This window comes from Cyprinodon tularosa, unplaced genomic scaffold (assembly GCF_016077235.1).
Source record: "Cyprinodon tularosa strain WSP-4 unplaced genomic scaffold, ASM1607723v1 ctg8, whole genome shotgun sequence".
Taxonomy (NCBI): domain Eukaryota; kingdom Metazoa; phylum Chordata; class Actinopteri; order Cyprinodontiformes; family Cyprinodontidae; genus Cyprinodon; species Cyprinodon tularosa.
The window spans coordinates 306,619-378,707 of NW_024039562.1; the positions used below are offsets into that span (position 1 = coordinate 306,619).

The 72,089-nt window shown below is 37.5% G+C and overlaps 2 protein-coding genes and 1 long non-coding RNA gene across 3 annotated transcripts in view; all 3 read left to right on the forward strand.

The window, feature by feature from the left end:
* LOC119774049 overlaps positions 1–5,075 on the forward strand; it is an 8,315-nt gene extending 3,240 nt beyond the window's left edge. Inside the window, exon 3 of the long non-coding RNA XR_005279485.1 lies at positions 4,727–5,075. This is a non-coding gene — a long non-coding RNA (uncharacterized LOC119774049). The remainder of the gene's footprint in view (positions 1–4,726) is intronic.
* Positions 5,076–7,812: 2,737 nt separating this feature from the next.
* On the forward strand, positions 7,813–11,850 carry rab5if (RAB5 interacting factor). Its single transcript, XM_038271540.1, has 4 exons — positions 7,813–8,124; positions 8,571–8,674; positions 8,779–8,908; positions 11,090–11,850. The coding sequence occupies exons 1-4, from the start codon at positions 8,017–8,019 to the stop codon at positions 11,129–11,131; spliced, it is 384 nt and encodes a 127-aa protein (XP_038127468.1). The 5' UTR covers positions 7,813–8,016; the 3' UTR covers positions 11,132–11,850.
* A 2,204-nt stretch (positions 11,851–14,054) lies between these two features.
* zgc:158828 (probable ATP-dependent RNA helicase DHX35) lies at positions 14,055–27,969 on the forward strand. The gene is made up of 21 exons (XM_038271527.1): positions 14,055–14,189; positions 14,515–14,642; positions 14,743–14,835; positions 15,964–16,041; positions 16,179–16,283; positions 16,358–16,419; positions 18,757–18,826; positions 20,375–20,434; positions 20,805–20,917; positions 21,007–21,103; positions 21,196–21,354; positions 22,549–22,759; positions 22,874–22,998; positions 24,694–24,748; positions 24,894–25,084; positions 25,179–25,256; positions 25,371–25,500; positions 25,625–25,706; positions 25,786–25,857; positions 26,384–26,495; positions 26,597–27,969. Exons 1-21 carry the CDS (start codon positions 14,150–14,152, stop codon positions 26,633–26,635), a joined length of 2,100 nt encoding a protein of 699 aa, XP_038127455.1. The 5' UTR covers positions 14,055–14,149; the 3' UTR covers positions 26,636–27,969.
* Positions 27,970–72,089: the final 44,120 nt, after the last annotated feature.

Genomic DNA, 72,089 nt, shown 5'->3' on the forward strand with positions numbered 1-72,089 from the left:
GATAAAATTCTTTCAGTTTTGAGATCTGAGGGCGTATATCTTTTCCATTGTCATTACTTACCTACTTTTATCAATAATAATTCTGCATTAAATTGATTTTTATGAGTACTAATTTGAACATAACATACATTTTTATTAAAATTTTTATTTATCAATGATTTCACTGAAGACTCCTAGATGACTTGCAGAGACACATTATTTTCTCTTTACCCCATAAAATACAAAATCTATTTCTGCTTGAATTCTGTACTTCATCAATTTTAATGTTAGTATATTGATGTGCATAATTATCCACAGTGTTTTTGTTGTCAAGTAATTGTTAATATATGAAAAATTTAAATGTTTTGAATATTCCACTTGAGATTATTACTCTTGCCACCATCTGTATTAGAGGGAAATAAATGGTAGGGGTGGCCACAGGGGTGGCCAATGATTGGCTAAGGGTGGCCATGGCCACCCCTGGCCACCCATCTATCTCCACCCCTGTAAAGAGATAGTCACTGAAAGACATCCAGAACCATGGAACCCTGACTGCAAAAATACATCTTTTTTTCCCCATCAGTGTCATATAATATAGTAAATTCAAACGTCAGTGTAATTTATTGGTATAATATGGGATGGACCAACACATAGCTGAGTAAATCTTGCTTTTACAAATCCCTTGGGGTATCCAGTTTCACACATCTACTCAACTTTCTTTAGTCAGTTCTGGTAAGAGTTTCCGCCACAGGTTTTCAGTTGAATTTAGGTCTAGACTTTGACGAGGACATAATAGTATTCTTTTATCTGGACTTTTGCTTGGATCGATCCATCCATCCATCAATATCATGATGCTGCCACCACAATTCTTCACTATGTGGCAGGGTTTTCAGGCTGAACAGTTTTACTGTTTTGCAATGCATAGCACTTTGCATCTAGGATTTACATACTGGATATAACCAGTCATGTCAAAAGTACATACATCTGTTACTTGAGGTCGAAGTATAGATACTGTAGTTTAAAAACACTCTGGTAAAAGTTGAAGTATCAACTTGACCTCTTTACTCAAGTAAAAGTGAAACAGCATGTGCTCCAAAAACTACTTAAAGTATAAAAGTATAAAGTAACCTTTAAAAAAAACAGCCAGATGCCACTATATGAATTCAAAGCTTAATTTTTAGACTATTTCGGAAAATTCTTTGAGATAGGGCCAAGGATGAGGGAGGTCTTGTTGGTCTCCATCTCCCGATACGCTCTCGCCTGTGTCCGACCTTTCAGACATTTCGACATCTTTTTCTGAATCCGACATTGTGGAGGCAATGATCTGCATTGGATGGCACAAATTACGTGAAAAAAACATTTATAAACATCAAACCGCAGCCAAGAGTAACGAGAAACTTTTGTTTTAAAAATGCAAGGAATAGAAAGTACAGATACTTGTGTGAAAATGTAATGAGCAGAAGTCAGTATTTGTACTTCATTACTTGACACTTCTGGATATAACATTTCATACTTCCCCTGTCCCCTACTTGACTTCTTAAAAGAAGCAAATGGTTTCTTTTTTATACGTCAACATATTTATCATTCGGAGCTGTGGATGTCCACAGCTTCTCTAGAGTTACCATTGGTCTCTACCATACATCTCTGGATATAATCTCCTTGGTTGGCCTGTCGTTGTAGGTGCACAGCCATTTTCCAAAGTGTTTCTCATAATTATAATCAAATAACTAATGTTGAAATATTCCAGACTTTTAATAAACAAGTCAAAAAAAGGAATAAACTAAAGGTGTATCTGTAGATCACCTTAGAAGAACTTAGTTTTACATTGATTAATGAATACTGAACAATATTTCAAAATATTACCCTTCTTCTTTGGAAGTGATGCAGATGTGAAATCTCTGTTATGTTAACAGAGATTGCCATAATATATATTTAGCATTGTTTTCAGATTTATTCAGAGAGCTTCCTGCAGATTAACCAATCGAAACAGTTCATCATGTTCAACATGCATTGATTTATTATGCATTGATTTATTAAATGTCATTAATATATGCAGTAAATGTTAATTGAATCATGGCGCAGCTTCAATGTGCTTTGTTTTTCTTTCAGTTTGTTTGATTCTTGGTAATAGTTATAAACCGCAATATAAATGTATACCATTTATCTATCTGCTAATATTTTTGCATATCAAGAGCAGTGAAGGCCTTTTAATAATTTAATGCCCTTTTAGTTGAATACAAATCAGGTGGTTAAAGACATATCCTTTGATGTGTAAACTGAGGCTAACTTGTGTACCTTTTCTGTTGCATTCAGAACTGCTAATGCTGATGTCAAACCAGTGGTACATTTTTTTTCTCTTTTGTGTTGTAGCCCCTAGATTAAAGAAAAGGCCAGAATCAGAAGTTCCGATTGATGAAACTTAATTAGATTTATAAAGCAGACCTTATTATTCACTTATTTCCTATCTTATAAAAAAAGAATTCAGCCATAGGCCCCTTAACTCCACCATTATGCCCGTCCCTCAATTGTCAATGATCAGAATGGAAGGATCCAGTATTCAGGCAAGACTGACAGTGGGATTAATTCAAAAAGCATTTATTAAAATAAACAGACTGCAGATCTGCAGTAGCAGCAGATAAGACGTCTGAAGCTGGAAGCAGAGGTTAGTGACCATGTAAATCTAGCGGAGGAAAATTGAATGTGAGTCACTAACCTGGTTTGCAAGTTCAATCCATGCCTAGAGAATGAGGTAGGATCCAGCCAGTGGCTACTAACAAGATGCGGCAGGAGCTGCTCAGAATGTCCCAGATGCTGCAACCCAGGCAAGCAGGAACAGGAACAGGCTGGCTCAGTGGTTGAGAGGCAGACCAGGCCAGGATCACGTAATCCAAAACACTCAGGTAGGCTAAAAACACTCTCACATCAGGTTCAAGAGAAATAATCTGCCCCAGATGACTGGATGCAAGCAGCCTAAATAGAGACAGGAGCTGGTGGATCAGATGAGAGGTAATGAGAAAACAGGCAGAATTGAACGGGTGAATTAAATGAGTAATTAAGCCAGTCATCAGCACCAATATCATGACATCACTTATTGTTTTTGAAGTGTGAATCACTTTAATTAGTTATTGACTTTTTGTTATGACTGTATTTGCAGTGATGATACAAACAGAAATAAATTATATTTGCTTGCTGTAAAAATATATATTTGTTTTGAAAATCACACTAATACATTCAAATCAATTAGATTTATTTCACACAAAATGCTTATAGCCCTAAAGTTAGATTAATTCTAGCTATCGATATTAATATCACTATTATTTCTTCAAAGAACAGAGGCTTCGGTTTAAACTTTGGTGAGTTTGGACCATTCAGCTAATACAGTCAAAATTTTACCCATTATTAATCACAGCAATTTATTTCCATTATCAACCACTGCTTTTGGTGTAGATGAATATTGTGTTATTTATGTATTTAGTTATTTATTTTACTTTAAACTCTTTCTTCACTGTTCAAAACACGGATCGCTATTTATTCACTGTATTGCTGGTATTACACAGTGCTGTGAGGTCACTAGCCGCCATATTGGTACTGCCTAGTTAGACCGGTCGGAATGTAAACAATACGTCCACTACAGCATTGAACAACGATGATTTTCCCGTTTTCAGGGTGACTTGAGGCTTTTAAAATAAATATAAAGTCATCACTTTGACACACACTTGCTGTTTCCTGGCATCTGTAGATTATTTTAAGTAGACACATCACATTGCATATCCAGTATGAAGTTCTTGAAATCTAATAATCATGTAATACAACATATTATACAAATCTATCACAACAAAATTAGTGTGTTAATGGCATAAGCATAATAATATGATTATATTATATTATATTATATTATATTATATTATATTATATTATATTATATTATATTATATTATATTATATTATATTATATTATATTATATTATATTATATTATATTATATTATATTATATTAAGAAATTACACACGCACACACGCACACACAAACACCCACCCACACACGCATACTCGTTCTGCCGTTATAGTGAGGACCATGTTTTGACTCCCATTGGCTTCCATTGATTTTCAGTCATTTTCAACCCTATCTATGTCCTAACCCTAAAACTAACCCTAAACATAACTATTACCAATGCATACCTTGCCCTAACCCTAACCAATTGACACCTTAGCTCTAAACCTAACCATAAGCAAAACAGCATGTGAGGACCCCCAAATGTCCTCACTTTGCAAGAAGTGGTCCTCAATTTAAAGTTGAAATTGGAGAAATGGTCTAGACAGGTACATACACACACATACCCCCCCCCCCCCAATCATGCTAAATAGATGATGTACATGTAATATACATTTATTGTTTACATTGTTATGGTAAATGAATTACAGGCATTTTATAGCACAACTCTGTGAAAGTGGGGAGTACCAAGATGGCGGCCGCTGACTTCGGTTTTTTCGGTCTATCAGCATTCCAGTGAATAAATAGAGATCAGTGGTCCAAACACTCATTAACTACCCCATGACATTCAGCAAAGCACTTTACACTACATTCAGTCATTCACCATCACTCACACACTGATGGTGGTAAGCTACATTGTAGACACAGCTGTACTGGGGCTCACTGACAGAAGCTAATTGGCTTCTCTAAATTCTTCTGTGAGTGTAAGTGTGAAGGGGTGTATTTTCTGTTTGTCTCTGTGTTCCCCTGTGATAGATTGGCGACCTGTCCAGGGTGTACCCCGCCTCTCGCCTCTAGACAGCTGGAAATAGGCAGCAGCACCCCTCGCGACCCCAGCTGACATAAAGCATGATGGAAAATGGATGGATGGTTGGCTGATTTAAGGGGCTACCACTAAAGCCACTGGGGTGTCAGTGGTTTACGAGGTATGGGTAACCTGTAACAGGTATGTTAATGGTTCAAGCCCCCCCTCTGTCCCTTTCTCAGCCCTGGTATCCAAGGAGGTCGAAGTGGACGAGTCACTAATTGTATGGCAGCTCTGTTTCTATCAGTCTGCCCCAGGGCAGCTGTGGCTACCATGTAGCTGAATAGGAGTATTTCTTAATGAGCATTTTACATTACTTATTTTTTATGAAAAAAAAAAACAAGTGAACTCATAGTGAGCAACCTGACACACTCAGCAAAGATCATTTTATTAAGAATTAGACAAATGTAGGAATTCAACTTGGAACAACAAAAAAGTAAAAAAATGAAATATATCACTTTATTTTTTTTTTACTTTACATTTTTATATTATTTTTTACTTTTTTACTCGTGACTACTTCACTGTCAGAAAATGGAACTGATTGTATAAAAGTATGAGTATTTCACCTTGGTCGGATGTTATGGTGAAGGTCTGCTTCATAGTTCTTGATCAAAGGCAGATTTCTGATGATTTGGAGCCCCAAACTCCAAATATACAAATGATAACCAAATCTGCAGTGAAAGAGCTCACTGTTATTTAAATCTCAAGGAGAACCTAATGCTATAAACGACTGTCATGCTTCTTTACTATAAAACAGCAAATAATAAGTTCTCAGCAGCCAAAAGGCATTTCCCTCTATTAACAAACCACAGTAAGAGACACTTTGCAGTTCCAGACTTTAACTGGGTCGTTGCACGATATATCAGAGTCACAACCGTGTCATCTACGTAGCATGAAAATCCCCCGAAAACACCACCCAAGCCAATTTTACCCCACTTAGACTGATTTAAAGTGCACAGCAACAAGCAGAAAAAGACAAATTATTACATTATTATGAATTCTGACATGTATTTATATTTTGACTTGCAGCCCCTCTAAACACGTGTCATCTGACCTTTAACATGACCTGAAACGCTGGAAATTGGGATGACAGAGTTGATCTTGGAAGTCCTACTAATCCTTATCCCATGAACGCACAATAGGCACATATGTGTAGTGAGAAAAAAATTCGGTGTCTTTTAAAATATTATATATAACATTAGGTTTTAAAGTTTGATTATTTTCTCTTGGACTTTTATAGTCCTGCACACTTTTAAAGACAAGACCTTGCAATGAAACAAGTTTGTTTGAAACAAACTCTGATGTCCAATATGTTCTACGTTGTCACTCATTAGGTTACACACACATTTAGTGAAATAGTGTATAAACTCGCTTTATGTGTTCATCTATCCCTTATTTGACCTTGCACTTTCAATGGTAACAATGTACTTGCATATAATTAGCCCAAAAAATACTTAAACCTTGCACTCAATCTTTGCCACTTAGCTTTATTTAAATATAATAAACCTAAGTGACATTAAATATTTAAATTTTAAATACCTTGGCATTATGACTTATCTTCCCAATACATTTTATAATAGGTGTCCAAATAAGGGCCCCCTATAATTTGAAGTTGGCACAACAAAACTTTGGTCGGACCAGATATTTGCAAGTTTTAGTAAGCATATTGCTTTGACCAAACCTAGAATTTAGATTCAAATTAAAAGAAAAACTGCTTGATCCAACTTTGGAATAATTTCAACAACCCATAAACCATTTGCTCATGATCTGAGGATTTGTGAGAACAACAATATTAAGTTCTGTTTTGGTGAAATACTGCCTTTTGCTTTATTTCATCCTTTACCTTAATGATTAGATCCATGTGTTATTCAAAATTTTTACTATTTAAAAAGATAGTTTTTACAGATAAACAATTTAATCTATTTCTAAGCTTACCTGTATTTCTACCTATTTATCAGACCTTGTTTCAAGCAAATTTAAGGAAAGTTGTAGTTTATCTAACTATTTGTCTATTATATCCAAATTTATGATAAAGATAAAAGGTATGGTGGAAAAAGAAGTTTTCTTTGAGCAAGATGGATAACTGCAGCCTTAGAGGGGGGGTAAGGATGTCTTCCCTTGGTATCACCATATTTTTCTGCGCTGTTACACCTTCTGTTCTATTCAAGCCTGTAAGATCTTCAGGGCAGTTAATAGACATACCAGGATCCAATATAAAGTTGATATTGTAAAGAATGCTTGCCTAACCTGCATGAACCCCACAGAGCATAAATTACCTACAGATGTATATCAGATGTAAAGACCGACTGATGCAGCTAAAGTAATCTGCACCTTTGATTACCTGCATATTGTATTGCATTGATGCAGTGATTCAAGTTAACTCAAGGAGATTTCTGTGTTTTTATTTAAAGCAGCTGCCAAAGATTAAGATCCTCTGTTTAGACCTCATTTTCAAATTTTTGTCCGTGTTTTTATAACCTAATGCCTTGACAATTGCAAGTCTTTTTTAGCTTGTGTCAGCTTGGCCACTCTTTGACAGCCACAGCTGGTATAGAATGCCTCAGCATTATTTTTAACTGGTAAAAACAAATGTGCGCACATAACATCCAGTGTAGGTATCCCTCCACAGGTATAGTGGATAAAATTCTTTCAGGTTTGAATTTTGGGCGAACATCTTTTCCATTGTCATTACTTACCTACTTTTATCAGTAATCATTCTACATAAAATGTATATTTACAAGTAGTTATATCTTCATAAATTGATTATTTAATACGTTTTTATTAAAATAGTTATTTATCTATGATTTCACTGAAGACTCCTAGATGACTTGCAGAGACACACCATTTTCTCTTTAACCCATAAAACACAAAATCTAGTTCTGAAAAGAAAAAACCTGCAGTGGCGCTTGACGCTGTATGAATTAACAACTCTGGTCCAACAGGGGTCGCTGTGGTTTTGCTTCAGCCTCTTTGCACAAGCGGTGAAGCGGTGTCGAAACGTCGCATTCTCTGATTGGCTGGAGCACACTGGGGTTAAACGACCCTGCGCATGCTCCAGCTCCCCTTTCACAGTTAGCGAGAGAAATCTGTCACCTCAGCAAAGCCAAGAACCCTGTAGTAGCCTTCAATATTCGCGAACTTCGACTGCATTGATCAACATCGGGGAGTTAACTCTCAGGCTACGTGCTTTTAGAATCCGTTTCTAGCTTTTTAACGCCTGTTGATAGAAAGTAGGAGCAGAATGGCGAGCAGTTCTAAACGGAAAGAGGAAAGTCACCTGCTGAATGGGGCTGTGAAACAATCCACATGGAGCAAAGCCTTCTCCGGTAACGCTGTTTGGGAAGAAAAGGCGAGTTATTTAACAACTTTTTAGTTAACTTTTTGTACAGACTTGGTTTCTGTTTTCTACAGTAAGTCCTTAGTCCCATACTCCCCTGTCTAATGACAGCTAGCCGAAGCTAACCCCCATGCTAAGGATTAGTTCAGCTGGCTGTCATTCGAAATTTACGTTGTTTTTATTGTCTTGGTGGTAAACTTTTCTAAACAGCACTGGCTACTTACACATTTAATACACCTGAATGAATAATAAAGTAAATTTATCCTTTAAGTAAACAAAGCTCTCTTAACTTAAATAGTTTTATGTTATTAAGAGAATTTCAAATAGTTTCCAATTGGTTTATTTATATGATCAGGAACTTCATTAGGTCTTTTTTTTTGTTTACAATGGGCAACATGGTGACTGAATGAATATGTATTGCATATTGTTAATTGTCTGTCATTTTTTTTTATTCACAGGATGAGTTTTTGGATGTGATTTATTGGCTCCGACAAATTATTGCTGTTATCCTTGGTGTGATATGGGGTGTTGCACCTTTGAAAGGATTTCTAGGAATAGTAATGTGGGTTTTGTGTGCTGCCTTTCAAAATCCAATATTTTCCATCTAAATATTACTGTATGGATTAAAAAAAATAAAAAAATTTCTTTTCATGCTTGCCTCTTTAGTTTCTGCGCCATCAATGCGGGGCTCCTGTACCTATACTTCAGTAGCTTTCAGCAGATTGATGAAGAAGAGTATGGAGGCACATGGGAACTCACCAAAGAAGGCTTCATGACATCTTTTGCCCTTTTCCTGGTAAGTGTACAAATTTATATAAAATAAACTTTTTTTCTTTGTGAACTTATCAGAATAGGTGAGGTTTACATGAGAAAAAGGGATAAGAATATTTTTAAAAGGATTTTATATTCTTTTTTATTTTATTTGAAATAATATTTTATAGTCTTTTGACATTTACTTCTTGAAAATTAGCGGTGGACAGGTGCAAACATAGTAGATGTCATAAAATTTTTATTGCTTCTTTTCAACTGAAATCCCAAGGATTTCCTTTCATAGCTACAGCCCAAACAAAAATGTTTTTTTTAGTTCAAATGGTACTGGGAACTGATACAATGACTGTCTGATTATAAGTAAATATATTTATATCGAATAGAAATTGCAGACAGTGGAATTGACACTGGCAGGATTTGGGAGCAGGGAGACAGTCACTGCATCCCAACCTTGGTCTCTTGCTTCCTGCAGAGCTGCCACCATAAAAGGAAGGAAACGTGAACATTTTGTTCCTTGCATGCAACTTAGTTAAGTTTACATGAAAAGCCAGTCTGGGGAATACGTATAAAGTTTATAATGAACAAGGTAAAGTTAGTGTGATCTGTTTGATTATTACACTTTTAAAAAAATGCTGTTACTAAGCTATAGCAAAACAGTTTCTAATTAATTTGTTCCTAAACTTACAATGTCAAACCTTTCTGATTAAAAATATTTTTATATTTTGGTACTTGGATTGCAGCAAATCCCTAAGAACCTGAATGGGGTGAGGCAGCTCCTATAGCTCTTAGTTGCCATCACCAGGTTGACTTTACTAGCCTAGCAGCCAGATCAGGCTGAGTTTTGATGAGTTTTATGCTTAATAACATCTTCAAACTAAAATTTGTAACAAATTAAAAGTATACGCCACTTTCAACGTAAAATTTGTGATCTATCAAACAAAAATGGTGTGAAAATGCGATTGCAAATGCTACCTGGGCTCTAAAAAGCTCCAAGGGCTGATGATGCAAACTCAAAAGCACATATAAACAAATCCAACAGATGAAATGTTTCGTTGCTAACCTCTGCTGCAAATGTGTATCTGTCAGCCTCCTAGAAAATCTATATTGATCTTAGACTAATTGTTTTGACTTGTATTGAAGAAAAGCAGATTTTAAATAATTAGATTGTTCCTCTTTCTTAAATTAGGGAATATCTAAATTACATAAAGTGCCCTAAAAGTACACTTAAAAATATTCATCAGTTTTCAGGCGTATTTGTGTGCTCACCTTTCTCACCGAGGTTCTTTGAAAATGGCAGAGTGTTATAAGAGAAAAAGTGTCTACGAAGTGTATGAGGAGAAAAGAAAGGCCTCAGAAGAGACAGATGTAGACTGGAAGGCTTTGCGTGGAGAGCTCTTCTCGCAAAGCATTATGGGATTTGCTTTCACCTGACAGTGGCGACTAATAACAAAGATGGCACAGGCACCGTGCGGTGGAGGAGGAGTTATGTGACCTACAGGGAGCAAAAAGTAGTTCATATCTGTCCGAACAGTCAAGTTTACTGAGTTCGCTATAAAGTCCTCACTATATATAGTGATAGAGGGATTTAGGGGTTAGAGCGGAGGTTTGGACACAGTAAGCTTGTATGAGCTATGAGAAGATTTTTAAACAGAGCGTGCACGAGGAGAAATGGAATCATGCGTGCTCTTGCACACGTGAAGAGGGCGGGTCTTAGCGAAATTGGCGAAAAATCCTCCACAATAAACATTTCTTCTTGAACTCTGGTCGTAAATACAGGAGCCAAATCATTTATATTTGGATTTAATTTGATGGAGGATTTTTTAAACAGCAAAAAGAAGGTAAAAAATATTAAACTTTCCTTTTTTCTGTGCTAGGAAATGTTTTCTCAGATATATGTAGCTGAAATGCCCAAATTGAACCTCAATTTGAAGTTTTTGGCTCATTTAAAAATGATACTGAACTAACCCTGTTTTTATACAGGAACTGTTTAAAAGGGAAAAAAAACATAATAAACCAAGAAGTACCTTTTTATTTTTGTTAACCTTGATCCCTTCAAGTGTCTTGAAAGAAGGAAGAACTTAAAATCAGAGGTGTATGGTTTTCAAAATGATTTGCTGACAAATGAAAACATTTAATATTTGAAGTGTACTTTTGTCACAATGGCCAATATGATCATAACATTAAATGATTTTTGTCTGTTTTTCACCAGGTGGTGTGGATAATCTTTTACACAGCTCTTCATTTTGACTGAGAGATGCATGAGGATATAAATAAGAACATTTTTGTTAAAGTAAGTTGACGGACTGAAGAACTTCAAAAAGTGGGGGTGTGAGTGCTCTACACTAAGACGTCTCTCTCTGTGCAGCATTATGGGAATGCTAAATATCGCTAAATGACATCCAGCAAGAACACAGGGATGAAGACGTTCAGATGCTGTACATCTTTTTCATTTGAGACTTCTGTTTTTTTTAAGGACATATTTCATTATACTTCCCAAATTGTTTATTTCTTCATGTGTTCATGAAAAAAGAAACAAACACTAAAGTTGCAGAAGGTAAAACGTGTTTTAGGCAGGTTACATTTCTGTTTGTTTCGTACAGTACGATTATGTGAAACAGCTCGATCAGCTTACTTCAAATGTATGACTGACTTGATTTCAGTCTTTATATACTGCAAAGATAACAAGCGATGGCTACCAATTTCTGTTTATCGGTTATAGGTGGCTCAGTGAAGTTTTAGGCATAGGACATTAAACACAAAAGTATCATTTCAATATATGGGTTCAGTCTGTGTGAATTATTTTAAATTTAATGTCAGATAAAAGAAACTACCGTTCATATAGTAGAATAACTCTGAATCTTGTATTTTAATCCCTGCTCTGAATTTTTTACAGCTAAATTATTTTTGACTAAATAAGTCGTGATTACCAGTTAGTGTGTTTCTTTAGCTTAAAGGTTTATGTAGTTTGTCTTTAAGAGCAAAATGTAATTTAATTCGATTTTTTTTCTTTGGGGCGGGTGATCAAATGTTTGATGTCTAAAAGCTGTATTCAGACATGGCTTATGAATAACCTCGAACATTAAAACGGATGCTGTCACACTGGTTTGCTCATATTCAGTTATGAACCATTCCCCTACCTGAGCAAAGTGGGGAAAAACAGGTTTATGTTTCGGATGCAAACTTTGATCAATTTTATTTTAAGCTGAAACTGATCTGTTTACTGCCATGCTTTCTATTTGTCTGCCATTATTAAAAGAGTTTAGATAAATTTTTGTTTTGAAAATGTAGCTTTTAGATTAGTCTTGTCTATTTGGAAATGTATTTAAAACTCTAAAGTCTTTATCTTCTTTTCTTGTCAAATCCCAACTTGTATTACACAGATTTGTATTTATGTTATGTCTCTTCTGATGTAACAATTCTCAGTATTTTCTGATGAGGAATGTCTGAGAGCAGTTCTTGCAACGATGTGATGATGCTGTTGTTCAATATGCAGCTGGTGTTGGAAGGGATTGTATTTTCTGATCAAATCTTTTTGGGAATCATTAAACATGGGCTTCATTTGGCCTTCATTTTCAGAGACATGAGTATTTCATTCCAAAGCTTTTTTTTCATGTTTATCTTTGTCTTTTCAAACTATTTTTCCTAGAAATAGTGTTTTCATTTAAATTATAGTTTTAAGATACTGGACACTGGTCAAGATTCTAGGTTCAGTGCCAACATGATGAATGCTTCAGAAAAAACCTGTTTCCCACTGGCTGAAAAAACTATTTAAACCTGGAAACAACCTGCTTTTAGTGGCAGTGGAAACACCTCACTGACGTGTCTGACCTGCGTTAAAATCGCCTTGGCTCTGATCGGCATACTGTGGGAACCTGCCAAATTGTGTGACACCATTGAATGCAACACGCCAGTCGCTTCCGATCTAACAAGCTGAAACAACTCTGTTTACATTCGATAAACATTAGGCAGCACTGGTAGGAAGGATAAAAAGAGCAGAGCAATAAAAGCACACTTGATATGCCCTGGCTTCCATACATGTTGCTCTCCTCCGTTTTGTACTTTCTTGATTTCTGTTACACTGGGGACATCACCAAAGCTGCCCCATCGGGATGGTCTCACCAGACACGCAGCTTGCCAGCGAGGGGTTAGACACGCTTTTTTTTTTTTTTTGCCAGTGGGAATGGGGTAAAATGCTATTAGTTGGGTTGTTGACCCGTGTTTGAAAAACCTGGGTATTTCAGTGAGAGAGAGTCTAAAGACACTGGTCCCAACCACACAGCGAATGAAACTCTTGAGTTTGTTTCGGTGAAACAAAGTAAAGCTGCTAAAGCAGCTCAGCCAATCACCTGAGCGGAATCCTCTAGAATGAACTTGGAAAGAAAATCGTCATATTATTTTTATAGGAGAGTGTAAAGATGGGACTCAAAGAACCTTCAGGAACTTAAGATTGTTTATGAGGAAGAATGGGCCAACATTTCACTTAAGCAATACATGCAAACTGTTTCCATATAGGTGTTCTGAAACTGTCCTCACCAACAGTGTATGCAATACTTGTTTAATATGTCTTTCACTTTAACTAGACACAATTTGTTTTTTGTTTTCAAAATTCAAATTGCTTCGCTTTGTACCTTTTACAGCTGCTAGTAACACTGTCATATATGCTTTTGCTATGCTGATTGTGGCATGTAGTTTAACATCTAATTTGTCAATGCTTCTGTTTTTGTTTTAGTTTTTTACAAAGGTGGCCTTAATTAGGAAAGACATGTTTTATTTATTTATATATATATATATATATATATATATATATATATATATATATATATATATATATATATATATATTAGTGTGTTTGTGCTTTATGTGTGTTTAAAACAGAGTATGGAATAAATTATTTATCATGGAGAGAATATTGCTTCAATATTGTTGAAAGCACAACAAATAAAGGTAATATGGAACTTAATGATGATATATTAATCCTTTTTAAGTTATTTATGCTTGTTTTTTTGCTTTTGCAGATTGCTTCGTCATTTTTTCAACATTCATTTTTTACATATATTTTTGCGGGAAAATGACGTAAACGGTCTTATTTACAGAAGGATAAATGGCATTCCATACGACTAGATATATGTGCAGTTAAAGTATTAATTACTTCCCTCCTCCCGTGTCTGTGCGTGGGTTTATCGATTAACTGGTAAATCGGCTTGCCATACCTGACATCATTCAGAAATCTCTTCGCCAGAAGAAAAAAAAAAGTGACGTAGAAGCCAACATGGCGGCTCCCCGCTCCACGATGAAATTTTGGAAGCCGGGTAAGTGCAAATAAATGAATTAAAAAGTCAGTAGATGTTTTTCGGCGCCATTGTTGTAAATCTGGAGGTTCTGTCGGGAGTCGGTGATAAAAGTGAGTCCGCAGTGGAGCTCAGTGCTGCTGCGTGCTTTCTGCAGCCTGATCGCTTTAACTGTGGATCATCTGAATTCAAGTGTTTACCTGCCAATATGAAACCAGTTTGAATTGATAACAACTTACAGACAGGCTGCAAATAAAAATGCTCCATTGCAGGACGATCTGTTAATCAGTGAAAATCTTCATTTTAATAAAACATCTCCTCCTCTTCGCCATCTGCTCTGCTCCAGGGTCTGAGGCTCCGGGGATCTCAGAGGAACGGGATCTGAGCTCGGAGACCACCGGATCCCCCATCATCTTCAATCCAAACACAGCCCTCTCTATAGAGAAGCAGCGGCAAAAGCTTCCAGTTTTTAAGGTTTCACTCTGCTTCCACACACCTTTCAACGCATTAGCTGCATTATTCCATGAACATCTGTCTTTGATATCTGTTTTTTTCTTATTTATCTCCAATGCAGCACAGAAACAACATATTATACCTGGTTGAAAGCTTCCAGACTGTTATTATAGTTGGGGAGACCGGATGTGGAAAGACAACACAGATCCCTCAGGTTAGTTTCTGCCAAACCTTTAAATAATTAGTCCTGCTTTGCATTAAAGGAATAGTACACCCAAAACATGATTAGCCTTCATTTTCTACTCACCTCCATGCTGAACAACACTCTGGAGTACTTTTTTGATATCTCAAATGCATCTGGAGATCTGGGAGGCTTCTTGCTGTCTGCTGACATTCAAATAATGGAGGTCCATGGCGCCCGAGACAGAAAGGTCCATAAAAGTCCACAAAAACGTGTCAATATTCCTCCATACTGCTCGTCCAATGTAATCCAAGTGTCCTGAGTGGGTAGCATCCAGAATTTACTCGAAACGAAGTCATTTAGAATGTTTTTAGAGCATAAACAGTAGTGTATAGGATTTCCTAATAGCGCCCCCATGCGCGCTCACGATTCTACGGAAGCCGGCAGACCAAACCAGCGCATTCAGCTCGGCAAAGAACTCATGCTCTTCCTCAACACTGAAGTCCTCAGACATTTTTCTTTCGTTGTTTCTTTCTTTGCACAGGTAAACAGCACATTTCTTCTTCTACGCTTGCATTATCGGCAGACCAGACGCTGAATGCGCACTTTCTTCCGGTTTGGTCTGCCGGCTTCCGTAGAATCGTGAGCGCGCATGGGGGCGCTATTAGGAAATCCTATACACTACTGTTTATGCTCTAAAAACATTCTAAATGACTTCGTTTCGAGTAAATTCTGGATGCTACCCACTCAGGACACTTGGATTACATTGGACGAGCAGTATGGAGGAATATTGACACGTTTTTGTGGACTTTTATGGACCTTTCTGTCTCGGGCGCCATGGACCTCCATTATTTGAATGTCAGCAGACAGCAAGAAGCCTCCCAGATCTCCAGATGCATTTGAGATATCAAAAAAAGTACTCCAGAGTGTTGTTCAGCATGGAGGTGAGTAGAAAATGAAGGCTAATCATGTTTTGGGTGTACTATTCCTTTAAGGTGCATTCAGAAACAATTTCTTCCACAGTGGTTCAATATGACCTTGCATGGATGCTTAGCAACCCGTTCCCCCTTTATTGAGCAGAGTTTGGTCCTCATCAGCTAAAATTAAATTTATGCAGAATCTTTCATTCCTGCTTTGTTCTTTTCTTTTGCCTTCAATCAGTACCTGCTGGAGGCTGGCTGGGCCGCGGAGGGGAAAGTGATTGGAGTGACGCAGCCTCGACGTGTGGCTGCTATCTCGGTAAGAGCTCAGCCGATGTCCTCCCACTTTTTTGCCAATGTCATCTGACTGCAGGCAAATTTGGTTCACATCATAGGACACGTGCCCTGCTTCAAATATACTTCTTTGTCCCCATTTTTTCCCCTTCTTGCTGATAGGTTGCTAACCGTGTTGCGGAGGAGCGAGGTGCCCTGCTGGGACACGAGGTGGGCTACACCATCCGGTTCGATGACTGCTCTGACCCCCAAGCCACCAGGATTAAGGTAGCAAGAGGAGGGTGGGCTCAGCCTTCTTGTGTGGTGTCCTTCAGACTGTACTAAAGCATTTATGCTTTCAGTTTCTCACAGATGGAATGCTTGTGCGAGAAATGATGGCAGACCCTCTTTTAAAAAGATACAGGTACAAGTTTAGAAATGAAAGATGCTCTCACTGGCCATTTCATTAGTGTTGGATTGGACCCCATTCTGCTTCCAGAACTACCTCCATTCTGCATGGCATAGATTTAAAGCCATGAAGAATGCTGTGCCACATTTAAAGCCATTTTTGCTTTCTATCCATATTGATCCTCAGTTTGAACCTAAGCAAGTTGTCTTGAATGCATCTAGACGGCTCTGCTGGAAGTATTTTTGAACGGGGTGCTGTGAATTTTTTGTTTTTGTTTCTGGACAAAAGACCTATGAGCCTATAGGCCTATTTAAACTACACTAAAAATAAATAAGTAAATAGATTTAGATTCACTACTTTATTGTCATATATATGCACGCAACCAGGGTCTTTAACACAGACATCAGTTCTCAGGAGAATATATATATATGCTATTAATTAAACTTCATTATAACACTATAACAATCAGTTGTGTCAAAAGTACACACATTTGTTACTTAAGTAGAAGTATAGATACTGCAGTTTAAAAACACTCAGGTAAAAGTTGAAGTATCAACCTGGCTTCTTTACTTAAGTAAAAGTGGAAAAAGTATGTGCTCCAAAATCTACTTAAAGTATAAATGTATAAAGTAAACTTTAAAAAAAAACAGCCAGACACCACTATATGAATTGAAAGCTCAATTTTTCGACTATTTAGAAAAAATCTTTGAGATAGGGCCAAGGATGAGGGAGGTCTTGTTGGTCTCCGACCTTTCAGACATTTTAACATGTTTTTCTAAATCAGACATTGTAGCATGGCATAGACCAGGGGTCACCAACCATTTCAAGGCTGAGGGCTACTTCATGGCTATTAAATCATAGGAAGGGCTACCAATACTGACCTATGAACAAGAGGGGTCAGCGTTCACCTAAACTTCATCCATAATAAACACATTTTTATTGTTAACTTTTAATTTCTAATTTTCCTTTAAACATTATAACTTTAAAATCTCTATAAATGCTAAAATGCCCTATATGATTACTATGATGAAATGCTCTATAAATGATTAAAAAGAAGAGTCACAGAATAAAATACAATTTCAAACGTAGCCCACTGCTGAGTTGCTGTTTTCAGAAGGCGTTGAGGGCACCCCATGTGGTCCTTGAGGGCCCCTTGGTGCCCGCGGGCACCGCGTTGGCGACAATTCACGTTTGGAGTTTGAAGAACACCTGCTTGCTTCTGATGATTTCCTTTAGCTAACCAATGAGTGTTTGCGTTACATGACTCATCCAATTACACTAGTTTTCACTAGATGTGGATGGAGCCAATGATCTGCATTGGATGGCGCACATGACGTTAAATTTATATTTATAAATATAAAACCGAAGCCAAGAGTAACGAGTAACGTTTGTTTTAAAAATGTAAGGAATAGAAAGTACAGATACTTGAGTGAAAATGTAATGAGTAGAAGTCAGAAGTAGGAAAAATAAGTAATGGAGGAAAGTATAGATACCTAAAAAGTTAACTTATGTACAGTAACAAAGTATTTGTTCTTCATTACTTGACACCTCTGATAACAATGTAGATTTGGTCAGCTTGCATGAACCTGATTCACTGTGTTTATGTCAAATGTGATTCTATTAACTCCAAAATCTTGTTACACAAACCACAAGGAAATAATTAAATTATGAACAGTTATTGAATAGTTCTCCACATCCATTACACAAAGAAAACAAGATCAAAATAAGACTAAAGTATATGGCTACGTTAGGTGTTCAAATGTTCAAGTGCACTCTGAGGTCGTGAAGATAAAAGTCTCTCATGAGCCGACGAATCCGAAATGCGTTTCTTTGACATATTTCCTCCACATTTCTGTCATTATTACTTTGTAAATTTGTAAATCTGCTGCTGCAAGCCAGATGCCACGCACTAGCTTGCTTGATGTTGCCATGACAACGTAACTTCGATGAGCTTGTGTTGATTAGGCCTCAGAATAATTCAATTCAAATCCAAATACACGTATTAGTAAAATAAAAAAGAACTTAAAATCATTTCCTAAAATATTCATAAGGAATTTATAAATTTAGCAAAGTATTTTTTTTTTTTAAATCTCCATCTTGCCACTAGGTGATGCTGCAGCACCCCCACTTTCTACGGCCATGCCTCCAGATGCACCAAGTTCCTGACTTGTGGCTTAGCTATTTATTATTTGTAAAAAGATGCATTTAAAAAGTTTTACCCTAATAAAACGGCCATACAGTATTTATTTTTTTTTTAGTCACCAGGTTTAATTTAGTTTTAGTTTTATTATCCTAGATTGGTCCAGGGTTGATATGGGTAACTGATTCTGTACTTTCCTCTCTTATGTTCAGTGTGTTGATGTTGGATGAAGCACATGAGAGAACTCTGTACACAGACATAGCCATTGGGCTACTGAAAAAGGTAAGACCAATAGATGCAAATTGCTAGCTCTTCAAAGTTACAGTTTTTTGACATTTAGATTTTATTAAGGTAAAACAAAGTCTTAGCAAGAAAAAAGAGAAAAGTAAAAAACACAAGATACTTGGAACAAAACAAAAATCACAAGTCATCATTGTGACCATGGTTTCATTTTTATATGAAGAGACAGTTTTAAGATTGGTTTCAGGAAAAAAAACCACCACAAAATAATGTCTAAATATGGTTTGCATGTGATTTAGTACTAATGACTAAAAGCAAAAGCATAACATGACTTCCTGTACTCTTTCACCACTTTAAGACTAGACATGTTGCATTAAAATTCTAATTAGTAAATATATCTTGGTTTCAGAAGTGTTTCTTTAATGCAGACACTATGCAAAAACATAGAAAAATGAATTTAGAATTGCCGACTTTGTAAGCAGACCTTAACACCTTTTTGCTGTTTGGCTCTTTATACAATAAGACAACTATGAGTAATTCACATTAGCTGGTTAATTAGTTTGATTATATCCTTAGATATTCAACCTGCTGTCAACCGCTAAACTTGATTGTTGGCCTAAATGTGCCAACTGTAGTTTGAAATCAGCCCTGGATAAAGCAAGGAACTTTCCCGGGGATGAAAGTGTTGATATTAAAGCTTTAATTGAGGAGCTCTTATAAAGGTATACTCATCAGAGGGGCTGACAACAAAGATTTAGCCTGTTGGTTTCCAGATAGTTTCAGAACTATTTTCCAACTGAAAATATCAAGAATGAATCCACAATTGTCAGCTGTTTGGTACTTGTTTAAAAGTAAAGCATATAACAGTTTTTTTTTTTTTTTTTTGCTAGTTAAAGCAATATTGCAAAAAGTGAAATGAAAGTTGACACATTCAGATCTCTTCACTGAGAATAACAGTTATAATATATATACTTTACTAGGGGGAATGGTGGCCTAGTGGTTAGGGCATAGAGCTTTGAATCCTGAGATTCTGAGTTCGAGCCCGACTCCCACAGACTGCCACTCTGGGTGTCTGAGCAAAGACCCTTAACCCCACACTGCTCCCCGGGTGCTGCACAGTAGCCCACTGCTCCCCAAGTGGATGGGCTAAATGCAGAGGTAAATTCCTCCAATGTGAAATCAATAAAGTACAATTATTGAGACTGCAGTTATTTAATCCCAGCCCCAGAATCTCATTGAAAATAGTTTAGGATTTGACAGCAGGAAGGATTTGCAAAGGGCCATTTTTTTTATTGAGAAACCATGTTTGCACAGTACTTTTTATACCGGTATATATTTTTTATATATATTTAAAATTTGTCTTGTTTTTAGTTCATATTTTTTGCCTTCTTCAAAATTGAACAATGATTTAAAAATAAGAGTGCTCATTCGTTGTTAAGTGAGTGAATTCTTCATGTCAATCACGAGTTATGCGATTATTAACCAATTTCACTCCAACCAAAACTCAATTCATCCAACTTCTTATTCTTAAAGACGCACTCTCATCAGTTTTCTTTGACTCTGTTGGCTTTTTCTTTGATTCTTTGACAGATTCAAAAGAAGAGGCGGGACCTGAGGGTGATAGTTGCCTCTGCCACTCTTGATGCCAAGGTGACTGCCTCATTAAGATGAACAGATTTGCTAGGTTAACAGACCAACAAAGGCAGGCAGAGGAGGAGCGTAGATGAGGTGGATAAACTGATGATGGATAGATAGCCGCATCAGGTCACAGCTGCTCTCAGCATCAAGGAAGTCTGCTAAATACGCCAAATCTGACATCTATTGTGCTCTCTGTTTAAAAATGCTTTTATTTGACCCTGCAAAAATCTTTTAATAACAGATTTTGTAGCATTTAGGCCATGTGTGCTTTAACTGTTTTGCTGCAAAGTCTTGCATGACACTTATAACTAGAAAATAAATGTTATAATGTTGCACCTTTAAAAGAAAAATAACGTTCTACCTGATGTGATATTATGTAAAGAAATTCCATGAGTTCTTCAACCTGAATGAGTCTGGGGATCCCAACAAGGACACTTGTGGAATCCTGACAGTAGAGGGACGTACTTTTCCAGTGGACATCTTCTACACTGTCAGGTAGTCCAAATAGGGATTCTGACTGAAGGGAAGATATTATATTCAACCTAAAGATGGCTGCCAAGCTTTGATCTCTGGTTTGTTGTTAGTCCAGTCCCAGATTATGTGAAGGCCACAGTGGAGACGGTGATGAAGATTCATGAGATGGAAGATGATGGGGACGTTCTTGCTTTCCTCACTGGGCAGGCAAGTGATCGTATTTCTGTCAGCAAATGCATTGTTTCTATTATCATTAAGGCATTAATATTGTTTCTTTCTTGTATTTAACTCCATTTTAGGAAGAGGTGGAGAAGGTGGTGTCCCTCCTGCAAGAACAAGCCAGAGCTCTTTCTCGATATGGTATGAAGAAACACCTGAGAATCTTGCCCATGTACTCTGGTCTACCCTATGCAGACCAAATGAAAGTCTTTGAAAGGGCTCCCCCTACTGTTCGCAAGGTAAATCTTCATCTTTCTGTGTATTGTTATTGAAAAGTATAATAATTTGGCTAAATGGCATCAATATCACTCAATTTATTTTAACCACACATATGTGATTATAAGTATTAACTTTCTTTAAATTTCTATGCAAAATAAAATACAAGGGGTGCAAATTGGGGTTATTCTTCCATTCATACATCCTTGCTTCTGAATTATTAGCTTTCCAGAAATCCTCCTATCTACGTGCCAAACTGGGTCTTTTTCATACTTTGGCAAAACAATTATTAAGCCAGCGCCTGATCAAACATTTTCTATGTTATTCGGTTGAATCTCTAATAGTAATGTGTAATATTCGCGTAGTGGCAGTTTTTTTGTAGTAATAATTAAATATTTCTTTGTTGATATTTTGATACAAAGTTGTCACTCTGCTAAGGTTCCCATTTTCAAAATTTAAATGAGAAAAAAATTTGAAAAATAGCCATTGTCTGTATCCTTTAGATTGATCTGTGATTTCTCATCCTTTTTTATTACGTGAAATAATCCACTACAAGCTGGAGTGAACTCTGGGCTTTTCTGAGACCGTTTTGCTCTGGTATTTACTTTTACACGATTCTCATCATTTTAATATTATAATGCTCGGCTTAATTTGTATTTTTTTTTTTACTTTGCTGGTCCATATAAGATGACATCTATTATGTATATTTTTTTTCCTGGTTTCTATGCTTGATGTCAGATGTGACCTCAAGATTCAATACTAGACTGAAGTCAGAGGGGTTCAACAGTTTGCTTTAAAGTGTACACATTACTAATGCTAAGTTATTACGGCGTTGTAACAGTGGAATTAACTTTCTGACAACTTGTGATTACAGTCTATTTTTTAATTTTTTATGGATACCTTTTTAATATCTAATGGTGTTTCAAAAGGATATAGTTTTAGTCCCCATTTTATTGGCTATTCTTATAAACAAAGTTGAACACTTATATGCTAAGAGTAATTCGCACTGTGAACCCCACCCTCTATCTATATATTAAGCCTTAACAGGAAGAATTTCATTTGATGCTAAAGTGGGGTTAACCACTTCAGAACTGTGCGCGGGCATCCTCTATAAAATTGTATATTAACAGCTCATTAAGTTATTATAAACAGTCTTTAGCTAAATATTAACACATATGTATAATGCTGATATTTTCATGTTTAATTTTTCTTTCCAGATTGTGGTGGCCACAAACATAGCTGAGACGTCTATCACCATAAACGGTATCATGTTTGTCATCGACTGTGCATTTGTGAAGCTACGGGCCTACAATCCTCGCACTGCCATTGAATCTCTGGTGGTCACTCCCATCTCAAAGGCCTCAGCCAGCCAGAGAGCTGGGAGGGCAGGACGAAACCGACCTGGGAAGTGCTTTAGGCTATATACAGGCACGTGTGGGTTGATGGAAAGGAATTACAAGAAAGTAACTGAGGAAACCTAATCCCTTTTGAATAATCTCTCATTTGCTTTTTTTTTTGTATTGTTTCTGCTTCCTTCAACAGAGGAGGACTACGAGAAGCTACCTGCTGCTACCGTTCCAGAGATGCAACGCTCTAATTTAGCCCCTGTAATCCTGCAGCTCAAAGCATTGGGGATAGACAACGTTCTGCGCTTTAGCTTCCTTTCTGTGAGTTTCTCCTCCACTTTGAAAGAAACTTGACAAAATATGTAACAATCCATAAGTGATGTACGGACAAGTTGGCATAGCACAAAATGAAGACGGGGTGGAAAAACCCCGATCAAATTCTGATTTTAATTTTATTGCAAAATTTTCAAATTCAAGATACAGAGTACCAACTCAGTGCTCTAAATCAGTGATTCCAAACCGGGGGTACTCATACCCCTAGTGGTCACGAGTGCATTACAAGGGATACATCAAAATATTTTATTTTTTATGTAGCTAAATAAAATAGAGCTGGGATCTGTTTTGCTTACTGAGGACCAATTTCAAAAAGAGGAAAAGGCTGGATGTAGAGAAAAGCCTGAGATCAGCTGGTTTTCACACTGAGCTATCGGAGCTCATCAAAGCAGCTCAGGTGTCTTGATGAAAACGAAGTAAAACTAATTATGTCAGTCTTACTATAACTTTTGTTCTGTGTTTTGCTCCCAATTTATCAAGTTTAAATATGATTATAGGAAAGTTTATGAGAGGAGTTCCAGTTTTATAAATACAGGTTCATAATATGATTTTATTTCGTATTTATTTTGATTACTTACAAACTTTCAGACAACATATTAATGTTTTTTTTTTGAGATGGAAAGCATAAAATGCCTAATAATTAAACTTAAATGATTAAGTAAAGTAGTTTTAATGTATAATTAGTTAGTTTACATTCCACAATCATCAATACTTTTGACTGAGAGGAGTACTCATTCACAAAGGGGTACACAAGTAAAAAAAAAAAGGTCAGTAAAAACTGATCTAAATAACAGTTTGGGGTTATTTCAGAGGTTAAATTTAGTCTTTAAACTCGGGCTGTTTTGGATCATAAAAACACAGCTGGCTTGCATCTGCATATCCGGGCTTTGTTTGGCTTCACTGCTGTCTTTTATTATATGTCGGTCAATAAGCTGCGTACTTGAAAAAAGCACATAGCTACTTATGAAGATGGACTATTTCTCTTTTTACCCAAGATAACTATGTTTACCTATTGTGGAGGAAAATAAAAGATAAATGATAAGATAAAAAAGAAAAAAACAAATTAACCAATATGTTAATGTCAGACGAAGTTGCAGCCATGATGCAACTTGCAGACACAAAAACTATGCAGAGATAAAAAAGAAAATTAAATGGTTGACATTTAACAGTTTTGTAAATGTCAAGTCGTTAGCTTTTTTGTGTTCTTGTTCAAGTTTGTGTTGTAGGTTTTTGAACATATGAAAGAAGCCCCAAAAGAGAAGATAAGTGCAGTGGAACTTTAATAAACATTTTTTGGGAGGTCTGCAGCAAGCTATACAAAGTTATTCACTTATCAACCTTTTTTTCCTGTCCAGTTGTCTCCCAGTAAATGTAACAAATCTTCCAAAGCTCATTTCTCCTCAAAGAACCGTAGATGGTTTCAACATTTAAATGGTCTTATCTTCTTCAGTTATTCTTTTAATTTCCACAAGTTTAACATCAAGCTGGGACTCCACTCCTTCCGGATCTGTAAACTCGTAATTGTCCTGGGCTGACTTGTTTGTGGATTTGCCTTTGCCTTTCACATATGCATCATAGTGTCTTGAAAATAACAGTCAATTATGGTCTTTGAAGATCTAAACCACTGATTATTTCTTAGATACACCAGATGTGAATTAACTGTCTTTTGTGGGGGTTTTTCAGCCTCCTCCAGCCCAGACTATGGTTCAGGCTCTGGAACTTCTTTACGCTCTTGGAGGTGAGAAATATTTTGCTCATCAGCAGTTTGAAAACAGGGGTTTTCCTTCAATGCATGACTCATTGCATATGTTTTTGCCTGAACATCACACAATGTTTGCATCAACAGAATGCTCCCTATTTACAGTCTACGTGTTTCATGGCAGGTTTGGACCATTACGGCCGTTTGACTGACCCCATGGGTGTGCGGATGGCGGAGTTTCCTCTCAGCCCCATGTTTGCTAAGATGCTCCTAGAGTCTGGAAACTTTGGCTGCTCCAAAGAGATAGTTACCATAGCTGCCATGATGCAGATCCAGAATATATTTGTTGTGCCTCCGAATCAGAAGAAAGATGCCGTAAGAGATTTATTTTTGCTTTTTTTCATTTTAAGCGCTTTGCTCTTCTTGAGCATAAAAACTACCCTGCTTTTTGGCAATCTGTCCCCTGCAGGCTCGTGAACACAGGAAATTTGCAGTCGCTGAGGGAGACCACCTCACTATGCTGAATGTATATGAGGCATTCATTAAGGTACAGCATGTGGACACAGGCAGTTCAGTCAGTGGCGGTTAACTCGCCATAATGTGGTGAACTCTCATAAGTAGATATTCATTGGGACTTTTTTGTTTGCTGTATTTCCTGTAGCATCAGAAAAGCTCCCAATGGTGTCAGGAGCATTTTCTTAATTACAAAGGTCTTGTCCGCGCCGTCGCAGTAAGAGAGCAGCTTCGCCGTCTCATGAACAAATTTAAAGTGCCACGAACTTCCAGTGAAGGTAAGACTTCTTCATGATTATGTTTTCAACAAAATAAGGATTTTGCAAGCAGTCAGGATTGTAGCATTACCGGTACTTGTCTGTATGTGTTTGACAAACTCATATCGCTGTCTGTTTTACACAGGTGACCCAGATGTGATCTTGAGGTGTATTGTGTCTGGATTCTTTGCTAATGCTGCTCGCATTCATCACTCTGGCTCCTATCGGTGACTATCCAATTCAGTCAGGGATAAGCCATGTTTTTAAGCTTTAAGCCTCATTATTAAGAGTCTTTTGTCTTACCAGAACTTTACGAGATGATCTTGAACTTCACATTCATCCCAGCTCTGTGCTGTATGGAGAGAAGCCTCCGAAGTGGTCAGTATGTTATGTTTCACACAATCTTTCCAAGTGCTCACTATGTAATGTGCATTAGTGGCTAAATTAGCAAAAATGTGTCAATCTTTTTCACACATATTAATATCAATCATATGTCAATCAAATACATAATAGTGCACTGACTTGGAAAAGCATCTAAATATGTAGAACACGATTACATTTAAGCTGTAATCTTAAAGAATGGGGTAAAACCTTAGTCTAAATGTTCAAAGCTGGTATCACCCAAAGGCTGCCGGCTGTAAACATTGTTCTGCGAAGTTTTTACTAATGCGTTCTGAAGGCGAACACTTTTTACTTTAGAAGAATAAACCCCACCCTCCCTTTCCTCTACCCAACACTACTCCGTGTTAATCCATCAGATAAAAACCACTCATTACACCGAGTTTTGTTAGGAAAAAATGTAAAAGAAATTCTAGAGGAAAAAGCACTTTTTTTTTTTTTACTCCCTGTTAATACGGATGTTTTTTCCGTCCTTTTCTGAAAGTCTTTGCTTTAATCTTCTCAGGGTCGTCTTTAACGAAGTGATGCAAACCTCAAAATACTACATGCGTGATGTGACTGCTGTGGAGTCATCCTGGCTGGTGGAGTTGGCCCCTCATTTTTACAAGCAGGCTAAGGTAAAAAAAAAGAAAAGAAAAAAAAAATCTATTCCACATTCACTAAATATTTATTCACTGTTTTGATTATTTCCTGCTCATTGTTGTTCTTTCATTTTTAGCATGGTTCGCTGGCCAGCAAGAGATCTAGAGTCCTCTGAATAAACCATCCGCAGAAACCCAAAGGGAAAGCAAGACAGAGTTGTTACTGTGCTCCCATCCATTCTCATTGTATATATGAAGATATGATGTATATTTGTTGTTCATGTCAAACCTATACAGCTCTTCACACTGTGGCGGTGCTACGATAGAGTTAGTGTCAGCACTTGTTAATTTTCTAGCGGGTTTGTTTGTTTACATAGAAACGAATGTTTAAGGAGGCCAGGCTGGGCCTGAATGGCACCCGTTAGAGCATTTGGTTCACTCATACCACTAGAAATATATTCTATACTCAAAGCAGGCTCAGGTTCAAGCTTTAGCTCCTGTGCCACAGGCCCAATCACACCTGGCTTCAGTATTTTTTTACAGATATGTTGTAGAAGAAATATTGAATGACGATAGACTGTGAATTGTTTCCCAATCATTGATTCTTTTTTTTTTCCTCCAGTATTTTTTTCCCCATCATGTTCTTCTTTTAAATTGGTTATCTTCACTTTGATTTTGCCCTGTTGAATTACTGTCATGTTGACCTACAGATTTTATTTCAGGGTTTTTCTTTATATTTTTCATCAGCATCGGGCTCTCTTGATACTGTGAAGAAGCTCCAGTATAGCTCAGATTTAGTGGCCTTTTCACCACACTGTGCCGATTGTTTTTTTGTTTTTAAACAGCCTCTATGACATTTCACTTTCAGAGGAAATATGTAAATACTCCCAGAATATATGTATCGCTGTGAAACTAAATTAAAAAAGAAGTGCCATTTAGGAGTGCTGTGATGACAAAAAAGCATTTAGAGACACAACCAGGAATTTAGCCATAGCAAACAACTATACACACAGTTTTTTTTTTTAAGTGTCTTAATTTATGCTTGGTTATAATATTTTATTAACCTGTAAACATTCCATGTCATCTGCATGAACCTCATTTTTGTCATATTTTTGCTCGGACCCTTAAAGCTTTACTTCACTAAGTCCACTGCTGGAATGGCACAAATATTGATATGTCTACCTTTTTGTCATTTACATGGTGGAAACTGTCTTTAGACTAGTTCAGTAAATCCGTAAAGACACCAAAAACAGATAAGATGCACTCAAACCTATTAGATTATAGGATCAAGTACAAATGCATGTTAAATGGTACTCTTACAAAGACCTATTCACTTTGTGGTTGTATTCCAAGACAAACCTGTTACATTATTGAGCATCCTCCTTTGTGCAGATGCACATGTAAGGCAGCAAACAGTAGTCGTGTGTAGCAGTTTAACTCTGAGAGTAAAACCACCATCTGTCCTTTTCCTGTGACACTCTACAATAAAGCCTTATTGTCATACACTTAACTGTATGCTTGTTGCTTTAAAACAATCCAATTGGTTCTGTGTTACTTCTCATGTAGCTTGTTCACCAGGAGGTGTCCCTGTTGTTTGACAAATACTCCTAAAGCTTCAGCTAGAAGTAAATTCAGTTAATGCTCGGGTATTAGTCAGTGTCTGAATGCATTTAATCTCTGAGGAGAGTGTTTTTTTCACTGTTAACAGATGTCAGGTTAATGATGCAGTGTGCAGCGTATGTGCGACTGCAGTTGCAGATATGTGTATGTTTTAAAAACTATGGATGTGGGCATTTAGAAAGTATTGAAATCTTTTAAAACCAGTTTTAACTCTGAAGACTGTAACATTTGCACGTATCTACTGAGTATATGTATATTATATTTAATTTTCTTTTATTTTTGGCAAATCAAGTTTTTATATGTTGCATTATTAATAAATAGGCTTTGTAAAAAGCTTTAAACAACATGACTGGTAAGAAAGAGAAGGATATTAGTATACAGTTATCAAAGGCTATTTTAAATCTGCCAACAGATTCTGGTTTGATTAGAATTTGCATCCTTTAAGTCTTCAAACACTTCAAAGAGGTAAAACAGTTCATGAGTCAATTTGTTTTAAAGAAATGTTGCTGTAAGTTAGAAATTAGGAGCAAACATTTTATGTAAATTAGAGGTTTGCTTAGGGGTTACATGACATTCACACATCAAACACATCACTGTGCTGAATAGACTAGTGAGGTGCCTTATAAATACTATACTTATTTATTTATTTTCTTACCATGGTCTGTGTAAATACTGTTTTAAATCGGTTGAAGCGTGTCCTTCTAAGCCATTTTTTAAGACGCCTGTAAAAAAGTTGTCAAGTAATCTGTTGAACAGCTGAAGACTGGACCAGAACAATGATTCAAAAATCCTGATCAAACTGGCTAGAAGAGAAAATATTAAATAGTCTGTAATGATATATATCTCTGCAAAAGCAAAATGGACTTTAAAAGAACTCGACGTGAAGAAAAGCTGGAAAATATTTAGATAATGAAGCAATGCTGCATGAAGAATAGCAAAGACCAATGACAAAACATTTTAAATTGTTATTTCTAAAAAGTAGGTATTACAACATGGTTACTAGCTTTTTTTAATGTCTGTGAAACCGAATAAAAAATCCCACAGATTAATCTTTACCTTTTCTACTTTAATCACCTTTTTTTCTACATCAATGAAAACAACAAAGGGCAGAGAAAAAAAAAACAAGGATTTATTTAACAGTGATAAAACGATCAACTCCTAAGCTATTTCTAATATGAACGGATCATGATATTAAGTATGGAATGTCATCTGATTTACTCTATAAAAAGTTTTTCAGTACATAGTTTGACTATGAAGCTTGATTTAACATGACTAATTTGCACCATATCCTTTTTTTCCATATTTCCTAAGCGGTTATTTATGTTTAAACCTTTTGATGCTTTTCCTTCGGGCCATATTTATATGAAGCATTTGTAAAGAAATCTCTGTGCATGTGTTTTTGGCTGTATGGCAAAGTGTGATTAATTAATCACCGACAGATGCTGTTAAGTTCTGTCTGCTGTCTGATGTTAAATGATTACCCACTTTCAAAGAAGCTTTATGGATTTAAATTGTGATAAAATTGTGTACAGTTGCAGCTCAAATCAAAAACAAAATTAATCCTCTGATTGAGAAATAAATTACCTTTTGAGGTTCTCCCTTCTAACAGTGGAAGGCTACTAAAAGGGTGCACACTAACTCTGGAAGCAAGCCTTTACCGCAATTATTGGAGCGCTTTATTTTTATGCTTATGTTGCATGTTTTAAATACAATATATCTTTCTGTTGATGTGAGGATCAGATGGCGGGTTATGATGCAGTGGGGCTTCGGAAACCGTTTCTTTTACAGGTGAGAAAGATGAGCACACATTTTCAATCAGTTTATTTTCCTAGCCTGTTGCCATTTACTGTAATTCTTAACGTTACTTTTCCCTAAGGAAAAGCACTCAGCGCTGTGTTAATGGGCTGAAACATATGTACTTTATAATATTTTTCCAGAGGCTTTGAACTGATTAAATGTTCTCTTCACAAACCTCATTATTTATTTTTAATTAGCACTACGTGAATGCTTTGTTTCTCTCACTTTATTGAAATTAATTTATCTCAGAAATAACCTAGTAATAAATAAATGTAAATCCTCAGTACTCCTCAAAGATTTTAAAAATAAATACATTAGTATTTAAACTAAGTTTTGCAGTTTACCTTTTAAATTTGACACTAATTGCATGATGAATAAGAAACAAAATTATATCTTTGAAGGTATATTTATTCAGTTAACTTGAGTGCAAATGTCAGTCCCATAAGACCTAGGCCTATGCAAACAATCTCTTTATTGAACCCTGCAAAATTTTTGATGTGCCTGAAGAAGAAAGATAAAAGGCATTCATTTTCCCTCACAGTGAGGATATATATTTGAAAAAAACACAAGCTTTAGTTTTGTTAGCATGAGCTGATTGACAGTTAACATTGGGGGAGTTTTGCCCTAGTAGTTAGAGCAGTGTGCTTGTGCTCTGAGAAGGTTGCAAGTACATGGTGAATCCAAACAGCCTGCACTCTGGGTCCCTGAGAAAGACCCTTAACCCCACACTGCTCCCTGGGCACCACACAATGGCAGCCTACTGCTTCCCAAGGGGAATGCAGAGGCGAATTTCTCCAGTGTAAGTTTAATAAATTAAAATTATTATTATAAACATTGGAGATGGGGGTAGTAGTCCTAGTAGAGCATATACATAAACTTCTTGAAACAACAGAACTTTTAAAAAAACATCTAGGAAATCTGGTTGACTTAAGTAGAAAAAAAAGGTATTTTGGCAAATTGTTAAATAAAACTAAAATATCTCACCATTGGGGTGGGAGCTGTAAAGGAGAAATTATTCATGTATCTGAGCCACACACTGCAAAAGTGATCTATAACTAAATAAACATGTCTGAAAAGAAGTCTATTTAGTCTTAATTTGAGTAGGTCAATAAGACAACTAGCCAATGGAATGAGTATTTTTACTCTTAAAATAAGATAATTAGATAACATGCACTTGAAATAAGACAATGGAATTGTTTTTGTTGTTCTTATTTTAAATGTAAATTGTCTTCTTCCATTGACAAAGCGTCTCAATTAACTTCAAGAAAAAAATGCACTTATTTTAGGAAAAAAAGTGACTTTTAGATTTAAATTTTTTTGCAGAGTTTGAGACAAATCTGAATATGCAAAGCTGGTTGAACCCATTAAAGACTTTGATTATAAATCCATATGTCATTGACAAAAATATCCAACTTTGTGTTGGTCAATCAAAATAAATACCCAGTGATTTATTGGATGTAACATGACAAAATGCAAAATGTCGGTAAGAATACTTTTGAATAGGGCACTGGAATTATTGATAGCATATGATAATAAACCACATTACCTTATTAATCAAGCATTAAAAAGTTAAATTAAAAGCTTTTGCAACCATGACATTTTCTACAGACTTTAGATACATTTTTCTCTGTTATTCTAGGTATCAATTGTGGCTGAAAGGGAAAGTGTCCTCTTCCACCTGATCTCCATACAAAGGACAAAAACAAGTACGACTAGAACGGCCACATTAGTACATATGTTCTCCTGTTTCGCTCAAGTGCCCATTAGTGTTTTAGAAGCACATACGTGTGAGGTGACAGCCGGAGGCCTTGGTGATTAATAGCATGCATGTGACAGAAGCGGGGTGGCAGTTTAAACAGGTTGTGAGTATGTACTTGAGCATTTTCACGTCATATTTCAGCTCTGTCAAAAAAATCATTGACATGTTCCGTCTAATACAAGAAATGTTTAACTGTTTTATAGGGGAAAGATGGGAAAGCAAGTCATGTGTGACATGTAATTACCCCTGTTCAAAGTTTGTTCATGTTTTGAAAGAAAACAAGTGGTTAATATTTCTCTACTCAGTGAATAATTAGTAATGAATGCCTTTACTTGTTTTTGGATTATTTTTCTGCCTTACAAAAGTATCAGTAGCTTTTAAAACTTATTTTTCTTTCTAGATCCACAAGCTCAAATCTGTTTTATTGTCATTTAATGTGATAGACTTTTACAATGTAGTTAATAATTTGAAAGAGAAAGGAAAAAAGTGGTTTAACTTTTTTGCTAGTAGATCACTAAAGACTGATGTGCATTTGTATTCAGCCCTTTTACCATAGATAAAACCATGCATGAGTTTGATGTTCTCTTGGCATCCATTTGCTGTTTACAAATTTGATGATAATGAAACAATGGCATAGCAATAACGAGTTTTGTTGAAGGTTTGCGCTAAACCATATGGGGGGAAAAAGCTGCCAAATGAGAGCAATTAGAACTTTCTCACCTACATGCAAATTGTTGTGTGAGCTGGGGTGCAGAACTCCGTGCATCCATCGCTGTGAGAACATTATCCTCATGTTTAAACATAGTAGTGGTAGCATCATGTTGTGGGTATTCCTTTCCTCAGCTGGAACAGAGTTGCTAGTCAGTGTTGATGAGAAGATGGCTGAAGCCAAATAGAGGGTGATCCTCAAAAAAATCTGTTGCTGCTGCAAAAGACAGTAGATAGACAGCAAGAGCTACAGTGGTGTTTAAAACATTTTGGAACTTAATGACCATGTTAATTTGAGGGATATTTACATAATTATAGATCCAAGAACATTAGAAGGGTCTTCCGTATTTGGCTTCATAAGAAACAACTATTACAATTTCCTCATTCCTTCTTAAGAAAAACGTTTCTTTTGTCACAATAGCAAAGATTGTGGTCCTTCTTTTATTGAAAATGCTTGCTGCAATTGGAAAAGTTTCATGTGGCTACTTTTAAAGTTTGCCTTTAAATAAAAGGGGGTTATTTTCTGTTGTATCAAGATTTAATTGTTCATGGATATTTCTGTCTTAAATGATTAAACTATTTTTAGAAATGCTGATTTGCCTGTTTTGCATTACCGTATATTTTTTGTGATGACCGGTCTAATTTTCTTTCCATATTTGTGTCTTTAAAAAAGAGCAAATCAAAGTAAAGAACCTGTGGTAAGACTCAAAAGTTGTCCACAGATGCTAACTATCCAGTCTGATTGAGTTTAAACAGTTTAAAGGAAGAATGATTACAAGACTCTGGATGTCTGGTTGATGCATAGCCCTAAGGAGTGTAACAGTGTTTTTAATCAGGTGGGGCTTAATACATATGTCTACCAATTTATAAAGAATATTTGAAATCAATAGATTCAAATATCAGGTGAGATTTTGGTGCAAAATACTTTTAATTTTGTGGTTTCAACATGCAAAGATGTGAACACCATGAATACCTGAAGGCTCTTTGTGTATATGATGCATAAATGTTTAATGTATTAAACAAAACACACAAACATTATAAGAAACTTCTGCAGTCAGTAGCAATTTCCAATTCTTAGGCTTTTTCTAAGCAGCTTTGTTCATGGAGTGAAAAAAAAAGCACTTTAGAGGTTTCAAGCTCCAGAGGAATTTTTATATTTGGGAGGCTGGATGCAATCAGTAGCCTGGGACTTGCAGAGGCCTCCTCGGGTGACAAATTGAAAGTGTCTCGGTCTAGTTTATAGCCCTGATCAGGTCAAACGAAAAATATTGGAGGTCTGGGTGAGGAGACAGGCCCGCCTGGCGCAGATAAATGGACTGATCATTTCTTATTGAGAAACAATTCCTAAAAGGTAGTTTACTGTGTGACTGGAGAAGCGGTGAGCGGAGAGCAGAACACGCGCCCACTGCTCCCTCCCTGACCCTTCCTCTGCTGCCGGGATTAAATGGATAGAGAGAACGCACGTTTCTGATGGCACTCCTCCGCTGGAGAGACACTCCATTTGTTATGAAGTAGGGGGTTCTGATGAAGTGTAGGGAGCTCCTTTTTTTTTCTTTTTTCTCCCCTTTTTTTCATCCTCCCTTTCTCCGGCACTACAAGGCCGGCCTTCAGTCTGCTTCACATGAAATGGATGGAAGGAGCCGATTGAATTTTACACTCCCCTGGTCATGATTAATGTGTTTGCTGTGGTGTATCTTAGCAGTGAGATTCTAACACCACTATGTGGCGCTAGAGCTCCTCCATCTCTGTATATTAAACACTTCAGTCAGACCGGAGTGGCTGTAAGAGCAGAGCCGTTTTCCTCAGAAAACAGACTTTATGTACCTCCTCCTCTTTCCCCAGCCTCTTTTACTCCTCTCCCCTTGTGTTAATAGAAAATCTCTTGCCTGTTTGCCGGTTATTGCTTCACGGCCAGTTTCTCAGTATGCTCTGTGCCCGGTGTAACTTAGCAGGGCACACTGTAAATGTCAATTTATCACTTAACTCACTGTTAAAGAATGGATGGTGGTGGCTAATAAAAGATGCCAGGTCACACTTGCAGAACAGATGGTCTTTAATTATTCAGACGGGTTGCAAAGAGGTAACATCATCCCCGACAGATAAATAGTGAGTTAGCCTGTGTGTCTTGTGTTCTTATTTTTATTCAGTATAGTTCAAATAGCCTAAAACGAGGTATAAGTACCTAAAGCAGGGGTCTTCAACATTTTCCAGGCTATGGACCCCCAAACTGATGGCGAGATGGAGCGGGGACCCCCTAATAATATATAGTGTGAAATTGTGTTATATCAAACTCGTCTATAGTGACTCTACTACATATGGAGTAGTGTAACGAAAGTAATTTCACCCTGGGATTATTAAAGTATTTCTGATTCTGATTCCTGGTTGATGGGACAGGTGTTGTGAATAAAACGGTGCCCAGCTTGAAAGAGCTCCTGTGTGTCACTGAATGTGTGCATTGATGACTGAAAGACATTATCTGACTTCATTTACCTGTTTACTACGGTGTGTTGAACTCATGTCAATATGTATTTAAAGACATTTCAATTAGTGGAAAAATTGCAGGGGGGGAAATATGAAAAAAAAAGTCTAATCAACCAAAACCTTCGCGACCCCCATGCAGTACCTACGTGGACCCCCTAGGGGTTGCGGACCCCCTGTTGAAGACCTCCGACCTAAAGTATTCCATGCATAGATATATATATATGACACATAATATTTTATTTTAACTGCTATCATTTGAAACTTTGGGACATTTTAATTGGATAATACTTTTCAACAATAAAATAAAACAATATTGATTGTACTCTAAATACTGAAAGCAGGGTAATTTGTGATCTAAGCGACTAGTAATTCACACGTATTTGGTCATACAGCTAAATCAATAAATTCAGCTGTACCTATTGTCTCCATTGCCACAGATGCATATATTTCAGCTCTGAGGCACGCATACTAACAATACAAAGATTTGCCAAATGATGGATCACTTTCAGGAGCTAAGTATTTTCCAGCATTGGACCATGAAAGGATTCCATCTGCGCAATAAGGGAGTGGTACTCCCCCAAAAAATCAGAGTTGGGGTTAGTTGATGCGAAAGGTGAACAGTGGCCAAGAGGTCATCAATGTTCTGTTGGCAATAGCTGAAGACTTTCAAACTTTGTCACATTCAGTTAGGTTTAATAACAGTGTTCCCAGGCCCAAGCAGCTGCACCATAGTCTTACATCACCAAGTGAAAAGCAAGGCATTCGATACAGTGTTGGAAAGCACGCTGCCACTAGACTCTGGAGTATTGCACACCTGTTTACCGTGGTGATGAATCATAACTCTTTCTGGGTTTAGAGGATGTGGAGGACAACAGCACTTGCCTAATTACATTGTGTCAAATGTAGAGTTTGGTAACACAGGTAGTATTGTTTGGGGATATCTTAGAGGAATTCGACTTTATCTTTAAGAAAGCGTCATTGCTGCAGGATATCAAATCATTTTGTACAAAACTATGCTCACAGATCTATAGAGATGGTATGGAAATGGCAATGTCATTTCAAACATGACTTTGGTAAATAAGAACATAGATGACCAAGTTTGATGAACAATTACTTTTATCTTGCACAAAGCCTCTACTGAAACCTGATAGTGCACATTTGGGGTAAATTAAAGAAAAGACGGGCATCAATGATATTAATGAAAAAACTGGAAAAGCTTCATTTTATGTTAGGTGAACTGCTGTAATACCCTGCTTAAAAAAATAAAATAAAAAAAAACATCTCACGTGGGAGCAATCCGAAACATCAAGGTTCAGTTTTTTCTCGAGGATAAAAGTTTCTAATGTTTATTACTTTCTTTCTTACAGTGTCCCCACTGCAAAGTCCAAACAGTCAGGTATGTAGTGTAGTGTTAGAATATTTGGCCTTTTAGACTTTTCTCTTTTTTGTTTTGTTTCTGGAGCCCTTCCCTCGCAGATATCATCAGATAGTTATTAGGCTGCAGTCAGCAGCAGTAATTTGAGTTGTCTTACCAATCAGGATTAAAATTGTTTACCTAGATTTAGTTATTTTAAAGACTTTAAACTACCTCTTGTTAAGCCAATGAACAGCATATTTAATATTGTTTTCAATACCTGCTCAAATATTTTCATCTTTACACATTGTAAAGGTCTTCTCACAACCTAGATCCAATAGTGCGAAATATAAGTTCTTGCAATTTTTTTAACTGATCTTAAGAAACTTATCATGCAATGTCATTGTTTGTGTTTTGGAATATTGCAGCATAACTGGTTAATGGCAGTTGCATCTTTTGAGCATGTGAAATCAGAGCAGAAAAATACTTATTTATGCATTGGCTTTGATTCAAATAAATGCAAAAGGTTCCTACTGATGACACAGTAGCATTATCCCCAGGACTATAGGAATTGAGTCAGTGTCATAACCTATTTGGTGATAAGGAACCTGGCATTAATGGCTGTGAGGCTGGCAGGTAGCGCACTGGATTTAGTGAAGTCCTTTATATGAGAGATCAATAAAGTGGTAACTGAGTGGATGAGCAAGACTAAGCAGGAATAGGAGCAGGTTTAATTTTGCATAAATAATGTACTGAGACAAGAAAGGGACCTCAAACTGTTGAAGTCAAAAAAGCGTATCAGCCTTCGTCTTAGTAATTCATTTCGTAATGTTAAAATAGATTTTTCATTGCAGATTGCCGTAATTTTATTTATTTATATTTGCATACAATATCTGTTTCCTCCATATTGTGCACATATTAGATGCTTATATAATAGTAGCTCCCATTGAAGTCATGTAAGGAGATTTTAAGTCACCCAAAAGCCTTTTTTCCACAAGCACCGCTCCTTCCAAACCCTGCTTTGATCATCAGGACTTCAGGGGATGATGGATGAAGCTGTCTCCCTCCAGGTTGTCATAACATCTGTTGCATCATGCTCACCGCATCCAGCTTAGCGGATGCCTTCATGCACACAGATCCTTCCTCCAGCTCATGTTTGCCGGCACATTGGTGGAAAATGGTGGGAGATAGAAAAAGAGAAACCTTCCAGTTTTGCTAGTTTGTTACATGTAAAGAGTTTAACAGGCATGTGCTGCAAGCTATATTTCACAACCCTCAGTGAAAGAGATGACCCAGGCCTCCTGTGGGTGTGGGGTCAAGGTATAAAGATAGGAGCGAAGAGATAAGTGGAGATAAAAAACAATAGAAGAGTGACGAAGGAAGAGATGGCCGAATGAGAGAGAAATCAATAAGAAATCAGTGTTTGGGGAGGGCCTGTTGTTTATCAGGTGACACGGTTAAACAGCGTTAAGGCACTAAAAGTGAAAAATAAGGGCCATCCTCATGCTAGTATTGATCACAGTCGAATGGGGCGGCAGAAGGTCGAAGCCACTAATAAAATAAGACATATCTAAGTGGGAATCAGCCAGGGATCGATGGGCGTGATGATCAAGGCCAAAAACATCTTCACTGGGTTTTAAGTTTGTCCTGCATTCCTAGTACCCTGTTAGGTACCCAGTGTGACTTCATGCTCAAGTTACTGAAGTTCAGGGTCTTTTAGATGGCTTTTAGGACTGGACGTCTCATCTGGAGAGGAGGGGAAATAGAAAAAGCCTGGGGGAAGATTTTATCGTCTAGTTATTCTTTCTTCCTATTTGAAAACTACTGTTTAATTTTCTACCCACTCCAAATCCTTAACTGTATATGACTGAAATTATCTCCTGGTTAAGTACCAAAGAAAAGTTTATTGATTGACTTTCATTGGTTGTGGTTCAATATAGGATCTTTCTGGCCTCTGCAGGATTTCTTCACATGTGGTTAAATAAACACTTGTTCACATTACGTTATTTGGTGTTTAAATAGGCTTAAATTCTTTTGTAAATGCTTAGAAAAACAAAAAATATGAAGTATTCAACTAAGAACTAGATAGACAGGATTGGATAATTTTTGTTTGGATTCAAATGTTACTTAATCAAACTGGAAGATTGAATCTGGATTGATTTAATTGTATATCATCAGATGAGTTTACTTTTACTGTGAATTGGCACTATCTACAGCATACATTTTACATTTCAAATCATTAATAATATTCCTGCTACACAATTATATATTGACTAGATTTTCAAAACATGTATATTAGATTTGAATAAACAATCTTGTACATAAAGGAGATTCAGTTTTAAGCAGTTTGACTTAGAAATAGGGAGTTGATTTTGATCTTTCCAGTTTGAACAATTTTTTGTTTTTTTGTTTTGTGTTGATCTAGGGGGGCTTACAGAGGCCTGTAAAATTAAATTAGACACTTCATATGTTCAAAAAACATAAAGCTTTACCTCTTAATATCCACCTAATTTCAGGGAAATTCGCCTATTTTGCATACCCAAATGGAAAAGCAAATAACTGAGGAACTGTAAGCCCAAATTACATGTGTGATACGTTATTTGAAAGCTAACACCCTCTAGTTTCTGAATATATACGTGAAAATTGGGTGAGTAAAACACCCAAGCTGCATCAAGTCTAGGCTACATCAGTTCAAACATGACTCAAAGTTCTTTTTTTTTTATTCTCGAAAATAATAAATATTTTTTGAACAGCAGTAATAAAGACATGCTTGCTTATTGTGGCTGCTTTGTCGTGGTACATTTCGACATGCTGCTATAACTGTCCTTTGACACTCGCTATGTACATAAAATCACCTAGGTGGTTGAATTGTGGAGAATCTAAGCTTTCCAAAGATGTCTAACGTGTCTATATTGGTAAACATTTTACCAGTGTAATTTTCATGAGTTATTATTTGTAAATGCTTTAAAACGGTGGGTTTTGAGAGTTTAATGATCCTTTTGTCTTTTTTTTTTGCCACTTCAGGAAATTTGGTGAGAGGAAATTGCTAAATCTAAAGGCTATTCTACAAATTTACTGGTCGGTCCTCGTTCTGACCCTCACCTATTATCGTGAGATATAGATGTTGACCAATAAAAACTGTTTAAAGAGATGGAAGAACCTTTCTCAGTGAGGTGCATGCACTCAGCTGTAGAGACAGGGTAAGGAGGGTCATCATCCCAGGCCAGGACTAGAGTCTCAGATTTCAAACCATGTCCCTTACAGTACAAGCAGTAATCCACCTCTGACCAGGGAAAGCCCTGGAACCTCCTTGAAAAACCTGGACAGTGTAAATGGGGAGCTGTTACCACTGCAACCCATCTTCAATAAGTAGAGGACAATGAATGAGTTAAACATGCTACCTTCCTCTGGTTTGGAAATAGAAGCTGACTGCAGAGTACTGTAGCTGAGCCCAGACAAACACTGAACTTATTTAAAAAAATTTTGGGACAAGAGATGGTCCATTTGTCCCTCATTCCTTGCTTCTTCGAGTGAAGTTTGACTTGGCTTTACTTATCCCCTTGAATTTGTGGTCCATAGCCAATGTCTTTCCCTTCTTCTTCTTTATTAGTTAGGATGTATAACGGCTGATGTTTTGTTGTCAACAACACAGAGAAGAAAATATTTGTTTTATTCTCTATGAGCAGGAAACACCCATTTAAAACAGACTTTATTCAGGCTGAACAAACCAGTGACAGGAAGGAAAAGTCATGAGACCCATTTCACAAAATCAAAATTAAGGATTAAGTGAAGATTTCTGGATATACGGGTCAAATTAAGCTGCAACTCAGTTTCACAAAAGCAGAAACACATCAGCGTACAAAGTGAAAATACCTATTGGGTGCTTATCTAGTTTTTTTTTTTCAGGTTAGATTACTTTTATGAAGTGATTCTTATGAGTGGCAAAGATAGGTCTGTGGTACGATTAAACCATCATACCACAGAACGACTGAACAATAGGACAGAAATATAATAGAAATCTGCCAACTGTGAGATTTCCATGTGTTGCCATGTTTCCCTCCACTGTTTATTTTTAGGTTAGGAGTTGTTCATTTGAGAAAAAAATGACAAATAACTCCCTAAAATATGATGTTTACAGTTAAGAGAAGTTGTTAGGAAATGTGTATTTTCAGATAATCCCCTTTTTGTTTGCTGAATCAATCTGTGATCAATCTAATGGTCTTTTGAGGAATACTGCATGCACTTAGCTTGGTTATTTACATGTCGAATAACATAGCCGCACCTGTGGAACCAAGCCTGGATTAGATGAAGCCAGGATTCACTCTTCACTCAAGGTCAATTCTTGCTTTATCTCTTATTCTGGGATTTCTGAATTCAGCTTTTGTGAAATAGAACCCAGAACATGACCCAAGTCAGAAGCCAATGAGAATCCAGTGAGGACACACTGAACACAGCAACTCACAGAGGCAAGTGGTGCACAATGACACACAAGAGACAAGAAGCAGTTAGGACAGAACGAGCACAGGAAGGCTGGTGGTGCAAATAACCCTTGGAAACATACTCTAATGAACTAGGAGGCGACATTTTTGCATGGAATAGCAGACAGAGTAGTATAAATAGGGCTGAGTAACAGCTGGGGGGAAGGAGGGTGATTGGAAGAGTACCAAGGTGCATGGAGTCTAACCGAGCTCAGACAGGCAAACACACAGAATGCACCTATACACCACAATGACCACAAGCATTTAGGCATGTAAGTATACAACTGATTTTACAAAGTGCTTGAAATATACATAAATATTGCACCCATGTTGTATTTCAGGTTTAATAAATCACATCACACGGGAGGTTGGGAACTAGATTTTCATATCTGCTCAAAGCTCTTTGCTAACTTTGGTATATTCTGTACATTTGTGAAAGCAACACAATAAATGGACTGGGCCTGCATACCTGGATGCAGAAGGTTAGTAGATATTGTGTGTACTATCAAGTTTGCATGTGTTTTTATAACATCAAAAATTAAGCTCTATAGATACAAGTTACATCCCTCTTGATTCCTCGCCTGCTACACCTTTATGTATGGCAAACCAAATGGCACAACACAGAAAGTCACGTTTCGACGGTCTTCATGGTGGAGGTGCTTACAAAGATGCTCAGTCCTGTAGTCATCAAGGAAAGATTGCTTCTATTTTATTTTTTGCGTTTTCTTTGTCAACTGATGGTGAATTTGAATTAATAGATTTGCAGTTGTCTTCCCTCATGTCTGCTCTATAGCATATCTACCTGTATCTGCTACAAAAAAACCCCACCTAGATGTGTAAATCAAGCACTGACCAGTGATGATGGGTTTTAAATAGTTGACATTCGGGGTTATTTATTAAGCTAAGATGCAGGCAAATGTGTTAACAACAACTTTTTTTAAAGACTTTTCTTTAGTTCAGCAAAAACATTGGAGATTATGCCTTGGTTGATGTTGCAAAAAAAAGAATATGACCAAAACTTTTGCTCAGAACAGTTTTATTGGTTAGTTGTTAAAGCAATTAAATACGGAAGTAGAAAACTAAACAACTAAACTGTCTTTATTGTCTGAAGGGTACAGTGTTTTTTTTCTGCCATCTCCACGTTTTTCCAGGGTCCGTACTGCAGTGTGTTTAACAAGTGCTACAAGTAAGAGGCGACTGCAGAGAGAGCACTGTGACAAATAGCAGCAGATCATGCAGAAAATGTGCAATGCTAAACATCAGTTACTGCACATGGGAGAAATGGTGTGTTTGTGCAGTGTTTGCTGTCCAAGGAGTTCTGGAGGGGAAATGGAAAAAAAAAAGAGTTGCTCTCACAGCTGGGGACCTGCAATTGAATACATGGCTTAATTTTAACAGTTAAAAAAAAAATTATGTCGAGGAGGGCAGAAAATGTTGCTGGGGTTTTGAGTTTCTTTTGAAGTGCCCTGATGACGATTATGAAATCCAATAAAAACTAATTAGGAAATTAGGTGGCAGATCAATAAAGTCTGCTCCAGTGGAGCATGCTGTATGTGTGTGTGTGGGTCAGTTTCGTGTTGCCCAGGGAGTGCATAGCAGCTCTGACCTGGCCAAAGCAATTGTTACTGATACTCCTCTGTGGATTCAGCCTGCTTTACCCTCATATGGCTCTAATTTATATTTTGTTGCTTGCTGGTTTCTTCACTATGTGTAATCTGATTCAGTGAGTTTTCAGTTTAGGTAATTTCATCCTTCTAATGTTGCACTTAATGTGCCCTGAAACCTCTTTATTGCACTTTATTGCTCCAGCTTTGCATTATTTACTTCATTTATTTATTTAGAACTGATTGGACAACCGCAAAAACAAGTGACGTAGTGGTAGTGCACTGACAAGTGATTGTATCATGGTTTTCTCTTTCCCATGAAAGAGAAGCTACGCTTAGATGTTGGTTTAAACTTAATAATTTAACCACTTTAACAATTGAATAATCGTAAAATACCCAAAGTAGCTGTTTTAAAGCCTATTTGCTATTTAAGAAAGAACAAGTTTAACTTTTCAGATCTTTTATGAAGCGTACCAGTGTACTGATATTTCAAAAAAGCAGTACAACAGTAATTTAACTTCTAAGTTATTTGTGTGTTTAAAAAATAGAGGAAAAAAAGCAATTTTTTCATTGACTGAAAGAAGGCTGTGGGTTAATTGTACATTCAGGTTTTAACTGAAAATTTTTTCAGAAAGTCTTCTTAAGTTGAAAAGACTGAGGAATAGTTTAAAGAATTTTAACAAACTGCTACCTCAAAATCCAATATAGCGTCCTAGAATGCAGTGATGACAGCCAAAGAGTTATCTAGCACTAATCATGTTTTTTTTTAGATTAGAGAACAACTCACCCATTTATTATTAACCCTTGGGTTACATAAACTTTTGGAGTGTTTCTATCAGAATGCTAATATGGGGGATTGTAGATGCGGTCCCTTATATTCAGATAATAGCTTTTGGCTGATATCGGAGCGATATCCGATACTAATATCGGATAGGCACATCCCTTATAAAAATGGTGTTAGACACCTCTGTAAAGGAGTAGTTATTTTAGTAAAACAAAGCATGGAAAACACTTTTTTTTTTAACAATTTCAAGAAACATTTATTTGTAATCAGCAATGATAGCATCTCCAAATTTATGAACCATCTTGCTTTCAAATTGAATTTTGTACACCAGACTTCTAATGAGCTGTCCAGTGATTGATCCAGGTTGGAAGTACCAGACAGAAGGATGAGCAAACTTCTGTATCCTGTTCGAGGAACTTCTCTGTAGAGTTCTAGAATTTTATTTATGTGACAGTTTGAGGTCATTTTTTACTGATCTTAACATTTGTTTTCTATTTTTTTTTACTTTTTATTAAAAAAATTGTGCTGAAAACATTAGACAATGCTGCCCAGCAGGGTGAACACCAGAGGCATATCTGCTGCCAGTGAGCCTAAGCAACATATGCCCATCAGTCTACAGAAAGTTGGCTCATCTAATAATATGACTATTTATTGATATATGTTTTGTACAAAATTATTATGACTATGTACGTGTTATTAAGGTATGTAACATTTGTATCATTGACATCTTAAATTTCCAGAGTTTAAATCAAAATATGATCTGCAGTAACAACAGATTACTGTGGTATGGATTGTTGGATGGCTCATTGACCTAAGCCCAATTTCTGATCCAAATATGATGGTGGTATTTAGGAGCCTAGGGTTTAAAACTATGGAGAAAAGTGGAACTGAACTGGATTTACTGTAGATTTTAGGAGTTAATGGGCTGCATAGACAAGAGTTACAATTCCAAGCCAAACCAAACGGATGGTGTTTGTTGGACAGTGCCATCCCCTTCTCTCTTCTCTGTCTGACACCACAGTCTCCTTCTTGCCCTTTTTTTGCCTCTTACCATACAGGATGGAAGGGCCTTATTTAGCGGCCGGACTCGTCTGTGTCCGTGGCTGGCGATTTGTCCTTGTCTAATTACGGCTGCTGGTTGCTGCCCGTGTGCACATGACTAATGGAGTGGCCGGGAATTGGGGGGGGTGGAGGGTTGTGAGGTTACTTGCAGGGAGGGGGCAGCGGGGGAAGAGGAAGCAGTGGACGAGCAGCTCAGCCGCTGGTGATTTGTGGACCAGGCACTCTGTCATTGCCCTGCACCCATTTGTCTTCAAGAGCAGTTGGGAAGAAGAGGGGTGGAGACGGAGAGGATGGCTGAGGTGGGGGCTTCAGGGCAGAAAATGGTTTACAATGACTTCCATTTTCCAGCACTTTCATCCTTGGCCGTAGCGGTCGGCATGGTTTGCCAGAGATTGGATGGAATGGGCGGCTGAAGTGATGTAAGATATGACAGAAACCTTGACAGCTCACTGCTGCTATTTCTTTTTAGGGGACCAGCTTGATGGCCACCCTCTCTCTCCTGGGAGGGAGCCTTATCTGTTTCTCCCTGTCATGTGGTGAGAGCGGAGGCTCTATGGATTCAATGGTCCGTCGTCTGGAGTCAAACTTTAAGACAAATTTTATTTCGCATGTCTCTGACTAAGCACATACATCATCCCCTGTTTGGACTTTGACTATTTCTTTTTCTTTTGACTGTTTAGGACTTAACATACTGTCTGACCCTAAGATAACTGTTACCATTGTTAGGCTAATTATCACTGATGATGTGTGAGTTTATTACGTCCTAATATTAGCTGCCTGTTGCGTGTCAGAACTGATGTTTTCCCCCGTAGTTTATCTAATTAAGACAGTTCCTCTGTCTGGATATACAGTTAGCATCTTCATTCTGTACGTGGCAAAGATTTGGGAATGGAATAAAAGTGGTGTCCTTAAGCTAAGAACAAAATGTAATATTGTGATATGGCTGGAGCCGTGGATGTCTCCTCATCTGAAAACGTGTATGATGTAATGATGTGATGATGTGGCAGACTGGAGATGTATAAAATGCTTATCTAACTGTGAATCCTGGCCGCTTCACTAGAAGTGAGCCCGGTTGGTATGCAGCTGCCAACTGTAACTCAAATAGATTACAATTTCTATAAAATTCTGTTGTGATGTCTCATGGTTATTTAATACATATACATTATTAAGTGTTATTTAAAGAGTTTGTCCCAAGTGATCTATTTTCAGGAAAAAGGTCCAGAGAGAGAAAGCTTCAAGGTGTAAACACAGAGCTTTCGTGTAACACCATGGACAGTCATCTGGAGGTCCCTGCTTGTCATTGATTGCATAATAAAGAACAGTTTTAGCTAACTTTGTCCATCCACCTCATCTCTGCTGGTTTTCCCTTTTCTAGAATTACCCTTCAGTGATTTTCAGGTTGCAGAAGACACCTGCCTTCTTTCTCCACCTGGGGTCCTTATTAGGCTCCTGTTCATACTTCTTCTGCCACTGGAACAAAAAGAGAAAAAGTATGGCAGGAAATGCTAACTTGGTATTGATTTTACACAGTTTTCTACCTGCCCCCCTTTGCTCTTTCTCCAGGTCTTTTTAAGTAAATAAACACCAAATTTGTCATGTTTTTCCAGCGAGAGGAGGGGGTTAATAGAAGGGGTATGGGGTGGTGGAGAGAGGCCAGACCCAGGCCTAGCGCTGGGTCAGCTATGATTCATTTTGCCATCTCATGGATGGAGGGATTCGAGTAGGATTGTTGAAGGGCGCCTGTGGAGCCACTCTGTGACCTCCCTTGCTCTTGTTCCTCCCCTAACGCTCCTTGGCAGCTCTGGTCCTAAATCACATGCTGTCAGCAGGTTGGCAGAACAATAGTGCAGGGTCTACTGTGCCGTCTCAGGCTCCAGTCCACTGGACATGCCTTCCTCTATCGTTAGTGTAAGCTTGTACCCTCTCTGGTCCTGCCTGGCCTCTGAAGCCCACAGGGCCTGACGAGGCAAGGGACTGGGCTTAGTGCTAAGGCATTGTGGACAGTTGGTATAAGAGCAGGGCAAAGAGATGATTTTTTTTTTTTACACATTCTAATGATCTATTTTCTTTGTTCTTTTAAACATTTGAAGTAAACATCAGTTTAATACATAGACACAGTAAAGGGGGTGGCTAAAACAAAAAAATAATCACGTTTATAAGAAATTTAAGATCTGTCTTAATGTATTGGTTCTTAAATCGTAGTCAAGTTTAGTTCACATATCTTTCGCTTTCCACTGAGTCCGTGGCACAGTAAAACTGGTCCAAAAATGTAAATCTTCTCTTTTTAATCTTAAATTTTTATGTCATTTTTTAATCTCTCAAATTGTTTCCTGTACAATATTTTGGAGAAAAACAATAAGCCAAATAGTTTCAAACATTAATAGCTACACTAATAATTAAAAAGCCTAATCTAATATCTAATTAGTACTTAAATTGTAGTTCATAGTTCATTTGCTGTTTGGTATTTGTAGTCATACTGTATCTGCTCATATATACAGTTACATGTTGTTCTATGGCAAGATGATGCTGAACTCATGTGTTACAGCTAAGAGAGATGCTGTCAGATTCCAGTAAGAGAAATGTAAATTACATAAAAAAAAACTAAAATAGTAAACGGGCTGATGTTTGTGTTCTTAGGTGTCTTTTTAAAGTATTTATACCAACTGGATATATAAAAATTGCTTCTTAAAGCACCTTTTAGTTGTTCTCACAGAAGCAGATCTTTTGCTAGATTGAACTTTCTTTAAAATATGTCGTTAACATTTGTACTGTTTTTAACCAGGTAACCTGTGCTACACAGCTCAGCAAACTAGTCTTCTTGTTACTCTCTTTTGGCCATTGCTTTCTGTCTGCCGCTATTTCATGAATACTAAAGTTGTGGACCCATAGCTGTTATGTTGTCCCACCTCCTGAGTGATGAATCTCCTTCCTGCTTCTTTGATTAATTTCCTTCTTACCCAGTATAGTCACTCTGGATTTTCAAATTTTGAGATGTTTTGTAAATCTTTTAACAACTCTATCCCAGATCTTTTTTTTTTTTACCTCCATCAAGGAGTTTATGTTTTTTAACCATGTCTGTCTGCGTGTTAGTAGGATTACTTGAAAAGTTATGAATGGATTTGAATAGAATTCTTACCAGAGTTGTGCCTCATACCAAGCATTAGTCTATTAAATTATTTTGATGATCCAGATGTTAATACAGGCATTTTGAATGATTCTTTAAAGTCGTAGGGTAATCATATTTAAATGTCAAATCATTCTGGCTTAAACATGTAAATAAATGTACTCTTTATCAGACCATATTGTCCCAAAAGTTAGAAAATTTCTATAAAAAAAATCCTTTCTTAAAATCTGTATTTTTTTTTTGTTATCTTATTCAGGCCAGTTAGTTATACGTCAGCTTGTACACTTAAATTCGGCCAATCATATATCATCTATCAATCAAATTTTTTCGGTCATAGCATCTTGATTCATATGTCGTAGCTAATATACACAGTGGCTGATATAAGAAATAAGAATAATTTACGTTACCATTGAGTTCCATCCCAGTGTTCACGGGGATGGACGTCTGTGGCTTCGGCAGGCGTAGAGCTAACAGAACTGGCTCATTCATGACCTCGGACACAAAACTCTCCTCCTCTTGCATGTTTCCGCTGTCCATAGTGTTCCTTGACAGTGTCGTTGCTAAGTGCTACTTGATCCCAATGTAATTTCCCATTGGGAACCTACTAGCACTAAGTTGCTACTGATGAACTAATACAAGAGTGTAATTTTGTAATAAAAGTTGGTGGGGATGCTCTAAGAGTGGTGGCTAATAGACAGTTACGCGACCCAAACGCTTTCATTAGGTTTTTGTATTTTCCTAAAGTGAACCCAAACATATATTTATTGAATGATTTTCTACTGTTGAAAACACAAGGGTATAGTATTCCTTGACGTTGCTAAGTGCTACTTGGTCCCAATGTAATTTCTCATTGGGAACCTACTAGCACTAAGTTGCTAACGGGTTACCCCAGGCTCACACCGACTCCGGTCTTACCGTTGCGGTGCTGTGGGTGCGGCGCCGCAGTGATTCCAAGTCATTAAAAAGACGTAAACCTCTCTCACCGGCTGCTGAGTTGTCCGGCTGCGGTTACCGAGACACTCCGGCACTGCAGAAAATTCCGCAAGAGAGCTATCCTTGCGGCGTGCCGGAGCCCTCCACAACAAGCTCTCGCAAATATCCTTATTTGGGCCGTGTTATCGCGTGAAGTTACGTGAACTCAAGTGAACTTCTGTTAAATCTCCGGACCTGTTGCCGGAGCCGCACCGCACCGTAGTCAAAAGGGCGGTGTGAGAGGGGGTGTGCGGGAGTTGCGGTCTCCGTCGGCTCGGTAACCGCACCGGAGCCAGTGTGAGCAAGGGGTTAGAAAGATACTTCCGACAAACTGGCCACAACTAAACTCGCTTGCGAACCTTCGGCCACAAAAATCCTGCCCCCTTGATAAATGACTAATCACATTAGTTCTAAGTATCTAGCCAATGCTCTGATGGGTCATACTGCTGTGGTGACACTGTGATGTAAAGCTGTGTGATCTGCGTAGTTATGATAACTGATCTTGTTTATTTGCTATAATCTGAGCCAAGGAGAGCACGTAGAGGTTGAATAGGAGGGCCCCCAGAATGGAGCCTTGAGGAACCCCCATGTGATTTTTCTGGTCTCTTATTTACAGTTCCTTACTGACACAAAAAAGTCCCTGTCCTTTAGGTAGGATTTTAACCAGTCCAGTGCTTTACAAGAAAGGCTGACCCAGTTTTTCAAATGCTCTAATAAGTTTGAGTGATCAGTATCAAACAGTACAATACAACAGTATCAAATAATGCACTGAGGTCCAATAATACCAGCACTGTGGTTCTTCCAGAGTTCAGAATTTATACAGATATCATCTTTATAAATCTATGTAGTGTGGTTGGCATGGAAACCTGACAGGAAGACATTAAAGCAGCTTGGCATTGTTAAGAAGGCATTTAACAGTTACTGATGAAGTGGAGGTTTGAGATGGGTCTGTAGCTCTGAAGGACCAATTTGCTCTAGCATCTCTTTTTTATTGGTTTTATAATTGCTGTTTTTAAGGCTCAGGGGAAAACACCCAATATGAGGGATGTGTGCATGATTTGTATAAAGTCAGACTGTAAAACAGGCAAAAACTTCTTAATAAAACTCTCTGGGTGTTTTTATCCACTCAAGACAGGAAGAAGAGGAGTGCAGCTGCTGACCAGTTTCTTCTAAACCTTTGCAGTTTATTGGGAAGAATTGGGACATTTTCACATAGTTTATTTTATTTAACTGGAGACAGCATTGGTACTGTAGCTGGCTTTTATGTGCTGACTGCTTTTCTATTTTTTCAGTAAGAAAATGTGTAAAGTCATTGCAGGCCTTTTTAGTGTTGAGTTTGTCGGCCAGTTTAATGCTGGATCCTCTTTATTGTAAATACCCCAGGTGAATAAGCATTTTAAATGTATGAATGTTGTTTTCATAGAGGAAAGAATATGTCATATATATTTAGTTTTTAATAGTGGATTTGTTCCCTAAATACAACTCAGTATTACATTCCCTTGTCTATACCTCTATCTTTAGACCACTGTTTTAAAATTAACAACAAATAACAAACATTTTTTTTTTAATATTTAAAATTTAGCCCAATTGTTTAGGTTGATCATTAGACCACAGGAAGAATAGTCTCTTCTCTTCTAGAGACAAATGGGGATCCTTAAATAAATAAATAAATAAATCTGACTATGAAAAATTGATCATTGTCATATGTACAGTATATGTGATAAATAAGCATGTGATAGAAATAAAGACTATAAAACAGATTATGGTAATGATTTGCTTCTGTGTTTAAAATTCCCAAAAAAAGATGAATTGTTGTGTGTCATTAATCTGTAAACTAACTTATGGAACTTTTGGTGCAGGAAACTAATATTTGTGTAAAACACCTAAATCCAACTGTTAATCTAAATCCAAATATAATATTTAGCAGCTGTCATGTATGATTTATTAAGTGTTTTTTCATGCACTTGTTTTGCTTTCAACGTTTCCCCGCTGATCAGAGTTTTTTTCTCCCTGACTTTTTGATTTGCCCTTCGCGTTTCACTGTTTAAAGTCAAGAGTCTGGGGTCAATCCATCAAATCTCCTAACTGAGGGGGTGATCAATATGTCAGCAGTCCAGCTCTCCCTCAGCTGTTATGATGATGTCCGTGGTACTGCGCCGGCCCTGGCTGCTGCCGCTACAGCACGCTGAACAGGGGATCGAACTCTGCCTGTCAGGGGGCCTGACGGAAAGCATGAATCATTATTACCGGAGCTGCTGTTTGCTCCCCGGTGCTCAGCAGAAGTGCAAACTACGATGCTCTGTTGACAGTCCAGACCTCACACAAGCTGCAGCACAAACACCCTCCCCACACACACACATACAGATTGTTTTTAACACATAGAATGTAGTTCAGCTAAAATATGTGCAAACAGTCCTCTGTGTTTACAAAAAATATTAGTATGTAAAGCTTTTTACTTAATGACTTAGCTGCTCTCCAGAACTAAATGTGCACCCTTTATTGCTCAATTAAGTGTCAGTTAGTCATTGACTCATTAGCTCCTGGAACTTGATCCAGATTGAATACCAGTACTGGACTTGTTAGCTCAGCCGAACAGATCTACAAAGGTTCCAGTTACCTCTCTAATCTCATTGAAACACTTTCCCCTCAGCCAACGGAAGCCTGCTTGTCCAACAAACAGCCCTCACACTAATAGCAACATGCATTGCCTTTATGGTTTTGCTGTTATGAAATACTGTGCACAGGGCCAGAAACTATGATGTTAAAAAATGTGTGTGCGTACGTGCAGCCTCAGTATGTTTGTATGAGGGAATAATATCCTTTTTTACAGGATGCATTTCCCCTTAATATGCCCATCCTAATGTAATTTGGCGTCTATGGAGTGTCTGTGAGCTGGGCTGGGCTGGTGTGTGTTTCTGCTGACTGCTCCTGTTTTCTGTTTATATGGATGAGTGGCTCTCTGGGAGAGCATTATGCATTGTTTTTCCCGTTTAAAGATTATGTGCACGGTGGCGGCAGAAGCATTAGGCAAACAAGGAAATATGTCTTTGATTAAAATATATTTTATCTCTTTATTGATTAAAAGGCTTAGTTTGGTAATAGAATGTCTCTGCCCCTCCCCTCATAGGATTTTTCTGATGTTTTTTTTCTGTTTTGTTTTCCTGCCTTATCCCTGTTGTTGTGTATTTAGGATTAATAAAGTTGTGTTGAATTGAAAGAAAATTAATTTTAGCATGAAATATTTTTACAAATGGGGTTCTTTCTACTTCTTAAAGACCGATTATTTGAGCATATGCTCAGTTTGGCACATCTAGAGAGTGACATTTCTTACATGCTTGTGTACGTTTTTAGCATTCTCTAAAGCTCAAGCTAATTCAGATTAAATGGAAAGCATCTGTCAGCAGCAGTTTCACATCTTGTCACAGATACATAGTTGCTTTTTCCATCTGGTCTTTGACATCATATTTTGATCGGAATCTTTTCACGGTAGCACTGGATGAGTGTTTAAAGTAGTTTTTCTGTTGCAAGGTGAGAATTGTTAGTTTCATCCAATTTACCATCAACTCTAACCAGCTTACTTGCCCCTAGTGAAGAACAGTATGTCTATAGCATGATGCGGCCACCACCATGTCTTACACCCGACTGAGAAGGGACTGGCTTAAAATTTTTTGGTCTCAACTTACTCCAGGATCTTGTTCCATTACTTAATTGTAATACTGGGCCTGTTGCAAATTGCAAATATATATTGTTTGGGATTGTTCTTGCTACTCTTGCATTTAGACCAAGGGATGATGGGTGCAAAAAAAAAAAAAACATAGTTGCCCAATGAACAGATACTCCCTCCTAATCTATAGACCTCCATAGCTCCTGCAGAGTTGAGATTGTTTCTGTTTGGGTGCATCTTTGATTGTTCCTCTTTTTTTTAAGTAAATTGAATTGAAACTAGATCGTTTTGCTCTTCCACTTACGGTTATGTTTTAATTTCTAACACATACTAATCCCTTCAAATACACAAATTTTTGGATAACTGAAAAAGAAGTAAGACTGGATTTGGATGATTTTGCAAGGTTCTGCAAGGGATTATTCAAAGATAACTAAAAAATAAAAAGGAGAATAGGGTTTAATCACTTTGCTCGTTTTGTTTTTATGAACGCTCTGCTGATATGAAGCTGCAAATATACATGCAAAATTTTAGGAGCTCGTTGTCACATCTCTCCTGTTTGACAGAGTTATTCATTATTGTTGCATGAAATATCATTGTATGAAGCCCATTGTTATTTTTGACAAGGTTCTTGTTTTGGTTAGACTCTCTAGCTTATGGGCTTCTTGTAATTACCAGAACATTCCAGTGAAAAAGGTATATATCAAGACAGCTTGTTTCTGGAATTGTCCTTTCTCCGTAGCAAATGGACCCTGAACATCAAGAAAATGTGTTCATAAAAAACAACTTGATCCCTGGAAGTGCACATGTGACAGCAGGCTAAAAGGTAGGGTTAAATAAACACTCACCATCTTGGCTGCAGCGGCTTGAATATCCTCTGGGTATTTGAAGACATCAAGGTCAGGATCTGGATGTACCTCATTACTCAGGTCAGCAGACAACTTGGGTTAGAGGCCAGAACACTTCTTTAAGTCAAAGCATGTTGATCCATGTTGCTGTGAAGGCCGTCATGTCAAGTGTAGCCCCTAATGAAAAAGAACGGACTGAGTCAGAAAAGTGAGCGTGATTTAGTGTGTGTGTGAGATGATGATTCGATGTGCTTGATGGGAAGACACTGAGCTGAGGCTGAATGAGAACAGATGGAGATGTGCTCTTTAATTAACCCTGCAGAATCACAGGGCTGAAAACGGGCCTCGGCCCGTGAATAACATCCAGCACATCCACGCTGTGGGTGTGTGTGTGTAACTCCTAACATTAGTGTACATAACTTGTGTGTGTATGGAGAACACTATGAGGTAGCCAGTGCATCGACCCATTCCCTTTCCACCTCCCCCATCCCCGGAGCGGGGCGTTTTATTTCTCATTAGCGGGCCGCAAACTGCTGGGGGATGAAATTTGCTAACAGGAATTAAAAGTGCATTAACACATCTGAGAGATTCGTTTTTGCTAATAGTTTTATTAGTGCTCTGACCTTTCATTTCATTAGAGGACTGCTGGAGAGGGGAGGGGTGCGGAAACGGAGGGGTGGTCTTCATGGTTACTTTTTTTTTATGGGTAGACCTTTAGAAAGATCTCCAATCACTTTTTTGATTCACATGTTGTAACTACTTTTCAAAACACTTTCATAAATGTATTTTCTCACCTCCTGTCACTTCATATGCGATGATAATGATGCAAAAAATGCCAACAGCTCTGTATTCCACTGAGAAGGTGGTTGCTTAGTCTCAGTGGCCTAACATTCACCTCCCTGCAGTCAATTACCAGAATTTATAACATGATGTTTTTCAGGTCTGTTAGAGCTTGAGTGTATCACTTATCCACCCGGTTAATTGTTTATGAACTGTGCCAAGCTCCTTCTCTGAAATGAAGCGAGAGAACCAAGAAAGGAGCAGCGAGTGCAGCAAGTGTGACAGGAGGGTATTTGGTAGGTCAGAGAACAGCTTTAAACTTATACCAATGCAATACAGCATTCACTAATGATCTATCACCTAGATGACAGAGTTTTTTCTTTTAGGTTGGTGTATGAAATACTTTGCACTAAAGACGACTAAGAACATATTCATGGTGTTTTCTTAGCGTTTTAATTGGAAATCAAGGGAGGCAGGTTACAGTGCAATTTGCTTTGCCTTGTTCCCTATAATTAGCACTTTACAGAAATGAAATAACATTGATGAGAAGGTCAATAATCCTGATCTATAGTGAAATTAATCCTGCTATCGACACTACAAGCAAACAATACAATTAAGAGCAGCGGCAGGAGGCGAGGGGTGGGAGGTGGGAAAAAAGAAAAACGAGAAAACGGGAGGAAAGGAACAAGTCTGAGGAATAGGATGTGTTTTATCTCTGGGGTTTACTGTGCAGAAATCCTATGAAGGTTTCTAATTAATTCATCCATTGTTAATGAAGGCAAAGCGAGGAACCAGGGATTATACATGAGGGGAGGAAAGAACACAATTAGAGATACCGGCTTAATGATTGCTTTTTAAACTTGCTGTTGTTTTTCCCTTGTGCTTTGTTGACTTGCCGATGTGCATTTATTGGTTGTTTTCAATACCACCTCCACCTCAATGTGGCACCGCATTGAAAGCTGTCTAGAAAGAACAAAGTTTAAATTTATCACTGGCTTATGATTTTATGAGTTACTCATACAGCTTTCATCTGTTGACTCTGGAGGTGCCTGGATCCAATTCCCAGAATTGACCTGAACCAAAACTTTAGGGCATTTTTAAATCTGAGGTATAATAGAAGCTGAATGCACTTTACTCCCCAGTGATTTTAACCTTACTATTGTAGAATTTAACATTTGAAAAGCTGAAATTGTTACAAAGGTATCATACTATTAATCTTGTGCAAAGGGCCTTTGCCTTGACATTACATATAGCTGACATGTTGATTTTATTCCATCAGTTGTCTTTACACAAACCTAAGGAATCTCACATGATGGCTGTTAATACAATAATTTTACTGCAGTTATGGTTTATTGTTAGGCTGGGCAATTACTTGCATTTGCAATATAATGACAATTTAACAAATGCAGTTTTCAAATGGCAGAGGCACTGATTTTTAATTACACTATATTAAACAAGAGTAAGATACTAAATTTCTCCCACAAGCCCTCACACCATCCAAACCGGTCACTTCAAGCCCCGCTCGAGAGAGAGAGTAGCAGCTAGCATGAAGATCCATCCAAGCAAGTAGAAGTAAACACTTTTAAAGTGCTGTAAAAATGGACTCTGGGGAAGCAAGCTTTAAAAAACTGAAAGCCTGGGGTGAAACATCAAGCTTGGGGTAAGTGCAAAGGAAGATCGAAATAAAATCGCAACTTTGGTTAAAATTAATCACAATTTAGATTTTTGTCAAAATCATTCAGCGCTAGTTTATGGTGTGTAGATTTAGACTTTATATATATATAAAAATATATTTTTAGTGAGATATGTCAGCATAGTGTTCAATACATGATGGGGATATACTCCCTGATGTTTTTCTTTAGTGAGAGTCCGTTATGTCTTAGTTTGGATAATTTACTCTAATCAAGAAAGTTTAAGTGTCATTTGGGAACTGTCGATCTTGAACAGATCACAACCACAAAGTCATTACTTCTAGTAAAAAAAGAGTTACATCTAAAAAGGAAAAACTTTTCCAGGTTTCCCAATGCTGCCTGCTTTCAGTAGGTAATCTACTGACACAGGGGGCCCACAATGCTGTTTCCAGCTAAGTGGTTTTAAGTTGCACAGGACCGGCCACGGGATCTGGAGGGGGCGCAGAGGCCGAGTGTGGGGTGGGCTGCCCTAAACGAGGTTGCATCTGAGCATTGGAGGGTGAAGAAGGATTGCCTTTCAAGAATTATGAGCCATTAAATCAGAGCCTGGAAATCTCAAGGTTCCCCAAGACTGCTGCACAAGGAATCTGGGCTTGAGAAATATTGTTTATGGTTTAAAAGGCCCGGCGATGGATTTATAAAAGAAACATTCATCATTGCAGGAAAACGGAACAAAACATTCCGGAAATAAATACTCACTCTATAGGTATACTTGTCACCCAGACAGCACAATAACAAGTGAATTGGGAAGGAGATCCTTCATTTGTCGGCAGCTGGCCCCCAAAATATGCACTGCGTGTGCCTGTGTACGTGTGTGGCTTACCCATGCCTGCTTTGAGCTTGAAAATATCTTGTTGCACATTACCAGTAATTTTATATTTATGTTCCTACATCTACATCTGCATTAGGATACTTGGGGGGGTGGGGGGTGGGGGGTGGGGGGGTGGGGGGGTGGGGGGGGGCTTATACTGCCATCTTCTATCAGTATTGGCTCTTGGAATTGTATCACTCAACATCTTATTGTTTATTTTTAAAACAATTCCCACTTAATCTGCCAGTTAATGTCAAACCTCCGGTAAACATAATTAACATTGATTGTCTTAGCCTGACCTGTTCCTGGAAAAAGCTATAACTTTAGTGAGGCAACATTTTATCTTTAGGTGAAGAGTTTTCTTCCATAATGTGACCTTAAGGCTTTGTGAGAAATCTATATTACAGTCTTCATGATGTCCTGTTTACTCTGAACAGCTGTCAATAACAGACTGTTGTTATCAAAGGGTCTGCTGTTAAAGGCAGTAATGTCACCTTGGGGAAAGGTTTGAAAAAAACACAGATACAAATTAAGAAGGAAAGATGTTGCTGTGGATAATTTGAGATTCGTTTGCACCATTTTGTATTACAGGGCACTTTACATTTTGCATAACTCCAGGTGTTTAAAAGAGTAATCCACTAGAAATCTGACTTTTTTTTTATGTTGAATCATGTGTTGGGCTTCATATAAAATCCCGAGTGTGAAAGTCTCTTTGCTTTTACTTGTGGATTGTTTGTTCAAACCAGCCCAGAATATTGCATTCTCCACAGAGCATAATTTCGCTTCTCCTCCTTGATTTACGTAATTCATGAAAGGGTGCCAAAAGTGACCTGGCTTGCTTTAATCACACCTGTCTCTGTTTCACCAAAAGATCAGGAACTGACCTGCAGGCAATCTGCAAGTCTGATACTTGTTTAGCTTTGTACCTGTTGTGCAAGAGAGCAGAAAAAAAATGGCAAATTAACCAAGGCAAAGTGCCAATGTTGCTAACGGTACATCCATATGAACATGTAGACACGAGGGTTGAATCCTTGTGGGTACCTTCCTGACAAAAATGAGCTCTGTTTATTTATTATTTGTCCTGAAACGATTGGAAAATGTTATTAATATTTTCTTTGTAAAATACCAATATTTAATAGTCATTAAATATTGATGGTAATAATATCTTTCAATTTGTTTATCCTAAAAGAACAGACATAGGTTTTCTCCAAAAGATGGGGGCTTATTTGTTTTCTTTAATCTTAATCTCTCTAGATTGCCCGGAGTCCTGGGCAATCTAGACCTCTTTTGGTCTTTTTCTCTTAAGTTCATTCCAAGCTTTTATGGAAACTAAGTCTCGGGACTCTTTGGAAAATGACTGTGTTTTATTTGTGGTGTATAACTACAGTGCTTATTGGATATGTGTGGATCCAATACAACCACACTTTTGGCTTTCTAGAAAAGGGAATAGCTTTATTTAAAAATATCTCAGAATCTCTGTTTTTTTTTTGTAAAAAAAAAAAAACAGAGACAAAATATTTTACCTTGTTTCATATACAAATCTATGTATTTTCATATTTTCTTTATTGGTAATGATAATTTAAATAGACATTTGAATCCATCTCGAACTTGTTTCCCTGGTTATAAATCATCACTACATTGATACAACCTTAAGCCAAGGTACCGACTTAACCTGACACACACTGACCTTATTGACTATGCAAATTTGTGGATCAATCAAGTCATTTAGTCACGTCTGCATAATTTACAGTGCAGAGAGAGAGAAAACTCAAATCCTTATGCTGCCACACTTCCTACATCGATCACATACAGTTGGGAAGTTATTTATTTCTTTTTCTTTTTTTATTTATTTAAGCCTCCTCATTTGACATTTTCGTATTTATTTTATTTTGGTTTTACATAACTTTGGTTATTTTTTCCTCTCTAGTATTTTTATGCCGTTGACTCCTGTAAAACAAGTAGTTGTAAAAGTAAAATTTCATTAGATCTTAATTATGCTGAAAAAACATTTCATTTTTCTACTTTTGATTTTTCATTCCCATGTGTTGAAATACATGTTTTATTGTTTTCCACTGGGTCAAGTTATTTTTTATGTATACTTTTAATATATACATTTGTTTTATCATTGTGGGATTCAATTCAATTCAGTTTATTCATATAGCGCCAGTTCACAACACACGTCATCTACAGGCACTTTACAATTCAACCAGATCATACTCTCAAATTGATTCAAAGTTTTCTATCTTAGGAAAACCAGTAGATTGTATCGACTAATTGACTCGAAGGCAATCCCTCACACTAAGCATGCTTGTAGCGACAGTGGAGAGGAATAACTCCCTTTTAATTGAGGAAAATAAAGTTTTTTAAGGACAAAAGATCTGCATTTCTGCCAATCATTAACACACTGTCTGCATAGGAAAAACTGTCCTTTAAAGGGTTTTAAAAAAGTGATTTTTGACTATATGTTTTATGCATTGGAAACTTAAATTTTCACAACGATATAAATAACAGAAACTTGGATAAAATATGTTAGAAATATTATGTTTTGGTAATCTCTAGTACTCAGTTTAGTTTAAGGGACCTGAATATAGCTCAAAATGACAAAGCTCACAAAGGTCACAGAGTAATTTAGCCACCTGTTGCTAAATAAGTCTATTTCATAATTATACCGATTTCACATCATTTACTTTTGGCTGTGTAGATTTTAAATACAAATATATCCATGTCTGTTTCTGGGATGTTGTTGTTCATAAAGACAACTTTCCCTAAAACCACCTGCAGGTTATTATATAATTATTGCATTAGTTTACCCTATTGCATTAGTTCTGTTTTTTCGTTTAGTTTCTGTTTTTTTATTTATTCTACATTGTAAAAAAAAGGAGTGACTTTGTTGCAATAGTTATGAAAAGAGAGCTTGAGACCTGCTGGTCAAGTTATGTAACAGAAAATAGAGGTAAAGATAAATTCGTCACTTGAACTGCATGTGTACATTTGTGCTCTGTGTAGCATATATTGGTACATTCAGGGCTAATGCAAATTTCAAAACTGTATATATGTGTCACATGTAAAGAACTACAGAGCTGACAGTTGTAAGATGGCGGGGTGGGGATCTCTGTGTTGATGGATGGGGTGGCAGGGCAGGGTAGTGGATAACAGTGCAAACAAATCGGGTAATAAATGAGAGCGACAATGGAAAAGTGATGGGGACCATTCTCAGGCTTCTGATGCATGCTGACCAACACTGGCAGCCATCTGTTTTATAGAAGTGAAGAAGCTGTAGCTGGATTGAAGATGGTCTTCGTCCTTAAGGGGGAAAGGCCTCTTTTCTCCCGTTACACTTTCACTTCTCTATCTGTTTTCCTGTCCTCCCCACCTCACACACAGACACACACTAATGTGCTGTAGATTTTAGCTCAGCGGGAGTGTAATCAGGGCAGGGTAGGGTGCTAATGTAGGCCATAATGAGTGCAGCCCTCAGTGACATATCACACAACATTTAGCCTGTTAAAGAAAGAACAATGGTAGAGCTGCTGGTACCACACAGACACACAAACACAGGTGTAAGTCCCAGCCTGGTGCCAACTGGGAACAAGACCAGTATGGAAGGAGAAGATGATGACAGATACGTTTTTGAAGAGAGGGTTTGAAGATGCCATATTTCCAATGCAATCTTCAGGCATCTAGGAGGACAAGGGCCCCTGGGCTGGAGCCAGTTTCGGTGCCCTATCCAAAAAAGATTAAAAAAAAAGATTAAAGATACATTATATATTCAAAATGTCACATAAGATGGCTCTGTTAATTCATAATTTTAAATAGTACCGTTTAAATAAAAGGGCTACATGCTGGGGCAGTGGGTTGCACTGTTGCTTTGCAGCATAAAAGGTTCTGGGTTCGATTCCTGGACAGGAATCTTTCTGCATGGGGTTTGCATGTTCTCCCTGTGCATGCGTGGGTTCTCTCTGGGTACCCCAGCTTCCTCCCACAGTCCAGAAACATGACTGTTAGGTTAAATGGCTTCTCTAAATTGTCCTTAGGTGTAAGTGTTTTTGCATGGTTGTGTGTCTTTGTGTTGCCCTGCGACAGACTGTCGACCTGTCCAGGGTGTACCATGCCTCTGGACCATAGACTGCCAGAGATAGGCACTGACCAACCGGGACCCAGTCAAGGACTGAGCGGGAGAAAATGGATAGATTGATGTTTAATTAACAATAAATTCAACTCTTTAAAAACCCTACAGCTGAAATTGGCCAATAGAACTATTTGTTTTCTTTAAAAAAGGAATCTTCTTGGACTTCCAAACATCAGGGCCCTGGGCTATTGGAACTGTAAGTCTTATGTAAAATCTGACACAGCTCTCAGGTCCTTCTGATGTTGATGGTTCTTATTTTGCTGCTCATCTTAGGTTTGGTAATTTATATAACATCCAACCAAGATATGGGAAGGAGACACCAAAGTCTAACTCCCATCCAGCTATTGCTTACCCCGTACCAGGATATAGAATAGAAATGTATTGGATGGATAGACCCTACTGTAATTCACAAAGAGAAGTTCTTCAAAAATAGGACACTCATTAATGTGTGGCGAAGGATGGTTGATCAATTTTGTAAGGAGGAATTGGTTGAGTGCAGATGTATCCCACATTCTCACATTAGATCCCTAGATAAAAGAAAATGAAAAAGTTTTCCTCCTGCTTTACAATATTGCATTACTTGGTGTTGATGTATCACACAAAATCTGCTTAAAACAGGTTAAGGTTTGCTGTTGTATGATGACAAAACATGGAAAAGGGACTCATATCTATATGACTTTTACTACTGACTGCCTTCTGTTACTGTAAAAGATTTACTGATGAGTTTTCCAAAAATATGCATAAAACTTTTGGCTGCAAAAGGACATTCCAGAATCAGTTCAGTTTTTTTTTTTTCTGTTTGCACTTGGTTTATTGAATGTCTCCTAAATCTGGGTGCACGATCCTTCACCGTTCTGATGGCCACTGTTCTCTGTACCACCCAGATACAAGAGGTACTACCTGAAAAGACAATGGAGGCGAGCTGCATGTGTTTGCTTTATTTATTTATTTCCAAGCGAGTGCATGTTTGTCTATGTAGGACTTTATACAGCATGTGGCCACAGCTGGTAGAAGAGGACTTTGAGCCTGCACCTGCATGGGGATAATTAATGTGGATGGAGGTAAACCCACATAAATCAATGCCTCCTGTAGCCTCAACAGTACTTTTCTGTTTAGGGTCAAAATCTCCTCTCTGCACACTGGATTAATAATGCCCACGAGCAGAGACAAGGAATAGGTGGTGTACACACATTTATGTTGGTTTGTTTGGTGTCTCTCCACCTTTATGCGTCTCTTCAGTGAGAAGCTGTAAGGCTATTTTTTCCCTTTCCACACCATCATGCTCAGCAATGTAATCTGTTGGAGGACAAACAACATAACAAAATGTCAAGATTTTCTCAGTTGTATAATTAGCCTCACCCATGTGTGTACACAGTGATAAATAGAGGAACCTTTTCTTTGCATTTGTCATGCTGGAGCAGCATTGTCACAGATATAGAAACACAGGAGTGCTGGAGGTTAGCTACACGCAGGCATAGACATGGATACCGGTCGTGGTGATGTGCCTCCTACCCCTTATCTATAATGTGCCTTGCTTAAGTATTGACACCCCCTGACCTTTTCCCACACCTTTTTACATTACATTTATATTCAGGCCCTCTGCATGTTTTTGTTTTGTAGAACTTGCACCTGTAACTGCAGCTTTTGCTCCAATTACAAGTGTAGATGTTTAAGGGTACATCTCTTCCAGCTTTGCAAAATTGTTTAAACTAGTGCTGTCAAAATTATCGCGTTATTATCGCGTTAACGCGAGGCCATTTTAACGGCGATAATTTTTTTAACGTGAGATTAACCCTATGTGGTTTTATGGTACAATTTTCCAAGTACATCCCGCTGCAGCCTGCGGGAAGGCGGGGCTATTTTCCCCCAGTCTATGCATTTTCCATAGGCTTCGTGAGCGGAGCTCCTCAAGGGAAAAAGACGCTCATTCACTGGGTGACGCTAGTGCCTTTTCTTTAAGCCCCACCACCAACAAACAAGTTGAGTGTCTGGTAACTAGTAGCAACCTGAAATACGCTGACAAAACAGATTACTGAGGTGAAATGGAATCTGCTACGGCACTCTTGCTGTCTGTGTAAGCCACAGGTCAGTATCGTGTGTGTGTGTGCGTGTTCTCATTTTTGTTAAGAGGCTGAAAAGTAACTTTCTAGAGCATAGACTTCCTCCATCTAGTGATGTCGGTCTATTGATTTTGATGTATTGATTGAAAATTGTTCATTATTACCTTGGTTAATTGACATCTAATGTTAACTCTACTACATATTTTAGCAGTAGGGTAAAATGCTTGTCTTTGTTCAAAAGACTGTATTAACTGTAAAGACTGTCTTTTACATCAGCCTGTTTTCAGGGCCTTTTTTTTTGGCTACATATTTGTTATTTTTTGCTACATGCCCTCCCATCTTCTTGCCATATGTTTCTATGGCATAAATCAGTATCTGTGACCTGTTTTCATTAAAAAAAAGAACATTGGCACAAACCTAGCCTGTATGTATTTTTTTGTATGTCATCGAGAGTATTTAAATGATTTTCAATCAGAAAAAAAATGTGTGATTAAAATGCGATTAATCGCGAGTTAACTTAGGCATTGATGCGATTAATCGCGATTAAAAAAATTTAATCGATTGACAGCACTAGTTTAAACATAGTTGAGTTGGAGGATGAGCATCGGTTTAGATCCTATATTAAGCGCTCATCTGGAAAAGGAAACAAGGTTAAGAAAGTTTGGTGCACATTTATAATCAGCCTTTCTGAGTCGATGTAATCTAAAGTTAACTTTCCTTGGGACTACGAAAAAACTAGTATCGAGGTGTATGTCTTTATGACGACTTTACTGCCCATTCTGCAAAATAACTCCAGCTTAGCCAAATTGTGCTGAGAATGTCAACGCATCAGTTTTCAATTGTTGCCACATGTTCTAAATTAGATCCCCACTAGTCTTTAATTGTAAAACATTGATAAGGTTTTACGTGCATGCTGATTTTTGCACTGTTTCTGTCATAGTCACTTAAATATTATGTTGCTGTCATTTTTGCAAATCTCTGGTGTTGCTGCTATTTTTCACATAACCATTACTGTAAAAATGTCCACAGGTGTATTTTGATTATTTATTCTTCAGATGCACAGTGTTTATATTATAAAAACACTGTACAGTACAGTATTTTTTTTTTTTTTAACTCTGTCACTTATTCTGTTATTTTCATATTTTTAAGGTCCACATTTGTGTGACCACTTTTGCTATAATCTTTTGCTGCTGTATGTAGCACCACCATTTCTCCATTGTGGGACAATAATTCTATATATTTTTTTAATTCTATATGTTTTAGTTTAGTTTTTTTTGTTTCTATATGTTTTTGTTTAGAGGGCAGGAATCCTCTAAATCCTGCAGGACAGCAGCCAGCGAGGGCCAACTTTGGGCAGCTCTAGTAATCTAACTGAACCAAACTCCAGCTGTTGAAGGGTGTCATACTGAAATGGTAAATTATACCTTATTTGTAGCCTGTAGCACATGCAGGGCTCCTCATTGTCCTTATTTTTTCACCCTGGGCAAAAAATAAGGGCACCGTCTTGGTGCAGGAGTCTCTATCCATTCTGTTGCCAGCTACTGATCTAACGCATGGAAGGCAGGTATGTAAATGAGCAACCTGCGCTATTGACTAGCCTGCCTGGTCACTCACTTGGTTTCCTACTTTCTCTGCTGTTTTAGGAGAGAAAAGTTTGGTATTTACTTTGGAGGGCTAGTGACTGGAATGTCTAGACTGGTCATTGATTATAACAGCAGTTAAAAGTAGAAGTTGGCCTCGAGTTGTGGCTTTTGATACTGGAAACAGCTTAATGGCTCTTTCACTACTTTTCATGCTATCTTAGGAGTCTTCAGAGACGACGATGCTGAGCCTTAAAGTACATTTTACAAAAAGTAACATTTTGATCTCATCTCTAACTTGTTTTCTGTGTTTCCTTAGACACAACACTTTTCTTATTTTTGTTTGTAAAAAATGAAAAATGAAAACACGTTCTCTTATTTCAAAATTTCTGCTACTATATATTGGGCTATCACAAACAAGCCTATAAAAATAGATGTTTATATTAAGGTTTAAAATTCATGGGGTACAATGATACATTCATAAAGGGAACGTATCTCTAGTCGAGCCATCTCCGTGCTCCATAGTTCACAGCTTATCTCCAGCTCTCCCTACCATCTCCGACAGCTGACCCGCTGTTCTAGTCCAGTCCACTTCAGATATACAGCCTATTCTGTCCACTCTTATCTCCCAGACTGATAGTCTCTGATTGATCTCATCACCTCCCTTATCTATTATTCATGGTACTTTTCATGTCCTAATGGAGGGAGGGTGAGAAGGGGAAAGGAGACACTACCTGTTTTCTGGCACGTCTGGGAGGCCAGCAGAGAAATGTGTTTATTTATTTACTTATTTATTTAACGACTGACTCTTTTCCCCTAAGATCAATCGCCTGATCTGTATATAATGGAATGAAATGGCTCTGAGATGGATGCCCCGTGGGGCTTGGCGGAGATGGGAGCAGGGACAGAGAAGCATCGCATACTTACTGCTGTTTGGGGAAGGAAATTAATGGTGCATTTTTTGTTTTTATAATGTGATCTAATGATGCAATTCCTCTAATAGAAGAGAACATTTCTTAACATTTACACGTTCATTTGCACGTTCCTTCCTTTGTGGAGATTGGGAGATTGTTTTGGGGGGAGGGGGGGAACCCAGTGGGCCACTGCAAACATCTCACTCCTCTTATCCACTCAGAGTGCTGCAGGCCTTTTCTATCGCTGGTGATGGATGATTTCAGTTTGGCATTTTTGTTTTTGCCACTGTGCAACATTTGAATTTCAGCCCCTCCACCCAGTCTCCTCATCTGAGTGCATAAAGGAGTCCGTCCTGTATATGCAAAGCTTACATCTAATGCATATTGAGTTTGTTTTGTAAATGATCATTTGATTGTCTTGGAAGTGCCATTCAATTGCTAATTTTGCCACATCCCATCTTATTACAGATGAGGAGGCGAACAAACGATGGCAGCGTTCTTTGAAAAGTGAATACCGATTTGGCTTTAAACAGCTTCAATTGCATCAGATTATTTAGAGGTGTTACAAGAACCTCAAAGTGACTTGTTCTTTCATCCCTCATGTTCCCCCACCTTTCCTTGTCTCTCTATCCCCTTAGAGCATGTGCAAGTGTATCTGGTTTCCTGAAGCGTTTAGCATCTTGGCCACAAAACCCGGACAGGAAGCCTAGACTTTTGGTGATGTATCAATTGCTCTGAACAACACTCCGTTTACCTTCAGCTCCCCTCAGCCTGCAGCTGGCTCAGCAGACACTTCTTTCCTATGTTCTTGTACAAGCTTTCAAGTTCAAAATCACAACTTTAAAAATTAGAGACTTTTTAGATTTGGTACAATAAAGATGCTATAACTAAACACACGCTATCCATGCAAGCTCTCTAAACTAAATGAATAAGTCCAACAATTCTTGTTCATAAACATGACTTAAGAGGGAATCTGACCTTGGCACCACTTAGCGCTGGGATTTATCTTCCGGCCAACCTGGCAAGTCAAATGATGCAGGGAGCCAAGGCAGAGGCTGCTGGCATCTAGCACACAGAAATATACACATAAAAAAAATATAAAAAAACTCCCTCCCAAGCGGTAAACCATTTAAATGTGAGAATAATGCACCTATTTTTTTTTTCTTATTTTGTTTCAAGTTTATGTTGATAAAAATGCAGGTGTGGTGGGCACATTTTTTTTTTTTATTGTGTGAAAATGTGTGCATGGCACATGGGATGCAGACATTCATAGGTAGCTGCAGTCATAGGTGTGAATGTGAAAACAGAAAAAGTGCCTGAGGTGATGCCTTTGAAAGGCACTTTGGAAATTAAAGCTGTGCTGCTGTTCTGTAATGGGGCTTAAATGATCCAGAAAACACAAGATATATTGAGCATTTAATGAAAAACACAGCACATGCCTTAATTATGGTCCCAGCTTTCCTTAAGTGTCTGTTACCTGTTCAATCTGCTTTATGCTTCTCACATGCTAAACATACACACAAATGCTCACTTAACAAAATGCATATTTTTTCATGTTTATTTCTTGATTTTATGTACCCATTAAAGACTATTTGTTCTTAATGCAAATCACAGATATAGATTTAATATTTGCTGATAAAGACTCATAATCTGATTGCATTTTTATATGGACACGGTTGCAAAAAACACGCTATTAAATAAAGACCATGCATATGCTTGATACTTGACTAAGTCTGTAATGTGAAAAGAACAAAAATCCCTGTGCCTTTAAAGCAGAAATTGAAGTTACCATAAAAAATTAAGAATGAGCAAATAAATGTGCTGCAGTTTTACTTTTTTAAACAAAATAACATCAGATTTAGACATTTTATCTTCAAATTGGTGCTACTTTCTAGAACACAAGCTTGGAAAAGTGTCAAACTAAGGGAAATTGGAGAGTTGCAGTGTTAATCATGTGAGGAAAGACGCTTGTTGTTTTGAGTTTTCAGGTCCCAGGATTAGTCTGTAAACAAATAAAGAAAAGACTTGTATCACACCAGTTTTTTTTTCTTCCTAAAAGTTGTTCTGTATTCTATTTGTAGTTGTTTTTAAGAAATAGTATCCACCATGGTAAAACCCTTTAAAATTCTAGATGCTTTTCATAGACATCTTCCTCGGTAGAAAGGCATGGGCTTTTTAAACTTCATCTAGCTTTTATTGCTCTCTACAGGGCCCTTTCTCACCTGCAGAGTTCCCGCTGTATCACACAAGCTGTTACTGGTCAGCTCATATTTAGTGGAGCTGACTTGGAGGGACTTCGTCAGGCTGATCGTAATCTTACCTGCACCTTTCTGAGGACAGTTTGTGTTTAGTCCCCTGGGGTCCTCAGGTGTGTCATTAATGTTGATTATAAAAATACTGAAACACTAAAAATCAATCCATAAAGAGAATTATACCCCAAAATACCCATGGCATTTTTATTAATATTTGAATTAGAATATTTTACTGCTAACTTAAATCTTAAAAAAAAAGATACATGATCATCAGAGCAAAACCAAAGTTTTTATCCAGGTGCAATTGAACATAAAATCTACAGAAATGTCTTTAAACCACAATTAGCATGATCTGATGTAGTTCACAGTAAATGATCATAACTTTTTAACTGCACAGTAGCCTTTTTGTTCTTTCTCTTTTCTTGCCACGTTTCATCACATGCTTTGATGCAGTTTTTTTTTTTTTTTTACTTGATAGACAGCCAGCAACAAGGGTTAGGGGTGGTAGCTGTGAGATTGCAAGTAATTTTAAAGTTTTTTCTGTCTATTTTATCTGGTCTGATACTAAAAAATAAAATCCAGTTCTTTACTTTGCATTTTGAAATCCTTTAACTAGTTGGACAGACACAATGGCTCCTAATTGGAGTTTGCCATATTCAGCACACATCAAATTTACAGAAAAAGACTATCTGTTTGGATCAGACCAAAATCAAACTTTTAAATCTCATTGCAGAATTCTGTCTGTCAGAAAGTACACTCATCACATGAACATCTTGTACTGGTCAACTGTTCCAGCTGTGGCACATGGTGGTGGCAGCATCAGGCTGTGGGAAAATAGATGAGTTGTGGGAGGAACAGATGGGGTTCAAACCCAAACAGCACTGAAAGAACCAGTCCCTTTTGCCACAGGTTTAACTTCTAGTATAATTACAAAAGTTAATATAGAGGCACAGCTTCAATAAAGTGAGTCAGGTTTAAACATGGACCAGTTAAAGTCCAAATGTAAGTGATTTTAATCTATACAAACTTGCTTCATCTAGTGTAATCCAGTAGGAGCTGTTTAAGATAAATTATAAAAAAAAAAAGTTCTATGAATGGATGTTGGACAAACTGCAAAGACTTAGAGATGAAGGATTGACCAGGTGGTTGAGTGGTTTAAACTTGATGATTTCTGAGGACGATAGGTTGATCTAGATTTAATCTAAGAGTCTCTGATTTAAAATAACAGAAAAAAAAAATGTTTCATTCTAATTCTCATTCACAATAAGTACATACTTCATGCTGCTCTGACATACATTCCCAGTGAAAGACTCTCAGGTTGGTGATTGTAGTGTGAAAAAAATTAAAAATGATCATTTGAAAGGATAGTTTTGTATAATGCCTTATATGAATATGAACCACTGAATGTGGAGTAGTAAAGATAAGATCTATATATCAAATTGTCTTTAAAGCTTCATGTTACATTACCTGCCCAGTAGTTTTAAAGAACTCCACATAGTTTACTCTAGAAATCTACCTTTTCTCTATAAGTTCCTGTTTGGAGCAGAGATGCAGTCACTCTCTTTCTCATTGTCTGTGAATGTCCTTTGTGGTTTGGCCATACATTAATAATGTAAAGGTAATGATCTCTAGACTAAAGGCCCTGTCCTGTCTTGTACACCCCTCCTCCTACCTCCCTCTTTTCTCTGACCCTCCCCCACGTCTGTCTGCGGACCAGGGTGGAGGAAGAAACGGGGAAACTGGCAAAATAGACGATGATTTTTGGCCATGAAGGGTCAGAGAGAGAATTGGAGGAAGTCCTGGCCATGCGGCTGAACAGTCGAGGATATGGTTGTGCTTCATTGATTGCCTGAGGAAACTGGAAGGAAGCAAAGGATCATTCTGTTGAAACAGTTCTTGTGTGTTTTTGCCTTCTACTCTTGCTTCCCTTCTAAAGTTTGAACTAAAGGAATGATGGATGGCAAAGTTGCTCTAAGGCCTCCTGTGCCCTTCCCTCTTCCTATTTCTTTATCTTGTTCTACCCTCTTTACAGACTAGGATGAAAAGTGTTACGAAGTGATGGATGGGGAGGCGGCAATGACAGCAGACACTCAGTACAACAACACGACTAAATTAGGCCACAAAGTTATTCAAAAGAAATATAAAAAAGTTTTTAGACTTTATTTGCACCTTTAAATATTGTGGAAATTCTTAGATTAAGCATTACTTTACCTTCAAACCAACTCCAGCTTATTTCTGCATGTTATCAAGAGTATGTTGTCAGAATTCGGTCTCTGATGAATGCCAGGGTAGGTGATGGAGATTGGGCCCTTTGTACAACATTACACAACGTTAATCATCCTCGGATGGGGTGGAGGGGGGGTATCAAAAACGGGAATGAAATTAGAGGTAAAAAAAAAGTGGGAGAAAGGAAGTGGAGGCAACAGAAGGGGGTTAGAAAGCCACAAATAACTACCATCAATCATGAAGCAGTCACCATTTTTACATGTTCAAATTGCCTCTCATTGGCAGCAGCCAGGGATCTGAGTGTGTATGTGTGTGTGTTTTTTCTCTGTCTTGCCCGCCGCAGACTTCGCTCCCTTTTCTCACTGTCCTCACCTCTCCTTAAACTGACGCACAAACAACAACAGTTAGGAAATCACCCTCGTCAGCAGGAAGCTGGCAGGTGTGTTAACTCCCCGAGTACCAAATTAGGATGTGCAAAGATTGCAGAAACGCCTCAGCTCTCATATCTCCCCCTTTTTCTTTCTTTCTTTTTTTTTTAATCACAAACACACAAACGTTTAAATGAAGCTGGAAACATGCATTAGGCTTTCACTGAGGATTTAAATGCAGGGCGGGACCTTGGATCACATTCAAAATTTAGATTTCGGCCTAAAAGAAAGACTTGAGGGCAGGTTTTGTGTTTCCAAAATAGAAGTTATAAGTTATAATGAGCTAAATCCGGTAGTAAAAACTCAGTGTGGGTTAAGTTCTGGTGGAGGTTATAAAAATAATCAAAAGCCCATCTTTTAGATAATGTTTCTGTTTGTTTTAAAATGCTCCCCATAGACCTCTTGTAAAAATATTGACATTTCTAAAACTTTCTGTTTTTAAGAGAAAAAAAGTGTTTTAAACAAGAGTAATTTATACCATTCAGTAACTGATTTACTGTTTGTTGCATGCTTTATTTAGAAGTGAGTTATTTTTGCACATCTGTAAGTAGGTGGATTACAGAAAAGCAACACTAGGGGGTGCTCCAGGTTTGTCTGTTAGCAATTGAAGCCTATTCAGCTCCAGGTGTGTGTGGATGCGTGTGCATGTGCACGTTTCTATACATCAAAACATGCAAGTTCTGCTGATCCTCTCCACTCGCTGTCTAGGGTTTGATCCAAGAGTTAGTGTTTCTTCCTTTTTCCAACCTGACACAAAAAACCTTTATGATTAACTCTGTGCTTGTTTATCACAAAGAATGGTCAGAGGTTAAGTTTTCTAGTTACAAAGTATTAAGATATAATAGTTAATAGATGAAGGTTTTTATAGAGTTTGGTCCATTGCTTCAAATTTAGTAACTTAATGCAGTTGAATATGAACAGACATGCTGAGAGGGCAAAATAGATTGTACAAATTTGGTGTTTATAAGAACTAATTTTGGCTTGTTAGGCACTTTCTGAACTGGCACTTTTACTCGAATGCTGCCTTTGACAAAAAAAAGGAATATATGAGGTAAAAAAACAAGTTGATCTGATTACTGAGATCATTTTAAGAAGGGTCAAATGTAGAAATTATGTAGAAATTATGCAGAAACAACAATTTATAAGATATGCATTTTTCTTATGCTTTGCACTGTAGATACTGAAAATTGTTTTTACTATAATACTGCTGAAATATCTACTACACTGATCCAGAGCTCTTTATGCCGTACTTTATATCTAGAATAGTTATATACAGGTATAGGTATATATATAATAGAGCAAAACATTGTTTTAAGTTAGCTGCATAAAAAAGCAATGTAACAAAATCTGTGCATTCATTGTTTTGCTGACAAAAAGTGTGGCTGGAAAAAAAAAAAAGCACCAGGACACAGGAGATTAAATGATCTTGTAATTTTATTGTTAGGATGTATTGCCATATTTTTTGTACTTTTCGAAAAAAATGCACAATAGATTATTTTCTTTGTTAAAAAGATTTGCCCAACATTAATAAGAACACATTTTTCCATAAGCCATATTTCTCTATAAATCATTTGTTTTGTTTTCCCTATTTTTGGTTTTTGTGTGAAACGTTGGCACTGACCCCAGGGTTAGGGTTAGGAAAATAAGAGGAGAGGTTTCTTTCTATTTTAATGTTTGATGCTAGTGTTTTGCACATATTCTTGTTTTTTCCACAAATCCTGGACAGAAAATAGGAAATAAAAGAACATAATCTACACATTTAGGCTGTTCTATGACATACTTAAATTAGAAATGTTCACAGAATACCCTGTCATCTATTTTTTTCTACACCTCTATAGTTTCCTCTTTGTCCCTGTCAGTTGAGAAATTGTTTAATCATTGAACAACTCATCCCCAGCTCTCCAGATGCGTGGCTGTGAGAAAGTGCCAGGAGAGGCAGGGCTCACGCTCGGGCTCCAAATGAGAGAGACAAGTAATCCAAAACATGGATGTGCAGCAGAACTGCATGCATCTGTTCATTGTCATCTTGCAGGGAAGTTGACAGATGATGACCTGACTTTCCTCCTCTACTTTCCTCTCTCTTCCTCTTTTCTGCTCTTCTCCATTCTTCCACTGTTACCGTCACAGTGACTCTGACACACCTCCCCACCTTCTCTGCAGAAGACAGAGGGAAAAAAAAAAAAAAATCACAGAAACACAGAACCAGATTATTCACGGCGCACCGTTATTGAATATGTGACTAACGCATTGAGAACCGCTCTGGGAAATCAGATTAAAAAATGAATTATTTATAAGGACACGGAAGGCTAGTCCGATAGGGTGCAGAGAGTGGAAGAATACACCTACAATATACCCCAAACAACATTACAAGTTGGATCATGACACTTGCTACTGTAGTTATTCATTTTTATCATCTTCACAAATGCTCCCCTTTACATTCTGATATTGAAATACGACTCTTGGCAAAATTGCATGGTAAAACTGTTTTATTATTTTTGTTTGAATAA

What these genes read in the sequence shown, in the direction of transcription:
- rab5if (XM_038271540.1), top strand. Translation starts at nt 8,017, where the DNA reads ATGGCGAGCAGTTCTAAACGGAAAGAGGAAAGTCACCTGCTGAATGGG. An exon ending in GGATTTCTAGGAATAGTAAT is followed by an intron (nt 8,675 to 8,778) that starts GTGGGTTTTGTG and finishes TTGCCTCTTTAG; the next exon opens with TTTCTGCGCCATCAATGCGG. An exon ending in CATCTTTTGCCCTTTTCCTG is followed by an intron (nt 8,909 to 11,089) that starts GTAAGTGTACAA and finishes GTTTTTCACCAG; the next exon opens with GTGGTGTGGATAATCTTTTA.
- zgc:158828 (XM_038271527.1), top strand. Translation starts at nt 14,150, where the DNA reads ATGGCGGCTCCCCGCTCCACGATGAAATTTTGGAAGCCGG. An exon ending in AGACAACACAGATCCCTCAG is followed by an intron (nt 14,836 to 15,963) that starts GTTAGTTTCTGC and finishes GCCTTCAATCAG; the next exon opens with TACCTGCTGGAGGCTGGCTG. An exon ending in ACTTCTTTACGCTCTTGGAG is followed by an intron (nt 24,749 to 24,893) that starts GTGAGAAATATT and finishes GTTTCATGGCAG; the next exon opens with GTTTGGACCATTACGGCCGT.